General features: G+C 35.3%; 1 protein-coding gene, 1 non-coding gene and 1 pseudogene across 5 annotated transcripts in view; 1 reads left to right on the top strand and 2 right to left on the bottom strand.

Annotated features, from left to right (window-relative positions):
• Nucleotides 1-19,018, bottom strand: part of LOC107867960 (putative 1-phosphatidylinositol-3-phosphate 5-kinase FAB1D) — a 23,799-nt gene extending 4,781 nt beyond the window's left edge. Inside the window, exons 1-8 of one of the 4 annotated variants that reach the window (XM_047411850.1) lie at nt 18,819-19,018; nt 17,722-17,907; nt 17,604-17,637; nt 16,904-17,479; nt 3,047-3,197; nt 2,621-2,956; nt 849-1,682; nt 247-578 (exon numbers count right to left, since the gene is read on the bottom strand). In XM_047411850.1, the coding sequence (XP_047267806.1) occupies nt 247-578; nt 849-1,682; nt 2,621-2,956; nt 3,047-3,197; nt 16,904-17,479; nt 17,604-17,637; nt 17,722-17,797 (2,339 nt within the window). In that variant the 5' untranslated portion in view covers nt 17,798-17,907; nt 18,819-19,018. Of the gene's footprint in view, nt 1-246; nt 579-848; nt 1,683-2,620; nt 2,957-3,046; nt 3,198-16,903; nt 17,480-17,603; nt 17,638-17,721; nt 17,908-18,184; nt 18,202-18,818 lie in introns of those variants that run through there. The other 3 variants (XM_047411849.1, XM_016714475.2, XM_016714473.2) reach the window with 3 other exon arrangements.
• Nucleotides 19,019-46,487: 27,469 nt separating this feature from the next.
• Nucleotides 46,488-55,984, bottom strand: LOC107868949 (annotated as a pseudogene).
• Nucleotides 55,985-59,065: 3,081 nt separating this feature from the next.
• On the top strand, nt 59,066-59,171 carry LOC124898262. The gene has a single exon (XR_007055237.1). It is a non-coding gene; the product is annotated as a small nucleolar RNA R71 (small nucleolar RNA).
• Nucleotides 59,172-72,089: the final 12,918 nt, after the last annotated feature.

The raw sequence follows: 72,089 nt of genomic DNA, 5'->3' as shown, positions 1-72,089 counted from the left end.
CAGATGACATGAATATCTTCAGAGCAGACAGAGCATATAATAAAGATCCTCTCATGCTCCAACATGGCTGTTCATCTCATAGGAAACAGATGATTAATACGAAAAGTAATATTGGCAGGTCAAAGGGAAAAGGGGGGGCAGAAACAGCAGCTGCCGATGGGTAATAGCCACTGAACACAAATGTATAAAAAATAACAAACTACTTCACAAATAACTGAAACTAGAACTATATTAAAGTGTTCATACCCAAAGAAGTAGAGGAAATCCTTATCAAAGGAATGACCACAGGCAGACAGTCCACTAAAGAAAGAGGAATTTGAGAAACTGAGCTCCAAAAATTTTCCAAAAGAAAACCCACGCGAGCCAGTAGATATTAACACTCTTTTAGTGGATAACGAGCGTCCATCCTGGGATTTGCATTTACAGCAGCGACTCCACATCCAGAGTTTTCCTTCATGTTCACCTCGCAGGCCCTTATCCATGGGAAGACACCGAACTTGAATTGTAAGGAGCTTGTTGTGATGAGTGTAATGAAAAATGTGAGCTTCAGGGGATTCACCACACGTTTTGCACTCCTTCTGCACAACAGAGCTTCTTTATGAACAACACAAGCAAATGTTGCCAGCTAGAGAAAAGACACAATTGATGCAACAAAAGAATATCTTTTCAGTGACATCTTTCATAGAAAGACATAATGAGTAAATTCCATCCGATAAATTTAGTAAAGCCACATCAAAATATGTACTATGCAAAATGAGTGACCATCATTCTTATAGATTTGGTGAATTTAACTGAAAGGACTTTAATACAAAGAAAGAGTTTCAAGTGGAGAAACTTGAGATATGCACCTGATTTAGCAAATTATCCTGCAAAAACTTTTCAAGGGGAATATCAATATCTTGATAGAACTTGATCCGAGAAAAATGACAGTGCTCACACATAGTCCCTCTTGAAGCATTTCGACGGGACATCAGAACCAAAATACTCTCAGATTCCAACAATGATGCCATGTTATCCTTCATATGTTCTTGGTCTTCAAGCTTTTCACCAGATCCCTCTAATTCCAAAGATTCTATCTGGCTCACAAGTGGAGTATGGTCTTGCTCCTTTTCAGGGGCCTTTATGTCATCAGAACTTTCCTTTTGTTCTGCATCGCCATGTATTAAATCAGGTGCATTAGAAACTTGAACATCAGCTTGGACCTGATCATCTTTCGTGGCTCCGTTAAGACTGAGATACGAGGACATGGATTGACGAGAGGTGGAGAAGAGAGGAAATTTATCACCCATGATCCTTCTGACGGAGGATGAGATGGATGCTAATCCAGAGAGAACGACTGGGTTGTATGGCTTATATAGCAGAGATTCGCTTCCTGTGTCTAGCTTATGACTTATTTCTTCATGGAAACCATTGGATATTGGAATATCAACTGTACAGGATGAACTGATTTCACCAACATCCTCCTCAGCATTAGAGATAATTCCTTGCCCATCACTAACAGATGGTGTTTCATTACCAAGTGTTAGATTCATCTCCTGGCTAAGAGGAAGAGTTGAGAACATCGCTTTTTGATCCAGAAGGAACGAAGTCTCCAGGATTAAATTGTATGCCACGATGATTGCATCTTTGACTACATGTTTAACCTTCTTCAATTCATCACTGTTTGATCCCATTAACAAAATCTGCGGAAAAAAAAAACTAACATTCAGTGGAGAGCAACTAAATGCTCCAGATGTAGCCAAAAAAGGATAAGGGAACACCGAGTAGACAGTCCATGGGACGTGAATGGGCTAATTCAGCAGCATTTTGTCCAATTGCATGGAGCCAAATTAGCATTGTTATTGATGCTCTTATGGGTTAGTCATCCAGGCAGAACCAGAGTAAGGTGACTCCATAAAATAGATAAATCGCTTAGCTAAGAAATAAACTTCACAAGTTATGTTATAATTTCAAAATCTTCTGATAACTTGCAATTAAGAAATAGTTTAAAGTTTTACTCAACAAGACAGAGAGGAACGGAAAGCATAAGTCAAAATCTGGCATCAATCGGGAACTCGCAAGTGTAACAGCACCCGCAATGGTTGAGTGTTTATGTGCACAAAGTGTTTCTACAAAGAAAGACAATGACGTAACAAACTGTCTTAAATTTTTCAAGGATTCTTAACACCAAAGAGAAATTCAGGATTCTTTATCAGTGCATAACCCTTCCTTCAAAATGCACTTTAATCTAATAAAAGCAATCTATTTTAAGACATTGATGATAACCAATTATTCTCGCTACACAAGCTTATTATAAACCAATTATTTTGGTTACACGAGCTCAGTGCCCATCTTGTATATGCCATATGATCAATCCTTCTTTTGATAAGTTATGCCATATCATCAACCATAAGATAGTAGTAAAAAGGAATTTGACGTTATGGCGAATGAGCAAAATAGAGCTATGATTGGGAAGGTTCACAATGCAATATCTTATACTTTTTGTAGGGCACTGGAAAAAGAAGCATGTTCTCCAACTTATGTTGTTCATAAACAGCCTAACAGATTGTCGCATGAACCCACTATCAGCAACACCTCTGATAACATCAATAAAAAACAGACAATAAACAAACACACTCACTGTACATCCCAGACGAGTAGGACAGCCCTCAATAAACATCAATGTTTTGCTAGGCTTTTTCCCAGCATCCCCAGAAGCAGAATGTTCTTCTACAAACTTTTCGAAATGAAAGGAATCACACTGCCTGAGCTTTCGTCCAACCAATATATCAGCAGATAATGAACCTGTGCAACGAGCAACTTTCTCCAAGCGATGTTGTTTCATATCAAAGATTAAAGTGACTCCTTTCTTCAAAATAGACTCCTGTATGTCACGAGAAACAGCATTCTCCACTAAAACCACATTCGGCTGGTACCTTTCTATCATATCAAGGATAGATTTCACACTATCTTTCTCCTGTTATCAAAAATAAACAAGAAACACAATCACTAGTCAACGAATATGCTCATTTTGGTAATTTTACACAGATGCGGATTTGTTATTTACCTGTTGCACGGACTCCTCGATTGATGACAACTCACTTACTTTGGAGAGCCCTAGTGCACCCTGGATCAACAGCAACTTAGGTTTATCGTACTTAGTTGGCATGTGTTTGTGCGCAGCATGCTTTTTAAAGACCAAGCCTCTGACAAAACGACTACAAAACACAAAGATATCCGTTAATCCCGGGAGAATTTATCCATCCTCAAGTCTTAAGTCTGAACAAGCACATAAGTCGTAAATTTAATAATCAGACTGTGTTACAGTGAATGGATCCTAAATTAGACTTAAATCTAGTGTTTGATAAGGCTGCAAGAGTTTACAAGATCAAAAAAAAAGGTTACTAACTTACCAGTTGATAATTGATACATGTAAGACCTTACAAGAATTACGACTTCTGAAGAAGAACTGTCACTCGAAACCTGGGTAAGGGCAGTGGGAGGGGACTTGGAGCACTTTCCAGCTGTGAATTAGGGATCAACTTTTAGCCCGTTCTTATCTGCATTGGTGATATATGAAGTGACAGGGCATATCCAAGGAGAGGTGCCATGGTATATGTTATTTACATATGATATAGTTCTGAATGACGAGACCCGATGCGGAGTTAACGGTAAGATGGAGGTTTGGAGGCCCTGGGAATTTAAAGGGTGCAGGTTAAGTAGAACCAAGATAGAATACTTGGAGTGCAAGTCCAGTGATGTAACACTTGAGAGTGGCATGGAAGTGAGGCTTAGTGCACATGTCATACAGAAGAGAGGATGTTTCAAGTATCTTGGGTCCAGGATAATGGGGAGATTGGTGATGATAACAAGCATCGTATTGGTGAAGGATAGATGAAACGGAGACTCACATCAAGAGTCCAGTGCGATAAGAAGGTGCCACCAAAACTTAAAGGCGCGTTCTACATAGTGGTGTTTTGTAACGCCCCGATTTGCTGAACCGGAACGCTACACGGTGCCCATGACCCTGAGGGACCACAAGCTAACCCATGGCTGATATCTGTACCTGTACACTGCATAATATAGAACATAAATGCAGAATACGTAATACTGTAAGGCCATAAGGTTCAAAACGGAATAATCATAACATGAGAGTGGGGTATAGAATACCCAAAACAACTATAATACTATCTAAAGTCTGAACATACTAGTCTGAAAAGCCTCTAACATGGCTGTCTGAATAGGGAGTTGATGGAACATGTCCCCAACTAACTCCGACTAGCAAAACTGAACTGAAATAAACCATAACATAAGTAATGATCATGCCCTCGAGAGACGAGGACTCACTGCTGGAACTCTGACAGCTGAGATGCTACTGCTACTGCTGGTCTGAAAATCGTGTATCTGAACCTATGGTGTAACATAAAAGAAAGCACCATAGCGCGAATGCGTCAGTACAACTGAGAGTACTGAGTATACGAGTGAGGTAGGCTAAATGCAAAGGGTTTGTATGCATGAACAATGCAGACTGATATGAACGTGAGAACACATACATACATAAGTAACTGCTACTGAACTCGTGACGATACTGACTACTGAGTCTGAATACTGACAACATGAGTTTACCGGTTCCGAGATACTAAATGACTGCGTTTACTGATATTGATCTGTGAATCACTAATAAGTGAAGAACTGATACTGTATTACTGAATACTAGGAGACTGATACTTTATTACTGATAAAGGAATGATTGTTTCTGGCAATCCTGATTATGAAGGACTGGTCTAATTGACTGTATCTGACAGTCCTGAAACTGAGTACTGATAGCATGAGTTTACTGAAATCTAATATGACTGGCAAATGATTTCTGATAGCTGATATAGCTGATAACATGAGTGACTATATCTGATAGCCTTGATACTGGATACTGATAACATGGATGACTGTAGCTGACAGCCCTAAATCTGATGGAACTATCTGAGTTCCGTACTATATCTGAGTTGACTGTATCTGACAGTCCTGATATTCTAAAGAACTATCTGAGTTCTTTTACTGAGACTGGATGACTGAAACTGTGGGAGGTAGTAGTTTAACCGACATGCCCCATCTATGCTAATGTAGCTGAACTGGGGTCCAATCCTTGCACTGATTGGAAGGGTGTCAATACCGTGCCACGGGTAAAGACAAGCTGTGAGTGACCCTCAAATCTGGCAGTGTCCCCAAAAGAGAACGGCGGATGTCCACCTCATCAACTCATCAACCCTCAAGCTGGCAGTGTTGATGTCTCAACCTATGCTGGCTACATAGTTCTGGAACGCAAGGATGACTGCTAAGAATCACACCCTCATCTGATAGTGTGTGTTCCCATCCTTGGGTTCACTCGATGCTAACTTTTACTCCCATCTGAATAAGACACTGAGCATGACTGGCTGAACTGATTAACTGGACTAATAGTGTTGCTTAGCTGAGCTAAGCTAAATTTAATGAGTTCCGTTAACTGACGGAATACTACTGAGATCTGAGGACTGACTGAGAGAACTGAAGTTACTGAGTGCTGAGTAGAACTGAACTGGTACTGAGTTTACAGAATTTTCATTGACTGACGGAATTACTACTGATGTCTGGTAACTGACTGAGTTCATGAGATTACTGAGATTTCCTGAGTCACATGACTGACTAAATTCTACTGAGCATGGCTTGACTGAGGATATCGTGATAACATGACATGGCTCTAGGCACACAGCTATATTTTTCGGGTACAAGTACCCACAGGACTCGATGGAAGGAAACTGACACACATGACTGACTTGATCATAAGAATAGAGTCCACAATTCACAATATCATAAGTAGAGGATTTCATACTACACATGGCTATCATATTCTTGGTCATGAAAAGGGAATGCATATAACATGTAAATACTTGCATAAATTCAATTTCATGAGCATTCCATATTACAACAACAATGCGTAACAATTTGCATGGAAATCATGTTGAACATAAGCATAGAACATGGACTAGTCATTTAGGACCTATTATGTCATAAAAGCATGATTTTTAGTCTCTGAGGTATTTTCACAAACACCTTACATGCAAATCTTTAGCATTGGTGGATTCATCAAGATTACAAGTATTCAACCACCAATTTCACATGTTTATACATCATATACCACCATAGTTTCATACAAACATACTAAGATCCCATCTTGGGCATCATCAAATTTCAACAACATGATCATCAACCATCAACATCATAAATATCATAATATATAATTTAGAAGATGATTTTTTTTAGCTTTATGAATGAAAGGAATCCATAAATCAACACACGCATACCTTAGTTCGTGATTCTTGGAAGATTGATGGAAAGATTCTTGAAATTAAATCCCCAATTGAAAACCATCTTCTTGTTCTTGAGAGAAAATGGAAGAAAAGAGTGTATTTTGGTTGAAAATGGGGTTAATTCCGTGTTTATGGGTATGTATGAGGTGAGAGATGACCAAAATGCCCTTAAGAAAAGAGAAAAAGACGCAGTTGTCCCTCTGTTGACTGTCTAACAGGCTGAAGTAAATTGATCATAACTTTTTACTCAGATGCCCAAATTGGATGAAACCAATTGCATTGGAAAGAATACTCTCATAGCTTTCATTTGATATATAGCAGCTCTCACAGTTCATTATATACAGGGAGTTATGATCGTTTGAAGTTGACCCTGAAATGCTGAAAAAAAACTAGGCAAGCACTGGAGTTGGCAGGCGGCGCGGGCTAATCGCCCGGGGCTTCTGTTTTGGGCACCCAAAACGCTACTCCAAAAATTTCGAAACTCACCCGGGATATACTACTAGCTTTCCCGATCGTAACACAACTTGAAAATTGAAAAACAAATGTCGGGAAGGATGCCAAATAAATCCCCGAAGTTTGGAGGTCTAAAATAAGACTAAGTGTTGAATCTTGAACACTTAGCAAAAATTTTCTATGTCTTGGAATCTTTCATGGAGCTTTACGAGCTGAATTTGACACGCCATTTTGTGGGGTATTACATGTTTAGACCAGCTATGTTGTATAGAGCAGAGTGATGGCTAGTCAAAATCTCCCACATTCAAAAGATGAAAGTTGTGGAGATTAGGATGTTGGGATGGATATGTGGGCATACTAGGAGAGATAAGCGCAGAAATTAATATATCCGGGACAAGGTAGGAGTGGTCTTGATAGAGAAGGAGATGTGAGAAACGAGGCTAAAAGCTTCAAGCATGTGCAGAGGAGATACACGGATGGATATGTGATTGACTATGGATGGTTTCAAGAGAGGTAAAAGTAGGCCGAAGAAGTATAGGGAGAGTTGATTAGACAAGACATGATGCAGCTTCAGCTCACTGAGGACATGACCTTGGATATGAGGTTATGGAGGACACAAATTAGAGTAGAAGGTTAATTAGATAGTTATGCCAAATGTGTTGTCTCGCTTATTTCTCTATGCAATTAGTCGTAGTATTACCTTTTTGCTTTCTTTTCCTTTGACCTTGGTTATTATCTGTTGCTTTTTGTTCTTCAATCATTGTTTTATCCTGTTATGACTTCTGTCTCAGATTATTTGTCAAGATGTCCATAGTATTTAACCATGAGTCCTTCATTTTCGTTTTTTCTTTCTCTATACGGCTTCGGATTATTTTTTTCTTAGTGCACTTGGCTGCCCTTTTTTTTATGGTCAATTGGAAACAACCTCTCTACCTAGGTGGGGGTAAGGTCTACGTACACTTTAGCCTCCCCAAACCCCACTTTGTGGGATTACAATTGTTATGTCATTGTTATTCTTTGAAAGTACCTAACAATTTTTTTTCTTTATTATGGTTATAGATAGAGTCAATTCCTTATATTGTCATTCAACTTAGAAAAGTATCCCACTAAAGTCATTTATTTTTTTTTTTGTCCCAACAATGTCATGCAACTTTGTACATTTTTCTTATAAATTAATAATTGCTAAAATAATCCTTGTTCTTTAAAAGAAAAATAACAAAATAGTACCTTAAGTTAATTTTTGAATTGGAATGATCCATGTTCTTTAACAATATGATATACTAATAACTTTTGAACTATAAAAAATAGTGCTTATAATTTTAATTCGACTTCTATTTTTAATATTAAAATAATGTAGTCCACCAAAAAATGTGATTGATATTGTTAAAAAAGCTTATATGCATTCTATTCATTTGAAAACTCAGGAGTTCAACGATAAATAATGTTTTATATTTATTTATTATATGATAAATCTTTATTTTCTGATCAAATAGTTCAAATTTAGTTGTTAGTTTCATCTAACAATAACTGCCAGAAAATTCATAATTCATATAGAAGACGATGAATTCCTTCAACCTTCCGACTTTCTAGCTATTAGAAAAACAATCATATATAAATATTTTAAAGAATTTCTATAATAAATTAACTATTGATGAAGGACATCATGATAATATCAATCAATCAACCTCAAATAAAATTAGAAAAATTCATATGGTCATTGTGTAATTTAAAAATGTTAAAGTTTTCAAATATTATTTTTGTCAATCTTGTGATATTATTTGGGGAAAACCTATATTACCTCTTCAAGTGACTTTAAAAACTAAATACATCTCTCAATTTTTATTTTTTTTGCTTTTTAATATTGTGATATGTCTTTTTAAATTTAATTACTCCCTCCGTCCCATTTTAGTTGGTCGTCTTACTAAAAGTAAATGACTCATATTAATTGGTCACTTACTAAATCGAAATAGAATTAATTTATTTTTTTCATGATACCCCTATAATTCATAGTATACATTAAAATCTGAACAATTCCAATTTCAATATTCATTTCTATGCTCATATCATTAATATTGCTAAAGGGTAAAATAATAAAAAATTTCATTCAATTTATAATTTTTTAATCACCGTGTAAAATGAAATGTGCCAACTAAAAAAGGATAGAGGGAGTATGTTATGAAGTAAAAATGTGAAATATAGTTGGAGCCTGGAGGCCTATTAATATTTCAAATAAAAGAATAAAGACTATTTGATTTCACGGTTTAACTTAAGGGACTATTTTGCTTATTTTTCTTACAAAGAATAAGGACTATTTTAGCAATTGTTAGTTTGTAAGGAAAATAAAGAAAGTTGAAAGACACTGTTGGAACAAAAAAAAGATAAGTGACTTTAGTAGGACATTTTTCTAAGTTGAGTGACAATATCAGGAATTGACTCTTATAGATAACATATCAAATAAAAGAATGTGTTTTGAAAAATTTTTGACAAGATTTCTCATGGGTCAATTTGGACTACATATTAGCCTAAAAATGGGTTGAGCTAATAAATAGGAGGGTAATGACCAGCCCAAGCTTATGTCATGTTTTCATAGGTTAATTTTACCACCCCTATACAGAATGTATATAGTGAAAGCAGGATGGCCCTGATCCAGGGAATGAGAGAGCATTGGGTCTGTGTTCTTTTAAACCTTGTTAAACTGTGAATGCTGCAAATAATAAGTTCCTGGTTAACTATCCTAGGTTTAAACAATTGGTCAAAGAAAAACAGTACAAGGTAGGGAGATCATAGTCTAGATTCTGTTTAGAGAAGACAAATATAAAAAAAGCTAACCCAGATCTGTTAGAATACCGCTTATGGTTGTGAACTGTTGAGTTGGGCTGGTTAGGCTTGAACTTAGGGCCGATCACGCAGTCAACTAACAGTAGAAAACTCAATTTGGGGTATTGAAGAACCTAGGTATACTAACCTCAGGCTTTTCACTAAATCAAGGAAACTAGAAAGGAAGAACTTCGACCTTCTGATACAAAAAACACTTGGAGAATTACAACTTAAGTAAAAGCTATTTGGTTTGGATTTAAGCTTTAGGGCCGGCTGCTGTAACTGTTGGTTTGACTTCAGAAGCAGCACAACATCTTGAGGTAAAGTATTGAGTTTTCTGCTATGAGTTTGAAAGGAACTGGTTGAAAATCTTGACTATAGAGGTTAATAATAGGAAGCTATGAGATTAGTGGTTCCTCTATCTACTTTGAGGTGTTACTAAAGAATGATTAATTTATTTGATAACTATGATTTTTGTGCCAGCTTGTTGCCACGTAATTCTATCCAACAAGATTAAGCAAATGGACATAAATCATTTAGTGTGTATTTCCTTGGTTGGGATATTGTGGTCTCACATCCAGCTTCATTGACCACTGGTCCACGTCTTTAGGTGCAAAAGAATGATTATTGTGATTCTGATATTTATTTGATGCGAATACTTCGTAGCTTCTTAGCTAATGTAGAAGATTGATCAGTATGTAGAATATAGTCATATACATGTGGATCAGGCATTTATTTGTATTTGCCATTTTGAACCCAAGCATAATCAAGATTGTGTGTCAAAAAGGAGAAAGAGGTCAAAAAGTAGAAACGGACACAGTTACAGAAGAAAGAGTTGACAGAAATAAATGAATTCTTGATTATAGATTGACCTGGTTAAAGACTTTGGTGCATCATTTAACCTAGATAAATTAGTTGTTTCAATTCAAAATCACTAGAGTTTGCTCCATATTATCTACAGAGAGGTAATATCTAGAATGGAAGACGGTAATTTGTTCTTTTTTTCATCAATTCATCTGAATTCTACTGGAAACATTGCTTTAACAATTTGTGCTAGCTTTTCATAATTGTATGTTAGCTTAAAAGTTTCTGGTGGTATGTACGTAAGGAGCTAAAGTCCTTAATCATGAACGTAGGTATCTCTTGGACGCTGTGTAATACTAAGTATTTGCTTTGTGGAGTGCAAAGAATTCTAGTGTTTAGCGTATCGAATCGCTCGGGTGTTGTACAGACTTCTATGGAGATATTGCTTGGGGAACTCTCTTCCACCCCCTTTCAGTTATTTAATTTTTATGCATGGAGTTTTCTTCTTGTATATCAAGTATTACAAAGTATTTTGATGCTTACTTGTCTTACAAACACTTGTACAAAGATATTACTTGGAGGTAGGGGTGCCAATACTAGCCCAAACCCATTCAATCTGCCCAACATTTCACGGTTTGGGCATGGAATAACTTTTTGATGGTTTATTTTGTCAAAACCTATCTTGATCCATAACGAATATTATCATCAAATTCCCAAACTCAAGCCGTGAGGTCATCCATCTACAACCATAAGCTAACGCAATGATAACACACGGTGAAACTCTCAAGTCTCAACCTATCTCTCGGCTTTGAACATCCCATATTTACGTTTTAGGATCACGAAAAGCTTATGTATTTGTATATTTATTTTGTAATAAAATTTTAAAATTCACAATATATCTTTTACTTTATCCATTCTTTCAAAAGGAGCTTCTTGATTTTGGTCCTTTTTAAACTTCTCCATTGACCTTATATGTTTTCATACTTCTTTGTTGAACTTTCTTACTTTATAATTTTGTTTTCTAAAATGTACATAGGACGTACTATCCTTTATCATTTATCTGTTTTAGAAACTTTAACACGGTCACTATTTCTCTCACCTAATCACTAACATTCACTCAATCAACGTTCACTCAACCAACGTCCAACGGGCGACGCCGACGCCGGCGACCACATACGTACGCCGGCAACAGGTAAGGTCCTCTCTCCCTAGCTTCTCTCTCCTCCCAAATCTCCCCATCCCCGTCTCTACCCCCATTCTCTCTCCTTTCTCCTCTGTCCTCCCCCCATAGACACTACTTTCACCGGCGAGCTTAGGTTTACCGCCGGCTCGACTCGACTCCAGCGACGGGTAAAGGCGCAACGTTGGTCGGAGCAGGTTGGTACGACGACCCAGTTCCGGCAAGTTCCAGAGGACACTCCGGCGTCATTCCGGCGACACACCGGCGGGCTTGTCCGGCACCCAATTTCGACAACAAAATTGCCAGAATCACCCGCAACACGTAGGAGTATCCCGATGACATCTAAACCATTGACTTTTATCTACTGCTTACTATTTTGTTTCTTAGATATTTAAATCACTACATATTGTGTTGATTTCTTTATACTATTCTGCTCCTATTACCCATCTGTTATTGCTTTACTGTTTCTTGTTTTCCTGTTCTGGGAGGTTAAGTGGTGATTGGTTGCTTGGCTTAGTGGTGGTTATTGTTGTGTTTGTTGCGTTTGTTTTAACTGCTAGGAATGTTGCGTTTGTTTTAACTGCTAGGACGATTAGGGTACTTTGTGCGCACCTTCTCTTACTGTTTCCAGTCCGTTGCTTTGTTTGTTGGAATGTCGGTTTGGGGATTTGTTTTGGTTGAGTAGTGGCTGGAGGGGTTGATGGTGGAATAGGGTCATGTCCAAGGGGGTTGGGGGTGGGGGCAGTGCTGGGAGGGGGTGAGGAGGGGAGGGCGGAGGTGGGTTGGGGGGAGGGGGGGGGGGGGGGGCTGAGGTGGGTTCGGGGTATAGGTCAGGCGCTAAGGCGAGTTTGGGGAAGGGTGTTAGAAGAAGGCGTGAGGGTCTTGGAACATTGGGACCCTACAGGGTAAGTTTGTAGAGCTGGTGAAAATTCTTAAGAAGAGGAGGATTAATATTGCGTGTGTGCATAAAACTAGGTGGGTAGGACCTAAGGCTAGGGATGTGGATGGGTACAAGCTATGATATTCGGGGAGTGTGAGGCATCGGAATGGAGTGGGCGTCTTAGTGGATGAGGAGCTTAGAGAGCAGGTGGTGGAGGTTATGAGGGTCAGTGATAGGCTAATGAAGATTAAGTTGGTCATTGGGGGGTTTTGCGTTGCATATGTGTAGTGGGTATGCGCAGCAGGTGGGCTTGGAGGAGGAGGTGAAAGCGAGTTTTTGGGAGGAGTTGGACGAGGTGGTGAGGAGCATACCTAGTTCGGAGAAGATTGTCATAGCAGGGGACTCCAATGGCCACATTGGGGTCTTACCGGGAGGATATGACGATGTGCATTGAGGTTTTGGTTTCGGTGACAGAAATGGTGAGGAAGCTGCTCTGTTGGATTTTGCGAGGGCCTTTGCGAGGGCCTTTAGGCTGGTGATAGTGAATTCGAGTTTTCTGAAGGAGGATCACCTGATTACCTTCCGCAGCGCGATAGCCAAGACCTAGATTGACTTTTTGCTACTTAGGAAGGGGGATAGGGGGCTATGCAAGGATTGTAAAGTCATTCCGAGTGAGCATATTTTGACCCAACATAGGCTTCTAGTAATGGACTTGTCAATCAAGAAGTGCAAGAAGAGAAGGGTCGGGGAGGGTCAACCTAGAATTAAGTGGGGCTGCTTGACGCCAGTTAATGCTCTGGAGATAGGGGAAAAGGTGGCGGAAAAGGAGGCATAGGAGAGCAGGGGGGACGTGGATACTATGTGGGATAGGGCTGCCAACGGCATCACAAAGACTGCCAGAGAAGTGTTGGGTGTTTCGAGGGGTCGGGCAGGACGGCATAAGGGAGACTAGTGGTGGAATGAGGAAGTGAAGAAGAAAGTGGAGATTAAGAAGGAGGCGTATGTTAAGTTAATTGAGAGTAAAGATAAGGAGGAGAAAGGGGTGAATAGGGAGGCTTATAAAGTAGCCAGGAAGGAGGTTAAATTAGCAGTTACGGCTGCTAAGTCGGCAGCGTTCGAGAGCTTGTATGCAGGGTTAAAGGTGAAAGGCGAGGAAAAGAGGTTGTACAGACTTGCTAAAGCTAGGGAGCGGAAGGGCTGGGACCTCGATCAAGTGAAGTGCATTAAGGGGGAGATGGTAGTGTTTTGGTAGAGGAAGTTCACATTAAGAAGAGATGGCAGGAGTACTTTCATAGACTTTTGAATGAGGAGAGAGACAGAGGCATTGTGTTGGGGGAGCTGGAGCACTCGGAGAAGAGTCGTGATTTCAGATACTGTAGGCGTTTTAAGGTTGAAGAGGTCAAAAAGGCTATTCGTAGGATGCGGAGGGGTAGGGTGATGGGACCCGACGAGATTCCGGTGGATTTTTGGAAGTATGCTAGTAAGGCCGATTTAAGGTGGTTGACAGATTTATTTAACGGCATTTTCAAGACTGCGAGAATGCCTGAGGCCTGGAGATGGAGTACAATGATTCCGTCATATAAAAACAAGGGTGACATTCAGAGCTGCAACAACTATAGGGGTATTAAGCTGTTGAGTCACACTATGAAGATTTGGGAGAGAGTGATCCGCGAAGGTTGAGGAGGGTTGTGTCTATTTCGAAGAATCAGTTTGGATTTATGTCTGGTCGCTCGACGACAGAGGCAATCCACCTGGTGAGGAGATTAGTGAAGCAGTATAGAGAAAGGAAGAAGGATTTACACATGGTGTTCATCGACCTAGAAAAGGCGTATGATAAAGTCCCGAGGGAGGTTCTTTGGAAGTGCTTGGAGGTGAGAGAGGTCCCGGTGGCTACATTAGAGCTATTAAGGACATGTAAGATGAAGGAAAGACCCGCGTGAGAACGGCGGGAGGAGACTCAGAGCAGTTTTCGATCGAGACCGGGTTGCATCAAGGATCGACTCTTAGTCCGTTCCTTTTTGCATTGGTGATGGACGTGTTAATGTGGAGCATTTAAGGCGAGGTGCCTTGGTGTATGCTATTTGCGGATGATGTGGTGTTGATTGATGAGACGCGAGGGGGTGTGAATGACAAATTGGAGGTTTGGAGGCTAACCCTTAAGTCTAAGGGGTTTAGGTTGAGTAGGTCCAAAACTGAGTATTTGGAATGTAAGTTTAGTGACTTGAGACAGGAGGACGAAGGGGTGGTGAGGTTGGACTCCCAGGATGTCTATAAGACGGACAGTTTTAAGTATCTTGGGTCTACGATTCAGGGGAATGGTGAGATTGATGAGGATGTCTCTAAACGTATTGAAGCAGGTTGGATGAAGTGGAGGCTAGTCTCGGGAGTATTGTGTGATAAGAAGGTACCCCTTAAGCTTAAAGGCAAATTCTATAGAGTGACAGTCCGTCCGGCCATGTTGTATGGTGCGGAGTGTTGGCCAGTCAAGCACTCGCACATCCAAAAATTGAAGGTGGCAGAAATGAGAATGTTGCATTGGATGTGTGGGCTTACTAGAGATGACAGAGTAAGAAATGAGACTATTCGGGAGAAGGTGGGAGTGGCTTCAGTGGAAGACAAGTTGCAGGAAGGAAGATTGCGATGGTTTAGGCATGTGATAAGGAGGAGTGTGGATGCCCCAGTCCGGAGGTGTGAGAGACTTGCTTTGGATGGCTTCAGGAGGGGTAGAGGTAGGCTGAAGAAATACTGGAGGGAGGTGATTAGACATGATATGAGGCAATTCCAGCTGGTTGAGGACATGACCCTAGATAGGAAGGTGTGGAGGTCGCGGATAAGGGTAGAAGGCTAATGCGGGTGTGTGGGTTATAGCTTGCAGTCTGGAGAGTCTTGTGTACCTAGGTTAGTAAGCCTAGGTCCGTGTTCATAGGGTCTTTGTTATGGGAGTGTAGGTTATTACTAGGTGAGTGCACTAGGTCTTATGTCTTAGTACCTATTTTCTTATTCCGTGTCGCCCTTATGTCTCGTATTTCATATTTCTCTGATGTTTATTTTATTATTTCTATTCTTGATTTTCTATTATGTTTTCCCATCCCTTTGTTTACTGTTCTCTACTTTGAGCCGAGGGTCAATCAGAAACAGCCTCTCCACTTCCTCGGAGGTAGCGGTATGGACTGCGTACATCTTACCCTCCCCAGACCCCACTCTTGTGGGAATACACTGGGTATGTTGTTGTTGTTTGACTCTGCAGACAAGGCTTAGACCTGATGGTTCAAAAACCTAGGGCATCATATTAATCACTTGTGCTCTCATCTTGAGCAACACATATAAGTTAGAGCACTGGATGAGTCGCATTCAATCGGACGAAAGCACTAAATAAAACTTAGGCTTGAAGCATAATTAATTAGGAGTGATGAACTTCAAAATCTAACCCCACGTAGTTAAAAACCATGGTCAACTTGAGTCACAGAAAACACCCCAAAACACTCGGTATAAGATTTGGATAGAACTAAAACTGCCTACCATTGATGTGTAATATTGTGCATTGATATGTAATATTGTGCATGATTCGGATGAATGATATCTAATCTTTGCATTTGACTCTGATAGTCCAATGATAGGTTTTTGGAATTCAAAGGGTTGTTAGACTAATTTTGTATAATTGCAGGTTCAAGTTCCAATCTAGAATAAAAAGAGAAGGAAAGCCCAGTGAACTAAAGCTCCCGCTATGCCGGGGGCCCGGGAAAAGGCCAAACCACAAGGGTGGTTTATTGTATGCAGCATTACTGACATTTCTGCAAGAGGCTGTTTCTATGGCTTGAACTCGTGACCTCCTGGGTTCAAGTTCCAATCTAGAATGAAGAGCATTATTTACATTTACCTGAAGGTTATGAAATTCAAAACACCTGTTTGTAATTATTAGTTAAAAGTTCAATTCTCTCCAATATGGTTGTAACAATTAGCCTTACTTTTGCTTTTGCATGAATGCCTCAACTAAAACTTGGAAGATTAACTTAAATAGGGTAGATTAGTTGATATGAAGTACAACGTGTGTCTAACACCTTTTGTTAGCAAACTATTTTCACAAACCAATGGTGTCAAGCAGTTCAAAAAGGTGTTATTTCAAACTAAGTCATGATCACAAAATAAATTTGGTTCAAAGACCTTACAAACTTAATTTATTAAAATCATTCTCCATTTTATGGCAAGTCCAGACTATTTGGAACCTTTTTGAAGTCAAATTGTTACAATGCCCTTGTGCCTCTAATTTCAGAATTTCAAAACAGAGTTTGATTGGCAATAATGGACATTAATGAAAGCATGACAGAGGAAACCATCTAAAAAGGAGAATTGTTGATTGCACATAACCTAATATCTAATTTGCGTAGAATCTTGAATGAATGAGAAATGTAGAAATACAACAGAGATGAGTAATGGTGGTTAGGGTAATACCTTTGGCTGCGAGAACCAGTTGAAATGCATTTTATCTTCACATAATCAATAGGATTCATCTTGCCTTCCATAGCATCAGGCTTCACAAAAGAAGCAGCCTCCCATGACAGGGAAGTGATTACATCAACCCAATTCTCACCTTCTTCCATCGAAGGGGTGACACCAACAGATTTAAGGTGGTCACTAACAAATGCCTTAAGCTTCCCATTCATTACTTCTTGTAATGCCTTTTGCCTTTCCTCTTTAAACTTGTAACCACCAAAGTCTTCTTCACCAAAGCTGATTAAAGAAGCTGTCCTACCCCAATGCTGACCATCACCACATTCGTCGTCATCATCATAATTAGCCACACTGCCCTCAATATCATCATCATGGTCTTCTGGTTGTGGGGGAAGCCAGAACTGGGCATCAAATTCATCATTACATGAGGTTCCAGCTTCATCACCATCATATCGTTCATTTGTACTATCTTTAGGGTCTTCAGAGTTATCCGTTCTAGTTTGTTCTGCATCCCTTCCTATAGCAGAACTAGAATCCTCTTGACTGCAGTCTGTACTACATTCATCAACATATACCCTGCCAATAGAGCAGTAAAAGGGGAACCAAGTCTAAATAAGTTCGCTTATTCAAACCAGAACAATTAGCTCCTTTATCTAACCTCCACCTAAGAAGAATATTGATATAACTAATTACAACTGACCTCCCATCTGAGTTAGCATCAACTGAAACGTCACCTGAAAGTCCACAGGATATGGTTGAAGGGGCATGGTAAATGTAACTCACATATCAAAGTATGAGATAAAGAAAGTAGAGCATACTGCAACATGAGCCAGCGCTGTTTATACTTTGTAATGAAGCAGCTGGATTGACCATCAAACTTGCATTATCTTGCATTTCGCCACAAAATTGGCGCAATTATACAGAATCCACTCGACTTAGTTGATCGAGCACCACAGTATTGACACAAATTATATTGGATGCCAGGAAGATCTTAAACCTACAAACTTACAACAACCAAGACAATAATGTGAGCAACTTAAACAAACAAAAAGAGAGTCATCCTCTCAACAACAAAGAGTTATATAATGCAGCAACCTAAATCTTTTCCATATGAACACGACCAAGTCTATGAGAAAAAACTTAATGACTTCATATTGGCATTATTCCCATTTCCAAGTATGTAGTTCTTTAAGAAGCTATAAACATAGTGAAGAAGGATTTATTAGTGTTATAAATGATGTGTTGCTTTTAAAGTACTATAGACTATAGAGCATGGAAAACCTCGTGCATCCCAGATTCCACCATGCGTATCCACTATCCACCCACCATGAATGAAACATTATTGCATGGTTCTCTCTCCCACCAACTACAAATAAAACCATGATTTCAGGATAAAGATATCATGCGATTTATCCCAACCAAACATGAGATAACTCATCCTAAAATTAATCCCTTATCTCTCGTACCAAGCGAGCCCTCGCTGATTGAAAGGATTAATTTTTTACTTAAAAGGAAAAAGAAAAAGAGAATTATTCATAAGAAGTTACCACTCTAAATCAAATATATACTGCAACAAGAAGATGTTATATGAAACAAAAACAGATTAATTGCTATGTAGGTAGCAAAGCTTGTAGCTAATTCCAATTAATATTTAATTCAAACAAGTCATGAACACATCACAGAAATCACTCATCACAAACTTGCAACGCTGTACCCAAAACCCAATAATTGAAAATTCACAAAAAAAAAAAAAAAGTAGCAACCCCTAATCCAATCTAATGAATATGAAAAAAAAGAAAAAAGTTTCAAAATCAGTAGTATTAAACAACAAGATCATAAAAACACTAAACAATCAACAAAACAGAAAGTTAAAAAAAAAAAAAAAAAAAAAGATTTCAAATTTAAATGGACTTACAGTAAAAAGAAGCAAATTAAGATGGAGCCCAAATCGCATATCTTAAATAAATCAACTTCTCCAGCGAAAAATCTTGGCTAACCAGTTAAAATTTCCCAAAAATGGAAAATTAAAGAAACTTTAGGAGAGAGAGAAAGAGAACATTTAAATGAATTAAGGAAAGACAAGAATGAACAAGTTGGAAAACAATCCTCTTTTTTGGTCTAACTGGGACCCACTCCTTCTTCTACTATTTCTTTTGCTGATGAGGTGACATAATACCAAAGTTTCAAATTATGTATTTGAATTAACGAAAGTTTAAAAAATTATATTGTAGTCCTAACTCCGAGCGGCTATTTTAAGATTTTCAAAATTTTCAAAAGATTTAAGAGGCAAAAGAGCAAATACATACATGTGGTGATACGGAATGCTCCGGTGCATACACCACAGTTTTCCATTTAACTTTCGTGACAAAAAATAAAAATCATAGTACATATGGATATACAAATGGATTTGATTGGCTTGTAGGAGATTTTGTAAAATTATTGGCATCTTTTACCTTTATTCTCATGTATTAAACACATAATTATTTGGTATTTTACCCTAAACTTCTTTTTTTATTTTTTCATTGCTCTCTTGAATTTTTTTTCCGAAGGTTGATGCAGCATGGGCCCATCTTTTATCTGAATTCGTTTAAATTTAAATATTAAATGTTTGTTTATGGCAATGTTTAAACTCGTGACATATGATCAGTACATGTATTTTTTAAAATATTAAATATTTATTTACGACAGTGTTTAAACTCGTGACATGCTATTAGTACATGTGATTTCTTTCTTCTTACTTTTTTTCTGGTACAAAATCTTACTTTCACCTATATTAAACAGGTTAATCCTCACATATTGTTATGCACAAAACTGTCTTTAACTAACCCTTGTGACAAGTCATATAGGATTTATTGATTGGTGTTACTAGATGAAAAGTTTGATACCTATATTGTACTAGATAGGCATGGCCCATGTTCAGCACGGACCCAACATTTTATATTTGATGGTGGATCTTTGCATAGTCATTTGGTGATGTAGGATATCCGCAAAAATAATAAAGTAACGAATAAAATAACAATGAAAAACACAGAGAATATTACATAAAGGACTTCCATCTTCAACTCAAAATTTGATGAACCCTATCAATGGCTAAAATTCTCTCAAATCGAATTAAATAGAGAATACACGTGAAAATACCATAAAAAATCATCTAAGTTCAGGTTGGTTTCCTCGTCAGCTGGATGAGTCGATAAGGTATCTTGAACAACCATCACTTTAGTAGCTTGGAGTTGAGTAGGCAAAGATGCCAGCAAAAGTGTACTCACGGTGAAGAATAAAGTTCCTATAGCCGGGATCATTTTCATGTGGGATGGTTAGGTACATAACCTCCAAAAGGGTACTGGCCAAAGTTAATTGTTGCATGTTGGCCTGAGACAATCCAGATCATTGTGGTGAGTATGCCACACAAGTCTTCTTTGATAACAAGCTTTCGCCACCAAGGCTCATTTTTTTATCAAGGTGTCCCTTGTTCTTGATATCATTCCACCAACCCTAGATCTCAATATCAAACGTGACAGAATTAGGCTCGGAGTAGTAGCGCTCAACATAGGACTCCACATATTCTTTTATGGCAAACCATATAAGAAGAATATTTGCTTCATAAGGGTAGTCTTTAATCACAAGTTTCACCCCCAAAGGCATCAATGAATCCTCTACTGACATTCCCCTTAAAAGCAGTTAAAGTCTTAACAATTAGTTGAAAATTTGCAATAATCAGGTGAAACAATAAAGTTAATCTGAGCTTCAGCATACAAGGCAAATAGTTATATTCAAGGTTTAAAGAGATGGCATGCTTGAGATTTTTACCTTCTTATTAATCTGCAGGCAGTGTTTCCATATCAAACCATCGCATACTCTTGTAAGTTATAGAGCTTGTTTTCATTGAATATTTTCCAGGGCCAAAACATGGTTCAATAACTCCACCCCCATTTATCAAACTCTGCCTTGCAAGTTTCTTGATTTCCAGTATGTAGCATATATGAGGGGGAAGTAGCTTGTAAAATGGGTGCATGGGCTAAGATGCCTATGAGTTGCAATGATATATGGTTCCATACAAGCATGAGTCCTTAACCTGGGAATTTTATTTTACATGCACAGTAAAGTTCCTAACTGATAGGGTCAAAGCTAGAGAATGATCAATGTTAAGGCCAAGGTTTCACTAAAGTAGATGATTATTATTTATGAAAGCACAATGAGAACTAACATCGAAAGAAATCTACGTAAAGATGTTTACAAGAAAAATATTAAAAGAAAAAAGAGAAGGGTTCTAAGCTTACCAATGGTTCACCAACTAATGAATGTGAACATCATTTGAACAAATATGTGCTTTGGCTAGATTCCAGATCCAGTGGTTGGTTGCATCATGTCCATGGGAGAATGTACGTTTATTCCTAAGTGAACAATATGTAGGCATCATGATTCAATTCTAATTACACAATTCCAAGAGTTTCAACATGAATTCACATGATAAAGAACACATATCAATTAACTCTACATGAATCTTGTAATGAATCATGAATACACTTTAATTCAAATCATGGAAATCATGAAATCACTCTACATGAGCTTTAAAAGAGTTTCTTGGACTCCAAGGGTGGAAGGAACCCTTGGATGAGCACTTCACATACCTTAGTTGGTGAATTCTGGAAAATTAACGATGGAATCTTGAGCCTTGAATTTGAATTTAATTCACCTATGGTTTTTGTTCTTGAGAAATTTGAGAAAAAATGAATATAACTTGCTAAAAAAGGGCTAAATTTCGTGTTATGGGGATGAAGGGCGTTGGAAAAAGACTTAATTAACCCTGATGATGTCATTTTTTAATGACTATAAACTGAACCATCGACGCGCAGGCCGACGCGATAGCCAATGCGCCGCGTCGGTTCACTGGAATTGGATGCTGGGAGCTGGATAAAACATTTATCAATGCGATAGTCGATGCGACGCGTCAAGATCACGTTGATTGACTGGTTTAGGATTTCAAAGGTGCTTCAAACGAAGTTCAAAAAATCTGAAACTTGTCTGAAAATACCTATTGACATTCCTGATCATAAATTAACTCAAACATCAACATTTAATAGATGTAAAGGTCGCAAAATAAAATTACCAACTTTCGAAGGCTAAAATAACACTAAGTCTGAATACTTAAGTAGAATTTTCCAAATCTAAGACCCCTTAACAAGCTTAAAGAATTGAATAAAGCTAAGAATTTTGCGGGGTCTGCCATTATCTCCCCCTTGGGAACATTCGTCCTCGAATAAGACTGACTTAGCTAAGACTACTGATAGACTGAACTTACTTACTGAACATGAACATCTGAAACACGATTATCTGACTGACATTACTGCTATACTGAATTTCATACTGAACATGCATATCTAATGTATGAATACATAACTGAATTGACTCATGAACATATGACTGAATATGTAATGATAACTGATACCAAGTTCATAATGGAAAATCTGAGCATAGAACTGAATAAGCTTAAGGAAAACTATTATCTTGAGTTGAAACTGAGTTTGCAGAGAAGAGGTGAGGATACTTAGTCTGCATATCTACTTCTCAAGTATCCCTCTCAATGGACTGATTTCGCCAAAGAATTTTGACTAAAGGTACTTTTTTGTTCCTCAGTCTGCGAATCTGATAATTAAGGATTTTGACTGAATCTCTTCATAAGAGAGGTTGTTCTGAACATCTATGTCCTCTATGGGGACTACGGCTGATGGGTCACCTATGTATTTCTTTAGCAAGAAGACATGAAACACCAGATGGACTGAAGATAGATATGAGGGCACCTCAAGCTCGTAAACTACCTTTCTGAAATGGCTGAAAATTCGGTAAGGACTAACATATCGGGAACTGAGTTTACCCTTCTTGCCAAACCGCTTCACTCCTTTCATAGGAGAGATTTTCAAGTACATATAGTCACCAATTTTGAACTCGATATCCTTTCTGCGCATATCTGCGTACGATTTCTGTCAACTTTGAGCTATTTTAAGTCTTTCCCTGATCAACTGGACTTTCTCTAAGGTATCAAATACCAAGTCAGGCCCTGCCACTGCGGCCTCACCCACTTCAAACCAACTAATGAGAGATCTACACCTCCTCCCATAAAGCGCCTCAAACGGAGCCATCTGAATATTGGAATGATAGTTGTTGTTGTATGCGAACTCAATCAAAGACAAGTGGGCATCCCAACTACCTTTAAAGTCTATTGCACACACTCGTAGCATATCCTCTAAAGTCTGAATGGTCCTTTCTGTTTGGCCATCTGTTTGAGGGTGAAAGGCTGTACTGCGGTGAATTTGGGTACCAAGACCTTTTTAGAATACTATCCAGAAATAAGAGGTGAACTAGGTACCTCTATCTGAGATGATGGAAAAAGAAACACCGTGAAATCTGGCCAACTCCCTAATAAAAAATTTGGTATAATCCTCAGCTAAGTAAGAGGTATGGACTGGTAGAAAATGAGCTGATTTAGTCATCCTGTCTACAGTGACCCAAACTAAATCATGCTGACGACGAGTGTGAGGCAAACCCGTCACAAAGTCTATGTTTACTTCTTCCCATTTTCAGGTGGGAATGTTGAACTCCTGTATGGACCAGCTAGATTTCTAATGCTCAATCTTAACCTGCTAACATGTTGAGCACTTAGCCACAAACTTTGCAATATTTCTCTTCATCTCACTCCACTAATAGATCTCCCATAAATTACAATATATCTTAGTATCCCCTGGATGAATAGAGTAGCTCGTACCATGCACTTCAATAAGGATTCGTTGCCTCAAGTCATCTACGCCTGACAGACATAGTCGACCCTGACAACTCAAAACACCATCTCCCCCTTGGGAGAAAATCTCCGCCTTCTAATCTCAAACTAATTCTTTCAACTTGACCAAACTAGGATCTATATCCTGTTTTTCCTTCACTTTAGAAATTAGGGATGATTCTGAACTACTCTACACCCATACACTACCTTTTGCTGAATTGACTAAGCAGACACCTAGTCGGGCTAGCTGATGAACTTCATGAGCTAACATCTTCTTACTATTTTCTACATAAGCAATACTACCCATAGACATTCTACTGAGATCGTTGGCCACTATATTGGCCTTGCCCGGATGATACAAAATACTCATGTCGTAGTTTTTTAACAACTCCAACCACCTTCTCTGACGAAGGTTTAGGTCTTTTTGAGATAATACATACTGCAGGCTCTTATGGTCAGTGAACATATCCACGTGCACACCATACAAATAGTGCCTCTAAATCTTTAAGGCAAACACTACTGCTGCTAACTTAAGATCATGAGTAGGGTAATTCTTCACATAGAGTTTAAGTTGTCTAGAGGCATAGGCTATAACCTTACCTCTCTGCATCAGAACACCCCCCAAGCTAACTCGGGAGGCATCACAATACATAAGAAAGCCGTCTGAACCATCTAGTCGGGTCAAAACTGGAGCTGTAGTGAGCCGAGTCTTTAACTCCTGAAAACTCTTTTCACAAGAATCTGACCATTGGAATTTAACTTTCTTCTGAGTTATTCTAGACATAGGGGATGTAATAGATGATAATCCCTCAACAAACCTTTGGTAATAGCCAGCCAAGCCCAAAAAACTCCTGATATCTAAAGGAGAGATGGGTCTGGGCCAGTTTCTTACTGCTTCAGTCTTTTGGGGATCAACCCTAATGCCATCATCGGAAGTTATATGGCCGAGAAAAACTACTTACCTTAGCCAAAATTTGCACTTACTGAATTTGGCGAATAACTAAGGATTTCTGAGAGTCTATAATACTATTCTGAAATGGTCTGCATAGTCGTGTTCACTGCGAGAGTAGACAAGAATGTCATCTGTAAAGACTATGATAACATAAACTTAAAAGATATGGCATAATCTTGTGACATCGTAACTAACTACTTAGTCATCATTCATTTATTTGTGCATTCAAGCAAACTCTTGCACACATGCTAACATGTATAATTTCACTATTCAACTCACATGGACAATTCATCAAACACTTGTGGGGTACAATATATGCACATAATACTAAAGTATATGTAGGCATCAGGATTCAATTCCAATTACACAATTCAAAGAGTTTCAAAATGAATTCACATGATAAAGCACACATATCAATTAACTCTACCGAATCTTGTAATGAATCATGAATACACTTTAATTCAAATCATGAAAATCATGAAATCACTCTACATGAGCTTTAAAAGAGTTTCTTGGACTACAAGGGTGGAAGGAACCTTGGATGAACACTTCACATACCTTAGTTGATGAATTATGAAAAATAAATGATGGAATCTTGAGCCTTGAATTTGAATTTAATTCACCTAGCATTTTTGTCCTTGAGAAGTTTATGAAAGAATGAATATAACTTGCTAAAAAAAGGGCTAAATTTGTGTTTTGAGGGATGAAGGGCGTGGGAAAAAGACTTAATTAACCCTGATGATGAAACTTTTTAATGACTGTAAATTGAACCATCAACGCGCAGGCCGACGTAATAGCCAACACGCCGCGTCTGTTCACTAGAATTGGACACTGGGAGCTGGATAAAATATTTATCAATACGATATTCAATGCGACGCGTCAAGATCGCATTGATTCACTGGTTTAGAATTCCAAAGGTGCTTCAAACGAAGTTCAAAAAATTCGAAAGTTGTCCGGAAACACCTATTGACATTCCTGATCATGAATTAACTCAAATATCTATATTAAATGGATATAAAGATCGCAAAATAAGATTATCAACTTTCGAAGGCTAAAATAACACTAAGTCTTAATACTTAGCTAGAATTTTCCAAGTCTGGGACCCCTTAACAAGCTTAAAGGACTGAATTAAGTTATGAATTTTGTGGGTCTTACATTATCCCCCCCTTGGAACATTCATCCTCGAATGAGACTGACGTAGCTAAGAATACTGATAGACTGAACTTACTTACTGAACATGAATGTCTGAAACATGGTTATCTGATTGACATTACTGACATACTGAATTTCATACTGAACATGCATATCTGATGCATGAATACATGACTGAACTGACTCATGAACATATGATTGAATATGCAATGATAACTGATACCAAGCTCGTAATTAAAAATCTGAGCATAAAACTAAATAAGTTTAAGGAAAACTATTACCTTGAACTGAATCTGAGTTTGTGGAAAAGAGGTGAGGATACTTGGTCCACATATCTGCTTCTGCTTCTCAAGTAACTCCCTCAATGGACGAATTCCACCAAAGAATTTTGACTAGAGGGACTTTTTTGTTCCTCAATCTGTGAATATGATAATTAAGGATTTCGACTGGAATCTCTTCGTAAGAGACGCTATTATGAACTTCTATGCCCTCTATGGGGACTACAGATAATGGGTCGCCTATGCATTTCTTTAGCAAGGAGACATGAAACACCGAATGGACTGAAGATAGATATGAGGGCAACTCAAGCTTATAAGCTACCTTTCCAAAATAATTGAAAATTTGATAAGGATCGATATATCGAGGACTGAGTTTCCTTTTTTTGCTAAACCGTTTCACTCCTTTCATAGGAGAGATTTTCAAGTACACATAGTCACTAATCTTGAACTCGAGATCCTTTCTGCACACATCTGCGTACTATTTCTATCGGCTTTGAGCTGTCTTAAGTCTTTCCCTGATCAACTGGACTTTCTATAAGGTATAAAATACCAAGTCAGGCCCTACCACTGCAGCCTTACCCACATGAAACCAACCAATGAAAGGTCTACACCTCCTCCTATAAAGTACCTTAAACAGAGTCATCTAATTATTAGAATGATAGTTGTTGTTGTATGTGAACTCAATTAAAGGTAAGTGGGCATCCCAAATACCTTTAAAGTCTATTGCATACGCTCTCAGCATATCCTCTAAAGTCTGAATGGTCCTTTCTGCTTGGCCATCTGTCTTAGGGTGAAAGGCTGTACTGTGGTGAATTTGGGTACCAAGACCTTTTTGGAATTCTTTTCAGAGATGAGAGGTGAACTGGGTACCTCTATCTGAGATGATGGACAACAAAACACCGTGCAATCTGACCAACTCCCTGATATAGAGTTTGGCATAATCCTCGGCTAAGTAAGAGGTATGGACTGGTAGAATATGAGCTGATTTGGTCATCCTGTCTACAATGACCCAAACTAAATCATGCTGACGACGAGTGCGAGGCAAGCCCGTCACAAAGTCCATGTTCATTTCTTCCCATTTCCAGGTGGGAATGCTGAACTCCTGTATGGACCCACTAGATTTCTGATGCTCAATCTTTACCTGCTAACATGTTGAGCACTTATCCACAAACTTTGCAATATCTTTCTTTATCCTACTTCACCAATAGATATCCCTCAAATCACGATAAATCTTAGTGGCCCCTGGATGAATAGAGTAGCGTGAACCATGCGCTTCTGCACGAATTCGCTGTCTCAATTCATCTATGACTGACAGACATAGTTGACCCTGATAACTCAAAACACCATCTCCCCCTTGGAAGAAAATCTCCGCCTTCTAATCTCAAACTAATTCTTTCAACTTAACCAAACCAGGATCTATATCCTGTTTTTCCTTCACTTTAGAAATTAGGGATGATTCTGAACTACTCTACACCCATACACTACCTTCTGCTGAATTGACTAAGCAGACACCTAGTCGGGCTAGCTGATGAACTTCATGAGCTAACATCTTCTTACTGTTTTCTACATAAGTAATACTACCCATAGACATTCTACTGAGATAGTCGGCCACTATATTGGCCTTGCCTAGATGATACAAAATACTTATGTCGTAGTCTTTCAATAACTCCAACCACCTTCTTTGACGGAGGTTTAGGTTTTTTTTAGAGAATACATACTGCAGGCTCTTATGGTCAGTGAACATATCCACGTGCACACCATACAAATAGTGCCTCCAAATCTTTAAGGCAAACACTACTGCTGCTAACTTAAGATCATGAGTAGGGTAATTCTTCATATAGGGTTTAAGCTATCTAGAGGCATAGGCTATAACCTTACCTCTCTGCATCAGAACACCCTCCAAGCTAAATCAAGAGGCATCACAATACATAATAAAGCCGTCTGAACCATCTGGTCGGGTCAAAACTGGAGCTGTAGTGAGTCGAGTTATCAACTCCTGAAAACTCTTTTCACAAGAATCTGACCATTGGAATTTAACTTTCTTCTGAGTTATTTTGGACATAGGGGATGTAATAGATGATAATCCCTCAACAAACCTTCGGTAATAGCCAGCCAAGCCCAAAAAACTCTTGATATTTGAAGGAGAGATGGGTCTGGGCCAGTTTCTTATTGCTTCAGTCTTTGGGGATCAACCCTAATGCCATCACCGGAAGCTATATGGCAGAGAAAAGCTACTTACCTTAGACAAAATTTGCACTTACTGAATTTGGTGAATAACTAAGGATTTCTAAGAGTCTATAATACTATTTCAAAATGGTCTACATAGTCGTGTTTACTGCGAGAGTAGACAAGAATGTCATCTGTAAAGACTATGATGAACATGTCCAAGTACTCCTTGAACCACGATTTGTTGGGGCATTGGTAAGACCAAAGGACATAACTAAGAATTCGAAGTGACCATACCAAGTTTTAAAAGTTATTTTCGGGATGTCACACTCCCTGATTCTGAGCTAGTGATTGCCTGATCTGAGGTCTATCTTAGAGAAGTAACTGGCACCATAAAGTTGGTCAAACAAGTCATTAATTTTGGGAAATAGATACTTGTTCTTGACGGTGACTTTTTTTAACTAACGTAGTCAATACACATTTTGAGGGAACCATCTTTCTTACGCACGAATAAAATTGGTGCATCCCATGGGTACACACTGGGTCTATTGAATCCTTTATCTAGGAGATACTTTAATTGATCTTTTAATTCTTTAAATTCTGCAGGTGCCATTCTGTATGGCGGGATAGATATGGGTTGAATATCTGGAAGAAAGTCTATTCCAAAGTCAATTTCTCTTTCAGGAGGAATCCCAAGAAGATCTTCCAGAAACACATCTGGGAATTCACATTTTATTGATACTGATTTAAGAGTAGGGGTTTTTGATCTAGAGTCTTGGATTCGAACGAGATGGTAGATACATCCCTTAGATATCATTTTCCTTGCCCAAAGGTAAGAAAAAAGCTGACCCCTAAGTGCTGAAGTACTACCCCTTCACTCTAGGATGGGTTCATTCAGAAACTAAAACTGGACAATTCTATTTCTGTTGTCGACTGAGGTATTGCAGGAATGAAGCCAATCTATGCCATGAATGACATCAAAATCAGTCATCTCTAATTCGACTAAGTCTGCTGAAGTGACTTTCTGAGATACCACAATCGGACAATTTCTGTATACCCACCGGCCTATGATAGATTTACCCATTGGGGTAGAGATTGAGAAAGGCTCAGCTAGAATTTCAGGACTAACTCCAAAATCGATTGCTATATAAGGAGTAACAAAGGACAAGAAAGCTCATAGATCTAGCAAAGTGTAAACATGCAAATGATAAACTTGTAACATCCCAGTGAACACATCAGGAGAACTTTTCTGATCCTGTCGGTACTGAAGAACATATAGTCTTTTTGGGCACTGCCCACTGGTGGCACTTGAAGCGGCACCCTACTGACCCTGAGAACCTGACTGGGGACAGTTATACTGACCCTGAGAACCTGACTGGGGATGGTTATACTGACCCTGAGAACCTGACTGGGGATAATATCTAACTCTGTAGCCTAGCTTGCCATACCTGAAATACACATCCTTACCTGCTCTACATATACCCTGGTGGTTTCTTCCATACTTCTGACAAAGAGGATTGGTTTTGGAACTTATTACACTACCCTGGGGTTTAGGACCTGATGCCCTATCCCTATTTCCATTGCTGAATTTTGGAACAGGAGCACTGGCTGAGAACGGAGCTGGGATCAAAGATTTCGGGTAGAACTGAGAACAATTCTAACCCTCTGATTTAGGTTGATCGAAGTTGAAACTACCTGTTCTCGCTTTTTTACTCTTCCTCTCATTCTCTATATTCTTGGCTTTCTCTATCTACTGGGCATGGACCATAAGCCTGGATATGTCCATCTCCTTAATAAGCATTACGGTCCTACGTTCCTTGACCACGCTGCTAGATACCCCTGACACAAACTTACTCATTTAGGATCTGCTGTTTGCCACAACATAATGAGTAGATCTAGCTAATTGACTAAACTTGAGAGAATACTCTTTCACTGTTATATTGCCCTTCTTCAAATTGATAAATTCCAACACCTTCACTTCCCTTAACTCCAGTGTGAAGAACCTATCCAGAAAAATAGTGACAAACTCTTCCCACTCTATGGACCCTGCATTTGCGACCCTTTTTACTTTTCACTGTTTAAACCATGAGTTGGCCGCATATCCATGAGTGTTCCACATCCTGCAACTGATATACGGCCAACTCAGCACTCTCAACAGCGGTCACCCCCATAATATTAATTACCTTCTACACCTGATCAAGAAATTCCTGAGGGTCCTTATCTGACTTATACCCGATAAATGATGGAGGGTTTATTCGGGTGAAGTCTCAAATTTTAGCAGTAGTAGTATTGGCCACTGGGTTGGTCGGAATGATAGCTGGGTGTTCATTCTGGGCTACCACATAACAAGCTAGGGTGGTGAATGCTGCTCTGAACTCAATGTGAGAGATGTGTTCGTCCAGTAGATCTGGTTGGACAAGTTAGGGTTCTGGCTGGTCTCTTGTTCCTCTTTCCTTAGTCCCTTTTAGAGGCATATTTTTGTAAACAAAAGAAAATGGATTAGACTGAGAGTTTAACTGGAGCTCATGCTTACTCGCACAACATAAATACTGAAAGAATGGAAACTTTTCCTAAAATATCTCATAGCCTCCCATCCATAAGTGTGGCGCGCAACACTCCCATGTACAAGACTCTATTATATACATCTTTTAGCTTTCCTAGGACTCTATTGAATCTTAGGCTTTGATAGCAAGTTTGTAATGCCCCGAGTCTGTACCCCAGATGCTACACGTTGCTCATAATTTGAAAGGACCACAAGCTAACCCATGACTGGTACCTACTATAATAACTAAATAACAATAATACTAAAATAAGCAGAAATTAGGCAGAAAATATGTCATAAGGTTTAATACTGTAAATAATACTGGATATGGTATCGCAATACCAAAAATTGAACATCAATACTGAAAACTGAATAACTTTCTGAAAATACCCTAGTCTGAAAAGCCTCTAAACTATCTGAACTGTGGAGTTGATAGGACAAGTTCCCAACTAACTCCGACTACTAAAAATGAACTGAAATGCTAAAATAAATAATCACGTCCTTGAACTATGAGGACTCACCACTAACTCTGTATGCTGAGAATCTGAACTGCTAAGGGTGCTCGGGAGCCCGTACATCTGAACCTATGATATAAGATATCATAGCGCAAAAGAAAGGTATGCGTCAGTACTTTAAATGTACTGGTATGCTCAGTGAGGTAGGTTGAACCACATGGGTTCATATTCATGAATAATACTAACTGAATATCATGAGTATGACTGAATGAGAGTACATACATGAATATAAAAACTGTACTGAGATCGTAATAACACTAAATACTGCATATAAATACTGATTAACTGTTATCTGAGTATGCTGATACTGAATTATTGGTAACTGAATGACTATATCTGAAAGTCTTAATTTTGTAGATCTATACTGAATCCCGTATTGAGCTGAGTAACTGTGTCTGACAGTCCTGAATCTGTGGAACTGAACTGAGTTCCATACTAAAACTGAATCTGAAATTAAAATTGTGGGAAGTAATTATCTAACCGACATGCCCCTTCTCTTACTGATTTGGGGTCCAACCTATAACCCCAGTTGGAAGGGTGTAAATATCGTACCACGGCTAAGGACAAGTATTGAGTCACTCTCATTTGGTAGGTGCTCTAAACGAGAATGGTGGTACCCTCAATTGGCAGGTTGATGTCTCAACCTACGCTGGCTACGTAGTTCAAGAATGCAAGAACTACTTCTAAGGATTTCACCCTCTACTGGCAGGTGAGTCCTTATTCTTGGGTTCACTCAGTGTTGAATCCTACTTCTAACTGAATAGACACTGGACTGAATTCTAAATTGTACTAGGTTAGACAAACTGTTACTGATCGTACTATATAACTGAACTGAACTGATTTTACTGAACTGAGCTGGACTGATTCTGAGTTCACTGAGTTTTTCTAAGTTCTGTAACTGACTGAATTCTACTGATCAAGACATAACTGATTCTACTCTGTGTTTGACCATGACTCTAGATAAACAACTAAATTGTCGAGTATTAAATACCCTCAGGACTCGATAGCATAAACTTAAAAGACATGGCATAATCTTGAGACATGGTAACTAACTACTTAGTCATCATTCATTCATTTGGGCATTCAAGCAAACACTTGCACACATGCTAACATGATATAATTTCACTATTCAACTCACATAGACAATTCATCAAACACTTTTGGAGCACAATATATGCACATAATACTAAACAACATACAGGCATCATGATTCATTTTCAATTACATAATTCCAAGAGTTTCAACATGAATTCACATGATAAAGCACACATATCAATTAACTCTATACGAATCTTGTAATAAATCTTGAATACACTTTAATTCAAATCATAGAAATCATGAAATCACTTTACATAAGCTTTAAAAGAGTTTCTTGGACTCCAAGGGTGGAAGGAACCCTTGGATGAGCACTTCACATACCTTAGTTGGTGAATTATAGAAAATTAACGATGGAATCTTGAGCCTTGAATTTGAATTTAATTCACCTAGGGTTTTTGTTCTTGAAAAATTTGTGAAAGAATGAATATAACTTGCTAAAAGAGGGCTAAATTTTGTGTTATGGGGGCTGAAGGGCATGGGAAAAAGACTTAATTAACCCTGATGATGTCATTTTTTAATGACTGTAAACTGAACCATCAACGCATAGGCCGACGCACCGTATCATTGGCATCGACACGATAGCTAATTCACCGGGTTGAGTCTATGTCGGTTCACTAGAATTAGACGCTGGGAGTTGGGAAAAATATTTATCAATACGATAGTTAATGCGATGCATCATGATCACGTTGATTCACTAGTTTAGGATTCCAAAGGTGCTTCAAACGAAGTTTAAAAAATCTGAAACTTGTCTGGAAACATCTATTGACATCTTGTAAATCTAGTGGACCAACAGAACTCCTCAAATTTTAACTTTCAACAATGCTAAATGATCGAGGAAAATATATATCAATGAAAAAATAGATATGTGTGGTTAGGTTTGATTATAGTAGGAATCTCGTACTTGAACAACCTTTTGCTGACAGAAAATACTTCATCCAAAGTATCAAAAAGAAATTCATTCTTCTGTAAATCTTTATCATCATGCAATACAAACTCATCGTTATATAGTTCATCTATGTTAATGAAGTTTGTAAAGGGAATATCTGAGCTTGACAATGTAGCCGCAATTAATAGTACCAGATTATGTAATAGAGTTTTCAACCTTCTAGCAGAAAAAGTATTTTTCTTGATTTCTTCAAAAGTTTCATCTCTAGGGACATAAACTGGATGAGGTTTACGTATTCTATGCTCTTCAAGTGGATCTGTCAGTGGCAGAATTGGAGCGGCAAACCTAACTAAAAAATATACTCCTCAGTACCTTTTTTAGTTGGACCTCTACTAATCCGACAGTGCCTAGGATAAGGTCTCATTTGGCCACCTATTAGTGGCCTAGAAAAATCCTCACTTTTGTCAGGATTGCCTAAATCGTTGTAACCATCCTAATCATAAAACCGTTCATATAGATTCCTCACGCCTTTTCCATTGCTACAATGCTCAACAAGTCTTCACGTCGAAGATCCTTGATTCCAAGTGGTGTTTGAGATGATAGATATGCATAGGACTGTGTAAAAATCAAACCGACAGATAAAACAAACCGATAAAAATATTATTGGGTTATTGGTATTGGGTTATCGGGTTAACGATTTTTTATTGATTTTATAAAAAAATTTATTGGGTAAACGGTTCGGTATCGATTTTAGCTTATTGGTAAGTTATTGTTTTATCCCTATTTATGTGTATGTATATAGATTATATGCACTACTAATTCATAATTCAGTGATTCACAAAGTATTAACCTATTCAGGGCAACAAAGGCACAATATAAAGTTCGGCTATTATCGTAATAAAAAGCTTGAAGCATTTATAGCTTCCAACAATTAGGATTCAATTTTTTTCCTAACTAATATTCAGTTCAAGTTTGAAGATTCTTGTAAACTAAAATGCATTGCGTAGGTTTTGGCGGTAATTAAGATTTCATTTTTTATGTTAGTTGTTATTATTTCTATTTTATAAGTATTTTCTTATTGGTTAAACCGAAAACCAAATCGTTAAGGACCAAAAACCGATAAACCGAAACCGATAAAAAAATATCTTATTGGTTGGTTTTTGGTTTTACATATTTAAAAACTGAAAATCGATAAATCGAACCAATAGCACGTAAAATCGAACCGAACCGACCAATGCACACCCCTAGATATGCATGTCATAAAATACAATGATATCTTTGATTAAGCACCATTATCTGCTTTGCTAATGAAAATGAAAAGTAAAATCATCTGAAAATATGTCGTTTACCTGTTTTTGGAAAATAATTCTACTTTGTGAACTATCTTTCTGAGAATGTATTAACACTAAAGAACAAAGGACCTTTATTAAAGCCATGAACAATAATCTGGACTAAGTGTATGTCTATGTTAAGGAGATTGGTAATAATGATAGTTATAGGGTGTCTAAAATCATGTGGTACAGTGAAATTGACAGTATATTTTAACTATATATGGATGATCATAAGGCTTGGACAACCAACCCCTCACATAAGACTCAGCATACTTTTCTGACTTAGTAACTGTGAGTAGAAAAATATTTTAGTACTTCATTAACTTCAGAATACTACTCTAATAAAAGTGTCCTGTGGAATGAGCAGGTTATACCACCAAATACCATAGGTTCATAGCCTGCTTCAAAATTATTTTTCTTGTGAAAATCTAGAAAAATTTAACACCTTTGGTACTGTAATCCACTTCTTATAAATCGTCCTTTTTATCTGTCATTATTGTCGTTTTGATCGCCAACAAAGAGTGCAACAAAGAAAGCTTACACCAAATAACTTGCCAAAATAAAGAGACACAAATATAGTCAATAACAACAATAACAATAACATATCCAGTGTATTCTTACAAAGTAGAGTATGGGAAAGTTAAAGTGTACTCAGTCCATACCACTATCTCAGATGAAGTAGAGAGATTGTTTCCGATAGAGACACAAATAGTTAAATAGAATGAAAATGGAAAAACTTTGAGAAAGTTAATATGATCAAATATTAATCACCAGCAACAAAGTGAAACAAAAGAGGAACATTGAAGGAAACCCCAACTAAAATTGATAAACAGTTTGAGATAGCGAATAACAAAAGAACTATTATACCTGATTCCACGGCCAATTGACCTTGCCAATAACAAAGTTTTATGTCAAATTTTGTGGGATAATTTAAAAAAAAATATAAAAAAAGAGTATAAATTAATGAAAAAATAATCACAGTGTACATGCATTACTCTAATTTTTAAATTTCTTACAAAGAATTTTTATCATATGTCAGATATGTGGGATAGTTAAGCAAAATGCAAGAAATATGATAGAAGTTAATGAAATAATAATAAGACCTGAGTGTTTTGTTAATTTTTTGCAGTACCCCAGATCTGCCTCATATAGTAGTGAGATTACCTGGGAACGAACAACTGTTATGTTGCTTTTAGCAATGGCTAAGGACTAAAGACCATTAAGTGTAAAGAAAAAAGAGAAAGTTGAGAAGAGAACTATAGTGTGTAACCTGAGTTTTTTATGTGAAGTGGATACACAGTTTGTTAGGAGAAGATACAGTACACCTGTAAGTAAAAAAGGAAAAGAAACCAAGTAGTAAGATCAAATATAATGTAGAAGTCAGGTAATTTTTTGTACTATGTGTTGCTGTTGTGTTAGTCCTTTTTTTTGTTGGCTTATATAATAGAGAATATAACTTATTATTTATTTGTTTCAATAATTTTAATTTAGAAGTATATAAAATGAACTGACGAGCATAATCTAGTGGGCGTTTGTCCATGAAAACTAAAATTTTTGAAGTTGGAGTTGAAGTTGGAGTTGGAATTGCGTTTGTCCATGAGTATATTTGGAGTTTTTTTTTGAATTTTTGTGAGAGAAGGAAGATGGAAAAAAGTGAAACTAACTTTCTTTTTGTTTCTTACTTTTTCAAATACAATTCCAAGTAGTATTTAAAATTTTCATGGTCAAATATCAACTTAAAATTGTATTTGGCATAAAATAATTTTTCAAAAAAAAAAAGTAAAAAAAATTCATGGTCAAACGAGTTCCTAGAGTTTGTGAAATAAATTGAATATGTTCCAATTAAAAAAGTTTCAATTTAAAGTGACAACGTTTTGTGACCAGATGCACAGACGAAAAGAATGCACATCGAAAAATCAACATCATCTACGTTTCGGTCTCAGACAAGTTGAGATTGCCTATATGAATCCTCATTTATACATTTAAACTAATTTCATGATAATCCTCATAATATAAAGGGAAAATATGACTATGAAAGTAAGTGCAATGGCATGTCTACAACATTATGCACCGTCATGAAATGAGAACAATTAGTCTCATAATTTTTGGGGGCAAAAAGATTCTGATTCTAAATATAAAGTAGGTTGGTGTTGCTTCCATCATCCGGGCTGAATAATGATTCATGTTGTCTTATGGTGATATCTATCGAAGAACTTCTCTATCAAAATTGTAAATGCATAAAACTTTTGATTCTCCTGAAACGAAATCGAATTGAAGCATAAATAAACAGATATGCTTGATAGAAAATAAAAAGTCGGATCACAAATAATCCAATTGCTTAATCATCCATAGATAAGACATGATTTAAGATTCAAACTTTACAAGTAAATTTTGTATTTATCATCATCCAAAGAGAGAGACCTCAATTAGGAACTGAAGAGGATGAAATCATTAGTATTCTTTAGCCACATCAAGTGTAGCTCAATTATCTAGATTCTCGATAGAGTTTCAAAGACCATCATTTTAAGTCTAGCATAATTATCCAGATCAATAAGAGTATAAATATCAAGATTCACGCATTGAGCAAATACTCCCCAACCGACAATCTCGACATCATATCTGAAATAAAACTAATTCACAATTTTGAAAAGAAGAAAGATAAACTCAATAACGAAAAAATCTTTTGATAATTTTTTTGATCTTGTAATTTTTCACTACTCATATGTTATATGAAAGCATAAAAGACATATTTTGAATTTTTTTATGCATGTTCTGAATTCTAGTTAAAATACCTTTGCCTAGTCTTTTTTCTGAATTCCTTCATCTGGAAAAGCTTGAGTTTCATCCTCCCCGTCCTTCTCCCACCTATATTTATCAAACCCTTCTTCTTCATCATCATACAATTCAGATTCATCTGACCCTGCTTCTTCATCTCCTCATACCAAGATTCTTCCTTGAACTATCCATGGACTGGATCTATCTTGCCTTTGTCTTTTTTATCCTTATTCTTCTTCAACTTCGATTGCGAAGCGTCTCTGCTATCATTGTCGCCCACACCTTACATTAGACACAAATAAATCATGTGCTATGTGAGGTATTTCATGACTTTGAAGCCAAAGTTTAAGTTTATGAACCTTTGCAGATACGTCATTTTTAATCCTCCTCGAGTTTCAACATATTTTTGGTATTAAATATTTACTTTCATCTAATCTTTAGTTTTATCTTTTATGTAATGTTTAGTAGGTTTTATTCAAAAATTTATAAAAAAGATAAAAAATAGAGTCACGTTTTAGAATAAGTTTTGTTGTTTACTTTTCAAATAGTAAGAATTTTTTATTTTATTTTTTTGTTTTCTTTTTTATTATAAAAAGTGTTCTCTTAATAGATTTTAATACCTAAATTAGTAGGTTTAATTTAGATATATTTTATTTTTATCCTAATACTAAATAATTTTTATTAGTCCAAAATATTCAATTAATACTTGTCATCATTATTTCATTTTGTAAAGAGATAGAAAAGATTTTACCTTGTTCTTTATTATTGTTGTTGTTGTTGTTGTTGTTATTATTATTATTATTATTATTATTAATAATAATAATAATAATAATAATAATAATATTAACTAGTGTAACCATATGTGACTCGCACGTGTAATAATTGATTATTTAAAATTAAATGATTTTGCCTATTGCGGAGATTTTTAATGAATTGTAAAAAATTCAAATCAATTTTCAAAGATCCTTCATACTTTAATATACTAATGTAAATATAAACATATATTTTAGTGTAAGCATATATATATTTTACCACCAGAAGTTCTAAGTGGTTCATGGTTCATCACTTTTGCGTTTGTCGTGCAGTACCTTTTTTCCTTGCTTCCAGAGGCTAAGAGAGACACATCAATTTGAACCATATTTGTGGTACTATTATTTTTGTTCCATATCTAAATTTCTTATTTTTAAAGTCAAATCTTTACAAAATATTGATTACATTCTTATTGCATACCTAAAACTTTTAAAAATTTGGTACTTCTTAATTTTTTTTCTTATTCTAACGCTTTTATATTTATAATAGAGCCATCACCAGTTATGGCAAAGCTTGAACGCTGATTCAACATAGGAGAACCTGTACTTGCTAACCACTGTAGTAAATTTGACTGCACTTCGCGTGGTATAAAAGTAATAAAAAATTCACAATATAACCTTAGCTTCTTGCAAAATCATCAGATCAAAAAAACTTTTGCCAACTGAAAAGATAAAATAGATCATCTACATGTATACAAAATTAGTCAGTTTTTTTGATAGGTTTTAAACTTGATAAGTTTTTATTAGTCAGTTAGGTATTTTTTTCTAAGAAAATAAAATAATAAATTTCTTTATAGTAAACACAATAAAGTCTTTGAATAAGATATATTTAATATATTCATATTTGTATTTTATTTTCTAAATTATTTTTTGATGTTTCAACGATTTTGAAGAAAAAAAGTACAAAACCAATAAATATATACCTTTTTTGGCTATTCCTCTTTTCTTTAGTTTTTTTCAGCTTTTTATTTTTATTTTTCTCTCTTTAATAGGAGTAATATTTCGTAGCACCACAGTACCCCGTTTTCTTTGTTTTTGTTTTTTGACATTCAGAGAAAAATTTATTTCAAAAGAATTATTAACCAGATATTGCAAGACAATTGGACATAAATAGGGTACGGATAACTAACTTGTAAAGATAAAAAGTAAAATAGATCTATTATATATAATGGATATATTTTACTTTGTGATATTATTTCATCTATATTTTCTCTCCAATATTTTAAATATTTATAGTCTATCATTTTATCCTGTAGTAATTGCAGAGTTACAGATTTCTGTATAATAATTTATCCTAATTGTACTGTAATGTATATCTAATTCTAGATTTTCAATATTATTTATTATCTTGTGTTGTTCTTCTCGTAGCGAGTTTTTTAAATTATATAAACTATCACATGTACTTTTTCCTAAATTTTCTAAGATTTCTTCTATCCATATTAATTTTTCTTTTAGATTCTCCATTATTTCTCTAATTCGGTTTCTATAATTAATTTCTTTATTTAGATTATCTTGATTTTCTCTAGTTTTTCTAATATATTCTAACATCTCTTAATCTGAATAATATCCATCTGGGTAATTATCCAGGTATAACTGTGCTATCCAATTTATAGTTTCAATTTCATAGTCTAATACTTTTTCTAATATTATTTTCTTAATATATATAATTTCTATATCTCTAAGTATATATAAGATTAAGACTTTAAGATTATCTATCATTTAAAATTGACTAAATGTTTTATTATAATTTTTTGTAGTTGTTTGTTTTAGTCTTAGTAGTTCTTGCATATTTTCATTAAGAAATTCTATATATTTTATATCTTTAGTTTCCATGTATTTGTCTAAATTTACTTTCATCTATTTTTCTATTAACTGTATGTTTCTCATATCTTTTTCCAAAAATTCTAGATATATGTAATTTATCATGGTAAGTATTTGTAAGAGTAGTTAGGTAGGTATGGTATGTAATTTATTCTAGTCATATAATATTTACCAAATATTTTTTCTAATATGATTTTTCTTATATCTACTACTTTTATATCCTTAAGTACATACAAAATAAGTATTTTAAATTTGTCTACCATTACATCAGATAAATAATTATTCATTTTCATAAAATTGCTATTTTCAAAATATTTCCTTCAATCATATACATAACAAAATATGGTCATCTTAGATTACTATATACTAGATTATTCTTAAATAACATGTTCTTCAGTCACTATTAGCATGGTAATCTGGATATTTTTCCCTTAAACAACGCCTCTACTCTAGTTACTCCCCACCACGGCTTCTTGCCTCATTGGTTTCACCTTTAGGATGACATAGTTCTTAGGGATTTTTCTCCGTTTCCACTTTTCTAATAAACTTCTTAACATATTATTCTTCGAATAATTCTACTATAAAGTAACTACATGAATTTATTTTATCATACCATGATTGTTGGGAATTATGAATTTAGCTATTCATAATCATAAATAAATATACCTGTTCGGGTAGGTTTGATATTTCTAAGGTTTGTTCCTCCATAGCTTTTTCCATTGAAATAAATATATTTTTTAATAACTAAGCAAAATATTTGTTGTGGATAGTAGAGAGTTTTGCTTCAACACATGAAGGTTTGCTCTGCAATGCCTTCGGCTCATCTTATTTATAGACTGAATGAATCTTTACAAGAATTTGCATGTTTTTAAAATTAGTCTACTTTACAAAAAAAGTCTTCTAATAAGACAAAAATCATTAATGCCTAGACTAATAATAGTCAAAAATCCTAAAGCCTAAAACGTCTAAAAATCTAAAAATCTAGCCTATACAAAAAATTTTAATACTTTACGTAAAATGAATTATGAAAGTTTACATGTTGCTTTCACAATTTAATAGTCTGTCTTCTATTATTACTCCGTTGATATCTTCTCGTTGTCGTATCTGCTGCTTTTCCATATCTCCATTATTGCTTCTTATCTTGTATCTGGCGTTCTTATCTACTTGGTTGATTTTTCTTCTATTCTAGCTGAACTTCTGGGATATCATTATCTCCTTCATTACATTTTGAACATTTATGATCTGGATATTTATGTCCAATTGTCTTGCAATATCTGGTTAATAATTCTTCTGAAATAAATTTTTCTCTGATAGTTCTGGCGATAGGTTCCGTCTTTGGTTTAAGCAACGTCAGAATCCATTGCCTAATAGTTTCCATATCTATTTCTTGTAATTCCTTTGAATTTGAATATATTAGTACATGATTTCTTGAATAATAACTCCATATGGGATTTTGGTTGCAGTATGTGTTCGCTAGCTCTTGCAAAATTGTAGATAGTCCGATAATCCTCTTATTCGCATAAAATTTTGGTATCTCAATTCTAGGTATTTCTGGCTGTGAAATAATATCTTGTGGTATAATCATGTCTCGTGTCATTCCTATCTTTACAACTTGTATGGGTTTTTAGCCTTCATCATATAATATCTCTGCTGGTGTCGTGTAAATTTTTATAAAAAATAGGGTACCTTTGGTTATTCTTTTAAAAATGATAAATGCTTCATATATTTCTGGTATAGTGGATATCTCATTTCCGTCAGAGGTATATACAGTACTGAGTAGTCCATATTCATAGCAAGTTTTAACTAGACTTGGTTTGGTTTTAGGTAAAGCAATTAGCTTATTATATCCGGTCAATCTCTGGGTTATATAGTTTGTATCTGGTTCTTGGATGTTTATAGCTCTGGGGTTGGTATTTTAAAAAGGTTTGTACATTGTAGATATTTTCTATATATGTTCGAGCTGTATAGTTGTAAGTCTTTTTGTGTTGGTTTAGACTATCTCGGTATGTGGTAATTTGTGGGGGTATAAACATGGGATCTTTTGATGTATTTGGTGTATATGGTTTATCAAATAGCTTGTTTAGGTTCATATTTGTGTTTTTCCTAACTCCTTTGCTTATTCCTACAAAAGTAGATTGATAAACGTTATGGGTTTTATGGAGTGTCCCATCGTCTCCTTCTAGCTCTGGAACTTTAATGTCTTCCGATTGACATAGCTCTGCACACTGCCGAGTTAGCTTATTTATAGCTATAGACTTCAGTTTAGCTTCATTAGTCTTTAGCTTTTCTATTTCATTACCCATACTATCCACTTTCATTGAAAGCGTAGTTAGGGTGTTGAGTATTTTTTCTAGAGTATTCTCTTCTATTATATCAGTCTGTGTAGCTTTGTCTTGATATGTAATCTGCAATAACATTTTTGTTAGTACTAATTACTTCAATTATAAATGTGAAATTTAATATATTCAAGGCTAGTCTCCGAATCTCTTTTGTTGTAACTGAATTTTGTATTTTCTTTGTTAACCACCAGCGTACCTGTGTATTATCTGTTCGTACAATAAACTTGTTATATACAATATATGGCTCAAATGCTAACAAACATTTATATAATGAACATAATTCTTTCCTATTTATTTCCCATTTTATTTCTGTTTCATTGAACGTACCTGAGTAGTATCTATAATGGTGTTCTAATTTTTCTGCTTCATATCGGTATTTAAGTACTCCTCCATAACTACATTCACTAGCATCTGCTTCTACTATATATATAAATTTTCTATTTTCATCTGGAAATTGTAGTTTTGGTAATTCTTTACAAAGTAATTTTATTTTTTGAACTTGTTTTTTATCTTCTTCATTATAGTTATATTCTACGTCCTTTTTAAATTTTTTCTGTAGTGGTTTTAAAGTTTCTGCTAATTTTGGAATATATTCTCGTACTTGGTTTACTAATCCTAAAAATGATTGTAATTTCTTTTTTGTATCTAATTCTTCTTTCGAATTTATTATTTTTTGTACTATATGTTGTTGCATTTTTACTCCACTCTTATCTATTTGTATTCCTAAAAATTCTATCTAATTTTTCATAATTTCAGCTTTCTTTTCACTTAGACTTATTTTCAATTTTTCTATTATATCTGTAAATTGTCCTAATAATTTTAAATGTTCCTCTTTAGTTTTTGTATATAATAATATACCATCTATGTATACTATACAATTAGATAATTGTTTAAAATAACTATCCATAAAATGTTGATATCTACCTGGTGCATTTTTATATCCAAATGGTAATACGTTCCATTCATAAAATCCTTGTGGTACCGTAAATGCGGTTAATTCTTTAGATTCTTCTTCTAACTTTAAATGGTAAAATTTTGATTTACAATCGAATTTACTAAATAATTATATCCTTGTATTTGTCTTATTTTTAATATCTTATTTGGTATTGGATAATTATATGTCATAGTCTTTGCATTTAAATTTCTATAGTCAATAACCATTCTACTTTTTCCTCTTTTTTGTTCACTATGTTTATTTACTATAAATGCTGGACTATTATGTTTACTATTATTTTTTTGTATATATTGTTTTTCTAATAATTCATCTATATGCATTTTAAATTCCTTTAAATCGTCAAAATTATATGTTAATGGTTTCTGGGTTATTATGCTATTTTTATCTATTAATTCAATTTTTATAGTAGTTTATGTTTTTTTTTCCATCCTTTTAATGGATCTTCACTATATAATTGTTCTAATTTTTTCTTAATTATTTCTATCTTATTTATTGAAAATATAGTTATTTCTGTTTTATTTATCGAAAATACGACTAGTTCTATTGTATCTTCAGTATTTTTTATATTTTCTAACTTTTGTGTAATTTTTTCACTTCCTTTTATCCAATCAGTCTTCTTTCTTATTTTATTATTAACTCTTTTGCTCTTACTTTCTGTTTACATGGTGTTGTAAACCACCAATCTATTCTAGTTATTATATGTGGGTATAATTTATCTAAAAACGGCATTCCTAAAAGTATATCTTTTGATGTTAGTTCATAATTATAAATTTCTTCTACTGTTAATATCTTATCCCATACTTGTATTTTTACATTCCTAACTTTATAAGTAATTAAGCTTCCTTCATTATTAAATCCTTTAACTATTATTGGTGTTTTTAATATATCCCATTTTCTTTCTGGTAAGCAATTATATCTACATAAATAGCTTCTGCTCCTGTATCTATCATAGGCGTGTAATATCTACTGTAATATCCTTCTACTACTATCTTCATTAATACATATATTTTCATTTTATGTTAAGGCTCTTCTTAAGAATAATTTCTCTCTGTTATATGTTAAGGTTAATTATGTATGCTCTATATTATATGGCTTTACTTGTTCTAGTCATTTTATTCCTAATATTATGTCTGCTTTTTGCATTTCTTCCTTTACTTCAAATTCTATTTTTATTTTTCTAATTCCTATTATTATTTCTTTTTCTGCTATAGGAGTATTCTTATCAACAAAATACCTTCAATCTTTGTATATAAAGGAGAACTTTCATGATTAGCATAAGTTAATAATTCATCTAATAAAATAACTCATATAATATTACTATAATTTTTTCTTAATATTTTCATTTACAAAAGCAATTCATAAGATAAACAAAAAAAAAAAGGAATCACATTTAATGTTATTATTAAAATATTGTTTTACAATATGTTGTATTTATGACGTACATAATAATAGACATGCATTTCAAATTAAGTAATCTAATATTTACAAATGATAATGAAATGGTTTTGAGATTTTTAATAAAAATGAATTCTGTAAGAGGAGAATATATTTTTATGTGTATATTATTTCCTAAAAAGTAAATGATTTCTAATTAATAAATCATTAAATTAATGACAATGATTTTTGAGGTTTTTAAACAGAAAAAGTGACGAAAAATAGAAAAAGGAAATGAGTGATTAAGAGAATATAATTATGAAATAAATATTTTATTAGATTAAATTATAAAAAAATTCAAAAAGATGAAAAACAGATAAATATTAATGGTGGCCATAGAGAGATATAACTTGTCTATGTTTCTCCTATATATAGAGATTTATTTATCTATTTTATCATCAAGATATTAAATTATACTTAAATTACTAAATAGTATCTTAAATTCATTTAGAAGCTTATTTTAGAATTATAACACACACCAAAAAAAGATGGCATATATTATTATATTATATCAAGCTTCCATCTGTTTGACAGACATCTTTTCGTCAATCATTGAAAATGTCACTCCATCACATTAGAAGAAATTAATAAGAATAGCAAAATCAAGAAAAAGACTTAATAAAGAAATAAAATATGATAAAAAATGAAACAAAATGAAAAGAGAAAAAGCTAGGCAAGAAAGATTAGCTTTTTTCATCCTAAATTAAATTTATTTAAAGGGTGGATACACGTCACCCGTAATTCTATTCCATATAAAAAGAAAGTTATAATAAAAAAAGAATCGAGAATTATAGTTTAAACTAATAAAATTAAATAAAAACAAGTGTACACATATTCCATGCTCTTGGTGGAGTGATATGGATCTTATTATTGCCATGTTGACAATCTTCACTGAAATGTAAATTTAAACAATCTGGTATATAAATAAAATAGCTATAATACTTATATAGAAAGGACATATTATGACATTAGATAAGGTAACATTTGAATATACTTGTGCAACCATAGTATGCATGCTTAGCTTGTAGGTCAAGACAAATATGACATTCCTCTACAATGAGTAATGGTTGCAGTTGGGAATTCTCATCTAGAAATATCACTTTAAAACATAAAATTTCCTCTACAGTGAGTAATGGTTGCAGTTGGGAATTCTCATCTAGAAATATCACTTAAAAACATAAAATTATTAGTTATGCAAGAGCGTACATAACATATTTTATAACAAAGTGTACACTAACCATAATTGGTGTACCCAATCAATAATGCAAACTTCACGCAATAATACTTTAGCTATAACTTATAAGCATACCACAATTGAGAAGCCAATTAGACGATAAAAATCAGGTCTTGAATTGAAATATGTTGATGAAAACTATGTGAATATATGTGGTAAAGAAAATGATAAAGAAGATGGAAGATTAGTAACTGATCATCAATATTGTAACATCTAATTAGTGATTCAATCAATAGGATAAATTAATTTTTAAATAAATTTAAGAAGTGTCTTTTGATTTTCTTCAAACAGATAAATATTTAGAAAAACAGGCAAAAATCAATAAATATCCAAAAAAATAAGGAAAAAGAAAAATAGGAATGAAAGCCATTGAGAGGTGCCACATCATCCTCTTCTACATTCTCCTTTATTATTATATACTAGGAAAATTGGCCGCGCTTCGCGTGGTGATTAAAATTTAATTATTTTCTTCAATCAATTTTATATTTTCTTTTAATTTATTTTTGTTGTGGTCATCCTAACACTTCATGATATTATTAAGTGATTACTTGTTGTTCTGCTTGCATCAACATCTTCATGAGTCATAATAGCTAAAAGATTTGCACCCTTAGTGTCCAACATCCATTCATTTTTTGCTTTAAATCCTTTATTGTCATCAAACTTCTGCACCTTACTGTTCTTTATGAACACCTTGTTATTATCTGGAATACCCCGGAGAGCCATCTCCGTAAGCATGTTACTCTCGATCTTCTTAAGGAATACATCAATCCTTAGCAGATTCACCCAATTCACCTTTTGGAGCTTCATCATTCATAATACGAATTCGAAGGATCAATTTTTCCGTATTATCATCATTAAAGATACAGGTTAAGTCATCATCGAATTCAAGATTGATCTTTTCAGCAATGTCAGCCATACTAAATTTCTTATCCTCCATCATTTCACGATTTAACTCAATGCGAAGCAATCACGGGGAGATTTTGTCCGGGTCAATCTCTTTTGCTTTGCCTAACTCAGGTTTCAAATACACAGAAAGAGAGGGTGTTTTGATTTTCTTCGCAACATTGATAATTCCCTCAACCTTGGCACACCAAACGTAACATTCTTGGCACACACACCAGCATAATAAACTGTATTAAGAGTTATCTGTGTGGCAGGCTGACCAATAGACTATCTCTGGGTGCCTAGGTATCCACCGTAAGCCTTTCCTCGTTTGAACCTCGCCTATGCAAAAACACAACCAATCATCTCTCCTGGTGCCATAAGGGACTGCAAGAAGCAAGACTCTATCTCACCAACTACCCATTCAAAAGCCTTTCGGCTAAGCCTATACTCCTTCAAAACCTTTTTGCTCGCCAAGGCACTACGGAGCAAGATATTGAAGAAAAGAGTAGCATTCTTTTGAGCCGCCATGCGGAGGTAATCATCACCAGGAACAACCTTAAGCCTCTCTTGTAACTTATCAACAACTTCTATAATCTCCATAGGATGTATACGGAGGGCCTCCGAAAATCTATATTAAATGTCTTTTGGGCATTCAAGACAAGTCTCTGAATATTAACAGGAAGTGGCCAAGAATTGTCACCTACTACAACAATCTCTGTCCCAAGCTGGTGTCTATCAGCTTCAAGCTTTTGAACCTCTGCATCAAATACATAGCAAATCTCTCAAATACTTTTTAGATCTTCGATAGTTTCGGGCAATATGTAACTTAGGTTCCAATTAGGATCGTCTATCTCATATGCATACATGGCATCAAATGTTGATTTCTTTGTTTTCAGAGAATCCAACTTCCATGTCTCAATCCAAATAGAATCCATCCCATCTTCCCCATACAGAAACTGGATGACATCACCTAGTGAATTCCTAACAGTACCATCATACTTGACCATGATATCCTCTATGGACTTTACTAACATCCTATGGATGTACCCGGTCTTAGAATTTTTCACAACAGTATCAATCAGACCTTCTCTACCACCCATAGCATAGAAGAAAAACTCTTGCGGGGTGAGTCCACGGAGATATGAGTTCTCCACAAAACCATGACTTTCTGGACCATAATCATCCTTGGTAAAATGAGGAAGAGTACGGTCTATAAACCCAAAAGAAATACATTTCCCCTCAACATTTTGTTGTCCCACACAAGTAGTCATCTGAGATATGTTGATAAAACTTCCCTTCGACCCAACTATAACCATAGCTTTAAGATTATTGTTCTCTGACAAACTCTTCTCTACACTGCTTCCGGCACCATCACGAGCCTTATTCAACACATAAGATTACCAAAAAAATATTATTACAATATTATCACACAAAACCAAGGAAAAAATGATGAATGGCCATATACAAAAGTACCTGGTTTACTCTTTTCTCGAATGATTCCATCATTGTTCACCTTGGTTCAGCTTCTAACTGCTTCTCTTGAGCAGCTTTGATAAGTTCTTTGACTTTGATTTTTGCATTAGAGATAGTTTCATGAATTTTCTCCATAGTTGAAGCATCAACAATTATATCTCCTATTCCACTGCTAAATTCTTGCTGAAGAAGCTAATAATGAAGAAGCCAGTAAGAATGTGTTAAACCAGGATAAGCGATGAATAAATTGCTTTTCTTTCTTCTGTCTTCTTCAATTAATACACTCTATTCTATGAAATTTTACTTGCTACATATAGTTAAATCTATATCTTATACTATTTAAATACTAACATTCAATGATGAAAACTACTAATCGACTTATGGAGGAAATAAACCATTCACGGGATAAGAAAAAATAATCAATCATCATGCTTACATGTAGGATGTTAATTATCACCTCATTATCTTGTATCTCTTATTCACCATCTCAATTTGTCTGCATCTGTTACACATATAAAAAATATTTAACCTATATAATTGATTAAATTAACAAAGTTAATTAAATAAAAGAACAATTGATGAAGTAACATGCTAGAATATCATTCATCTATATTGAATTGAATGCATATACTTATAATTTTCAGTGGAGAACCTTAATAACATATGTTAGAATGCTGGAGAGTGTTCTTCTGCTTTGTTTTGAATCTCATTCTCAAAGAAACCACTTGTAAGGCAATATGAGATTATGGATCCATTTTAATATGTAGATGCTTCAACAAAGGAATATTAAAGGTTGGAGTAGTTAATATTTCCCGAAGTGTACATCTCATTATCAAAACCTTCTAATGCTTTGCCTAACACAAATTTATGTCTACAGAACTCCTCTGGCTGAAGCGCTCGAACTCTCACAACACTTGAAAACCGCCATTAGTGATTCCTTAATTATCCAAATCATATAACAATTTTCCATCAACTTGATTTGAGATTCAAACTTCTAAACTCTGTTCATGATTTCAAACACAGAAGCTTTAATTTTTTAAAACAGAATTATATATTACATTCAAAAACTACTTAATAACACTATAAATAACAACTTAAAATATGTAAAAAGCATACAAAGAAATTCTGGGAAAAGAGCAACCTATTTTACTCTCAAAATTCTAACGGGGTCAAATAAATTGGTACGGAGATAATAAGTGACAGTAAAAATGACATGAAATGTAGTAATTTAGTAGCAGTACTACCATTAGTAGCTTCAAAGCCACCGCTAAAAATTTGTCCCATTTCCTCCACAGTTGCGCATGTTTTTGAGTGGTTGAGCATTGTGAAGATTTATTTCAGCTGGTTTATCATCATCATCATCTTCTACTTTTTCAGAGGTGATTACTGAGAGATGAATTGACGGATCGACGAACCTAAAACTAACGAACAACAGTCTGATGACAGTGACAACTACAGTGCCAACGAGCGCCTGGTGGAGAGAGAATGGCCTCCGACGAGATCCTACGTGAAACCTCATTTCCTTCTTCACCCTCTTAATATTTCTCTCCCATGGCCAGCTTTTTAGCTTTCACTGTGAACCTAGGATCCAATCTTTCCTTTTTCTATATCTATAACGTTTTAATTAATATGGAAGGTGAAATGTTGTAACATATGTATAGTCAGTCCTTCTTATTAGGACTTTTCTCTAATAAATGTGTGTATTATCTTAATTTTTTTAGCAAAAAAATGAGTAAAATTTTTCTAAAAAATAAGGAAAAAGAAAAATGCTAATGCTGGCCTTTTAGACATGCCACATCAGCATGGTCTTATTTCTCTTATATATATATATATATATATATATATATATATATATATATATATAAAGAGAGAGAGAGATGTCTGAACAATTTTCTTCTTATCATGCATGTCTCACCGACACAATCAGTTATTATCCAAGCGTTAGAATGTGATTCTATGGATCCAACTATTATCTTTTGGTATCATTTGTTATATCCTTAGTGGTAATATAAATCATGTCCTTCTCAAACCTCCATTCAGTAATAATTTTTCTAGTCTTAATATTCAATTGGTGAAGTCCAATTGAATAGGGCTTTCCTTCTTTAAAAGAACTCATTAGCATCATTTTAGTTTCTCCACACATTAAAAGAGCTTTTTAAGTATTGAACCTTTGATCCCATGACAAACTAATTACACTTCTATAATGAAACTACGACACTTTCATGATGAACCTACAATACTTTCGTACACGATATATTAGTTTTTTCATGATTTTTTCAGGGCTATTTTATTACAAAAAGTTGAAATTGATAATATCATCTCTAGAGAATTTATATTAAGATCCAAAATAGTCACCAACTTATAAACTCAAGCGAAACATCTTCCCTATGTTAGCTAACCTAAAATTATTTTATCCGTTATTTAGGCTATGAAAAGAATCAAGTTAGTGAATAAAAATGTCAATGTCAATATATAACATATGCAATTATCAACGAAGAAAAAGATGCATCAATGGAAATACAATGATATTAACTGAAAAACACATATTTAAATTAATAATAAATGACTTTCTAATCTCATAAATAATACCAATGTACACTACAATGCAGTGAATACAAAGGCATTTATAAAAAAAAAATGCACTAAAGGTTAGAAAAAATTAGCGAGATTTGAGAAGCATACATTGAAGATTTCTTTGATTTTGGTGTTTTTCTCTCCTTCTCTATATAAAGGCTTTTAAATTCAAAAGAAACTGAAAGTGGTTAAATTTTACTCAAATAAGAAAAAAACCTCCCATATATTCACGTATAAAAAAAACTCCCAAATATTAGTGTTTGACAAATTATCAATAGAAAGCATTTTAGGAGTTTGTACATAACAACACTTTGGTTAAACAAAACTTCTCAAATATTTACATAGAGTTCATGAGTTATGCTAGCATAAAATAGAAAATATGATAATATTTTGATAGTATTTGACAAATTATTAAATCTCCCGAGTGAATTGAATGTTTGATTTGTTAGCATCCATGTCAAAAAGCTCTAGATTCCTCAGTAAGTCAATTTCATCAACGATACATTTGATTAGAGACGTTGTCCTAGTCTTTATGGCTCCAAAATATAGTTGTGGAAATTTTAGTATCCTATTTGAACGTTCCAACACTATCATGTATCAAGCCTATGTTTTTTGGACAATTAAAATAGTCATTAGGTGCATGTCAAATTATTCAAGTAGTGTATTTTTGAAGAATTTAATACGGGTGAGGCAACATTCCAGAAAAGTCTGAGCAACTTATTGATAATGCTCAACTTACACCATTATTTCAATGCAAGATGGTCGTCCTCAATATATACCCAACAAGATTCGAGGTCGAATCCATAAGCGTAAACTACTTTTCGGTACCTATGTGTGTTGAGCGTTAACTGTGTGTTAACCCGTAATGCGAAACTAAAATCAAACATGAATGTAAAATGGCGAGGAGTGGGGTTGGTGTAAATCTATGTTAAACAAAATCATACACTAACACTAATAAGAGGTTGAACAAGTGATAATTGAATCAAATTAAGAGAAACCTTGGGGTTATGCTATCTTTGCGGTTAGTCATGTATGGGTAATCAAGAGTTAGTTTAAATTTTAGTTAAGGGTTTGGGTAAACTAGATTTTGGTTATCAGTGTTAGTCTTTCAACAAAACACCAAATTTCACTCATGAATTCTTTCAAATACCTCATGAGCATGACAAATTCATCAATCCAATACCTCATACTAGCATCCTAATTTCTAAGATGATGCTTATAATCATAGCCAATCCAATAACATCCCTATTTCTAAGATAATACCATGAGAGAAGCTAATTTGAATTGTAGTTCACAATTACTCATCACAAATATCTCTCTTTCAAGGATGATATGGGATCCAAGAAAATTGGGACTTTCACCCACAATTTTCAATCAAAACTAGAGTAATAGCAAAACCCAACATCCTTAACTAGTTATTTGGACATTAACCCCCACACAATATTAACCACCTATTTAGACATAACCCCAAGATAAGAATTTGGTTACTCATGAAACTAAAGAGAGGAGATATACCCAAGTGGGCATTCAATGCATCCATTTAAAAGCAAAGCAAGATCAAATCCAAACTTCAATTCAAATTACCACTAAAGTTCCATTAAAAAGATTACTAACAATTGTTCTTTCCTCAATATGGAATGTTTTTTTCTACCCACAATTGGAAAATTAGTTCAAAGATGATAAAAATGTGCAAGGGTTTTTCCCTTTTTAAGTTTTGGGATTCAGCTGCATAAAATTATAATTTTGCACTTGAAAATTCCTGATCAATCGCGATTGCTATCTCCTGGTCATGATCACGTCGCATCTCAGTGCGATCGCCCTATTCTAACTTTTATTGACTGACCGTGATTGTGATTCTCAGGCTGCACGGTACTTGAGAGTTGTTTGATCTTCATCTCCTCCTTTTTGCCCACTTTCCTTCTCTTCTAGCTTGATCTCAACTTTTCATCTTATTCCCTACAAGATCACAAAAACTGGACATTAATGCATTTAAAAGGAGGATTAGTCTCATTTACACAATTAAATCATTTTAGTATGTAAGAATTTGGATATAAATGAGTTTGCCACTCATCAACACCCCCAACTTAAAACTTTGTTTGTCCTCAAGCATTACTACTCTGTACTCAATGAGACTAATCAACTTATAAGCTCACTCTTACAACCAAATAATTATAATGATTCCTAACTTGATTAGCACCACCAATTAGCCCTCAAGCATGGGAAAACTATTCGTGCAACTCCCCTCAAAATTAATCACACTTTCAAAGACGCAAAAGACTTTTAAGAATAATCAAGTAACAACTACTAACTCTCTAGAAATGACTCTCTATCAATAGCTACACAACTATACTCTTTTACCTCATTTTTGAAATATGAAAACTTCACCAACCTTAATTAGTTTACATGCCTCCTCACGAAGGAAAGTCCCAATTCACCAAATTTCAATGATGCAACAAGGGACATATATGCAAGCACTCACACTCACAAAGAATCTCTTAATGCAAACAAGTATCATGTCATATGCTTGCCCTTATTTTTAATCTCCATTAACTCAAAGATACTTGGTTGGAGATTTCGAAGGACTTTAAGCTTGTAATGAAGTCTAGGGGAAGGGTAGGATAAACCTTACACCCTCTTTGAACTCCACATAAGACACTATTAAATCAAACTTTGGGTCATGGGCCACTTCTTCATTCTTAATTTACTCATGTGCCTACTTTTACCACATTGACTCACCCATTAATCGAAAATATTTTCTTTTCATTTCTTCCCTTTACACAATCATTCTTTTCTTTCCCTTGTTGAATCTTTTCATATTCTTAAGAATTTGTTCTAATTCTAAGCTTTTAGGCAATCTCTTATAATACCGTGGCCCAAGATCACCTCTTCCAAGATTTACCACCACCAACTTAAGCTTTTAGGCTCAAGGTGCATCTTCAAGTTCAAGAAGGGTGTGGTTCAAACAAGGGATAAAGTTTGAAGGGTCCAAAGCTTATAATGCGTTTGCAAAAGAAAGGTCCAAAGGCTCAAAAAGGGATACTAGGGATTCTATTCTAGGATGGGTAGGCTTTTTAGCCTAAAGTGGTTTTCCATGATTACAAAGAAGGCCTAAGACCATTCCTCGAACCATGTGTAATTAAGATTTGCTTTGAAAGACCAACGGGGCAAGTTCTAGATGACACAAGTACACATAAGAATAAATCAACTAAATTCTCTGCACATGGCATGCAAACATTTCAAGGATGATCAACTGTATTTTCTACTAGAGACAAAGGAGTTATTTACAACACACTACCTACTAAAGAAGTTGGATAAATAAAAGAGGGTAAAGAATTGTTACGTAATTATTCACGTCCACGTTCTTGATTTATACAAAAAAATTTGGACGAAGGGGGATGCTCGTTTTGCATTTCACCATGTAATATGGCTATCGTTATTATCAAATCAAGCCGTCATCTCACATTTTGGCTCTCGCAAAGGCAAACCATATGGCTACTCAAACTTCACCATAGGAATAATGACAATCCCAAATCTATAATGCCACGGGTACTCAGACATCCCATGCATCTATGACTCAAATCCCTAATACGATAATTTTTCCTTAAGAATGCCGTCACTCAATCTCATAGGAAAAGGTTCATCTAACATCATTATTCAAAGAAATGAAAAATAAAATTACTAATCCCCAAAATGTATGCACCATCAGGGCACCTAATATTACAACCCATATTAACTTAAATTACCCATAACAAATAAAGATCAAATCGTCTGAATAAAAATAAAAACATCCAAAATAATATTGACCCATAAATCACAAATATGAAATAAATACGAATACGGGCATCCCCAACTAAATCTTGTAGTGTCCTCACTGCATAAGCATGGAAGCATAGAAAGAGTTTAAAGGGCTCCCTAAAAATGCATCAAGCACTACCATCACTAGCTGTCGCCTCATTATCATCATCAGACTGTGGATCATCATTCTCAGACCACGGAGCTAGAACCTTATCATCAACATATGCTCTCGGGGAAGGAAGTCTATATTTGGGCTTTAGGACCTTCTACAGGACCTTAGCCCCTTTCTACATACGGGTGAAAAATTAGTCTCTCTTCTTCTCCATTCTCCTCATCCTGTCATGATAATCCTGTAGCTTTAGATATGAGTGTGCCAAGAAAGAGTAGGCTTGATCAAGTATGGAGATGGTGGATCCCTACTTCTTCTGATCCATTGAAACCTCTCATAGTTAGTTTGTGCAACATAGGATGAGGAGCGAAAGAAAGCTCTTCTGGCCCCGTGGAAAACCCAGACACAAGCTCTCGTATTGCTATCATCACACTCCTGAGCTCCTCAAATAGCCCAGCTGCAGATGGATGACAAGGGTTGATGTCATCATCCACCAATTTACCCAAGTCGATATTTCTTTTTTTCTCTTTGAAAGAGCACCCTTGCCATGTATTTCCAATGGGTAAATGGGTGTCTTCGGTGATATCCAATTGTCCTCCTAGTAATCCTCAACCTCTGCCCTCTTCTATAATTTGGTGATCAAGAATGAAAATAGGAGCATTGGTCCATCTCTATTCTTGTAATGCTTGATGTTGGAGAGCTTAAATTGATAAACATTTAAAAAAATGTTGTCTAAGAGGCAAGCTACCATTTGAGCTTGCATAACCGGGATATAGGTCATGTTGGTTCTCAGAGAAACACTGCTACGGATGATAGTTAACCAGATTTGAGCCTCAGCAGTGAACTCATTCCAAGCTATTCCCATTTTTATTGCAACCCATGTGAATTTCTTTATCGGGCACAGTTTCTCAGTTAACCAGCTTTCTGGGGCACAGTCTTTTCCCTGAAATACTATAATATCGGTGTTTAATATCCCATAGACTTCATTGATCAGTTCAGCCCTAAAATAAACTACTTTGCCCTGGATTCTCATAGCTAGTTCAAAGATGTTCACTACATTGAGATTAGTGTAGAATTCCCTAACCCATTGCTCATTGGCCCAGCACAAATCCAGGGTGAAATATCTCCAACCTGTGTCTATCAACCTCTGATAGAATGTTGGGAGATTTTCAGGAACCTGCTCCATTTATAAACCCCACTCAGGGAACAATTTCCTCTTGGCGAGGTCTTTATAATAGAATATCTGACACTTAGCGGCCATGAAGCGGGTTTGATTGTAGTTTGCGATCCGTAGCTTTAAGAACCTAAAATCAACACAAAGCATTAACAATCCATATTATCATGTGAAAACAATGTTATGTGACTTATTTAAGATAAAGAAATGGTTCTCGATTCAAATTTGGACTTAAAATGAGAATTTAGGATTTTGGACATATCCACCATACAACCCTCAGATGCTGCAATTGCAAGCTATTGGACCAAGATTGCGTTATCGTGATCACATCCTTAGGACCGCGATGCGGTACCTGAGGCTGTTGGCCTAATTTGATTTCAACTAAAATAAGCCAATTTTTTGACACCAATTTGTGTTCCTAATAAGTAAATGACACTAAGAACATAAAACACAATACCTAAACACTCAACTATGCCTCTTAAACATGGAATAACCATTAAGGAACTCATTTGGGAATTTTACGAAACACTTGGTGTGCACTTATAATTCATCCTTATTTTGAACAGTTTTGGGTATCAAGACTTCCCCAATGAGGTTCATACCACTACAGCTACTACTACATCAAACAATAGCAATTTAAACACGCATTAAGCACACAATTTATAGATTTAGGTTACCGTCCTAAACATGCATTCTAAGGACCAAATTAACATTAAAGAGGAGCTTAGAGGAACATGTCGGATGTTAGGTTGCAAAAGAGAATGCCTAGAACTTAAGAGCCTCTTAATAATGATGCAAATGTATGAATTTTTGGGTGTTTTGATGGTAAAAAGGTGTAGGAACCTTTTAGAAGGAGGCTCCCATTTTATAACAACTCTTTCCGCAATCGCGGTCAAGCCATCGTGATCACAGTCATGCAAGGATAGCGAATACCATCTGCTTACCGCAATCTCTGGACCTGAGGCTCAATTCTGGACAAACTTAGTCTTAGGATCGCGATCGCGATCTGGTGACCACAATCGGGAAACCTGAGACCAATTTCATATCCCCTGTTTTTAATCATCCCACACAAATTCAATTCCACTTCACCTATTACCTTTCCATTTCTCAAATGAATCTTTAGAGTGCCATAATTTCATGGATTCATAAAAAATAAACACAAAAACTATCTTAACAATTAAAATACAAATGATACGGGCCAATTTAATGGCAATGATAGGTTGTCTCCCATCCAGCGCCTAATTTAATATTGTGGCGTGATGTCCATTAATCTTCAAATTGGATCCTTGAGATAAAGTAACCCAAGATCCACTCCTCCATCCACAACATCGATCACAGACACCACTTGTAGCGTTATTGGTTCCTTTGCGACTTTGCACACACTGAAAGAGACTTCATCATTATGCATCTAAAATTTTTTTTCTCTATACTTTATATCAACTAGGGCTAGTTTAGTTGCTAAAAATGGTCTCCAGAGTATGATTGGTATCTCATAATCGATATCAGTGTCAAGGACTACAAAATTCATCGAGAGGATGAACTGGTCAACCTTAACCAACACATCACTCAATATGCCCACCATTTTTATTGAACGGTCTGCCATCAAGAGTCTTATGGTGGTGCGTGTGGGGGATACCAACCTTATCCTTTGAAATACGACATATGGCATCAAGTTGATACTAGCACCAAGGTCACACAATGCCTTTTCAAATTTATGTATCCCGATGGTGCAAGGAATTATAAATGCACCTAAGTTTTTCTTTTTCTCCGTTTTATCATTTGACATGATAACGCTACAATTATGGGTCACTTCAATAGTCTCACCATTCACAAGTCTCTTCTTTGATATCAAGTTTTTCATTGATTTAGCTTACCCCGGGATCTCTTTAAGAGCTTTTTGTAATGGAATATTTATTGAGAGGTTGCTAAGATTTGCAAGAAACTTTTTGAGCTTGACATTGTCATCTTTCTTCTTCAACCTTTGTGGAAAGGGTAGAGGAATTTTCATTGGTGGAATGGAATGTTTTGAGTTTATTCCCCATTTTCTTATCACCATCAATCACTTTAGGAGTTTCCTCTGCATTACCATTCTTTTCAACTATCATTGGTTCCTCATCACCCTCTTCAAGATGCTTTAAAGTACCATCACTTGACAATTTGAATCGCATCCTCTTCGCATTTATTTGGTCATTAAGATACTTTTCTTCACCTCAACCACATGCTCACCAAGATTTCTACCACTTCTCAAAATTATGGCCATAATTGGGTATCATTCTTTGGATTTGCCATCGTGTCACTAGGTAGGCCTTCATTTGGTCTAACATTGAGTTGGGTTAAAATTTACCCCACTTGTGTCTCAAATTGCTTGATGTAAGCCAAATGTGGAATGACCATTTAGTTAAGTTTAGAAAATTTGCTTTTTATCTCTCTTACCATTTTGTCAGTACCTTCAATACATATCAAAATTCAAGCAAGCACATCCTTGGTTTTAATTTTTTTTGGGTTCACCAAGCTTGATTTATTTTCCTAGATACGATTGTAAGGGGGTACATATATGTCATAACTTCTCTCATTGTCCGTTCAATCTCAGTCTCTATCCCTTTCTCTATAATGCCAATCACGATCTCGATCTTGATCGTTTCAACCTTGATTCCCGCCTTACCTTTAGTAGGCGGGGTAGGAAACCCTTAGATGATTTGCTAAAAACCTTATATCTTTATCAAGTGCCTTAGCTTCATCCTTATCATAACTTTTGTCACCTTTAGAAGCAACAACATTGATAGCTTTTGTAGGTTCTCTGATCACGTGTTTAGTAAGAAGATCCAATTGGGTCATCACCTTGGCCATATTTTCATCCCTTTCTTCGTCCTTTTTTTTGGCTCTTTGTTGACATAAGATGCGGCAGGGGATCCTATGGCCACTTCAGAGTCCTAGGTGTACCATCCTTGGTTTCGCTTAGTGAATTGCTCAAGTAGATTTGTCATGACACCATATGACAACTTCACAAGAGAACCTACCGATGCATTGTCCAACACTGCCTTATTTAGTTAGTCCAATGCCCTATAAAATATTTAGAGAAATATATTCTCTGGGACTTTATGGTTAGGGAATTGTATCAACTTGTCATTAAAGCGTTGCCACACCTCATATAAAGGCTCACCACTAAGTTGACAAAATTTTGTGATTTCATCTCTTAGTTGTAGCATTCTAGATGAGGGAAAATATCGATCCAAAAAGTCCTCCCTAAGTACGACCCAAGATGTAATAGACCACGTGGGTAGAGATCTCCCTGTTAAGGAGAATGGGAAAAACCTCAATCGAAAGGACTCTTGAGTAATATGGACGATATTAAATGGGGCACACACCTCAATAAAGTTTTTCAAATATAGATTTGTATTTTCATATGCTTGGCCCCCGAATAGACCTTTTATTTGTAATACGTGGAGCATCACACTAGTGACATGGAATACCCCATTTCCCTCAGCTGGTGGAATGGAGATTGTACTTGTACGCCCCACATCATTAAGATGATCTTCATCTTTGAGGTGTCCATAAAATGAGCCTTCATTGCTTCCATTGTAACTCATGGTATCATTATTACAATGATAATCACCTAACAAAAGAATAAGAACAACAAAAAAGCAATAAAATCACTACGAGTAACCCACGTTCACTAACAACATCGCGCAAGTGAAAACTAAGTATCACTCTCTGACAATGGTGCCATTTTTGATAGTACTCAACTTACACCATTATTTCGATGCAATGCGGCACCCTCAATATATAACCAACAAGATTTGGGGTCGAATTCACAAGCAGTGTAAACTAGCTTTCGATACTTATGTGTGTTGAGAGTTAACTATGTGTTAACCCGTAATGCGACTAAAATCAAACATGAATGTAAAATGGGTGGTTTGGTGTAATCCGTGTTAAAAGAAATCTTGCACTAACACTAATAAGAGGTTGAACAAGTTAAAAGTGAATCAAATTAAGAGAAACCTTGGGGTTAAGCTATCTTAGGGGTTAGTCATGTATAGGTAATCAAGAGTTAGTCCAAATTTTAGTTAAGGGTTTGGGTAGGCTAGATTTTGGTTATTAGTGTTAGTCTTTCAAAAAAACACTAAATTTCACTCTTGGATTCTTTCGAATATCTCATGAGCATGACAAATTCATCAATCCAGTATCTCATACTTGCATCCTTATTTCTAAGATGATGCTTATGAAATAGCCAATCCAATAACATCCCAATTTCTAAGATGATGTCATGAGAGAAGCAAATTCAAATTGCATTTCATAATTACTCATCATCCATATCCCTCTTTTAATGATGATATGGGATCCAAGATAATTGGGATGTTCTCCCATAATTTTCAATTCAAAGCTATAGTAATAGCAAAACCCAACATCCTTAACTAGTTATTTGGACTAATAATTAATTCCCACACAATATTAACCACCTAATTAGATATAACCCCAAGATAAGAATTTAGCTACTCATGATACTAAAAAGAGGAGATATACCTAAGTTGGTATTCAATGCATCTATTGAGAAACAAAGCAAGATCAAATCCAAACTTCAATTTCAAATTACAGCTAAAAATCCCTTAAAAAATTACTAACAATTGTTCTTTCCTCAATATGGAATGTTTTCTTCTACCCACAATTAGAAAATTAGTTCAAAGATGATGAAAATGTGAAAGGGTTTTGCCCTTTTTAAGTTTTGGGATTCAGATGCATGAAATTATAATTCTGCCCTTTAAAATTCCCAACCAATCGCGATCGCCATCTCCTGCTCGTGATCGCATGCCATCTTGGTGCGATCGCTCTATGCTGACTTTTATTGACTGACCATGATCGCGACTCTCTAGTCGTGATCGCGGTACCTGAGAGTATCTGATCTTCAGCTCCTGCTCCTTTTTTCCCGCTTTTATTCTCTTCCAGCTTGATCTCAACTCATTTTCATCATATTCCCTACAAGGTCACAAAAACTGGACATAATGCATTTAATTGGAGGATTAGTCTCATATACACAATTAAATCACTGTAATGTGCAAGAATTTGGATATAATTGAGTGGAAATTTTTTCACCCATCACCTATCATCAAGAAAACTTTAAAAGGGAGTACCATACTTGATGCTCCTTAGTTGCTATCATCACTTTAAGCACAAGCCAAAATATTTCTCCTATATAGCCTCCGGGAGTAGAACCTGAGTTAGAGAATTATGATGATTTATTTAAAAAAAAGAGTTCTTTATAGAATTCATAAATTTCCATTATCCGTCATTCCTTCATGATAGCTCGAGATGCCAACCAATATCCACTTAATAAGGCACAAGTCCTTACTTCATTGAGTAACATTCTTCACAACAACAACAACAATAACAAACCTAGTGTATTCCTACAAAGTAGGGTCTGGGGAGGGTAAGATGTACGCAGTCTATATCGCTACCTCTGAAGAAGTAGAGAGGCTATTTCTGATAGACCCCCAGCTCAAGATAAAGAATAGTAAACAAGAGGATGTATGACATAGCAGAAAGGGCATAAGAAATAATAAAATATAAATTAGAGAAATACAAAATACGAGCGATAAGGTAACACGAAATAAGAAAATAGGAACTAAGAAATTATGAATGGGGAACCCACCTAAAAGTAACAAACACTCACAAACCAAAGACACCTGTGTACACAGTCCTAAGGCTACTAACCTGGCTACACAAAATCCCTCCCTATGGCTTGCTACAACCCACACCCTCCCGTTATCCTTCAATCCTTATCCGTGACCTCCACACCTTCCTATCTAGGGTCATGTCCTCAATAAGATGTAGTTGCTCCATGTTATGTCTAATAACCTCTCTCCAGTATTTCTTTGGCCTACCTTTACTCCTTCTGAAGCCATCCAACGCAAGCCTCTCAAACCTACAAACTGGGGCATCTGCATCCCTCCTCATCACATGCCCAAACCATCTCAGCCTTTCTTCCCGCATCCTGTCCTCCACCGAAGCCACTCTCATCTTTTCCCGGATAATCTCATTCCTAACCCTGTCCCCTCTGGTAAGCCCATACATTTAATGCAACATCCTCATTTCTGCCACCTTTAATTTTTAAATGTGGAAGTGCTTGACTGGCCAACACTCTACTCCATACAACATAGCCGGACGGACTGTCACTCTATAGAATTTTCCTTTAAGCTTAAGGGGCACCTTCTTATCAGACAACACTCCCGAAGCGAGCCTTCACTTCATCCAACCTGCTCCAATACGGTTAGTAACATCCCCATCAATCTCACCATTCCCTTGAATCATAGACCCAAGATACGTAAAACTATCCCTCTTACAAACATCCTGGGAGTCCAATATCACCACCACATACTAAACTTGCATTCTAAATACTCCATCTTGGACCTACTCAACCTGAACACCTTAGACTCAAGGATTTGCCTCCAAACATATAATTTGTCGTTCACGCCCCTCCGCGTCTCATCAATCAGCACTACATCATCCGCAAATAACATATACTAAGGCACCTTACCTTGAATACTCTGGGTCAACACATCCATCACTAACGCAAATAGGAATGGACTAAGAGTCAATCCCTGGTGCAACCCTATCGCAACCGAAAAATGTTATGAGTCTTCTCACGCCGTCCTCACCCTGGTCTTCCCTCCGTCGTACATATCCTTAATAGCTTTGATGTATGCCACTGGGACCTCTCTCACCTCCAAGCATCTCCAAAGAACCTCTCTCAGGACTTTATCTACGCCTTTTCCAGGTCGATAAACACCAAGTGTAAGTCCCTCTTCCCTTCTCTAAACTGCTCCACCAATCTCCTCACCAAGTGGATTGTCTCTGACGTCGAGCGACTTGGCATAAATCCAAACTAATTCTCCAAAATGAACATGACCCTTCTCAATCTCTGCTCAACCACTCTCTCTTTAATCTTCATGGTGTGACTCAACAGCTTAATACCCCTTTAGTTGTTGCAACTCTAAATGTCACCCTTGTTTTTATATAACAGAATCATCGTACTCCATCTCCAAGCCTCAGGTATTTTTGCAGTCTTGAAAATGCCGTTAAACAAATCTGTCAACCACCGTAGACCTGCCCCACTAGCATACTTCCAAAAATCCACCAGAATCTCGTCCGGCCTCGTCGGCCTACCCATCCGCATCCTACGAATAGCCTCTTTGACCTCGTCAACCTTAAAATACCTACAGTAGCTAAAATCATGGCCCTCCTCCGAGTGCTCCAGTTCCCCTAACTCACTGCCTCTATTCTTTTCATATTTCAAAAGACTATGAAAGTACTCCTGTCATCTCTTCTTAATGTGAACATTCTCCACCAGAACACTACCATCCTCCCTTTAATGTAATTCACTTGATTAAGGTTACGACCCTTCCGCTCCCTAGCCTTAGCAAGCCTAAACAACCTCTTTTCTCCTCTAACCCTGCATACAAGCTCTCGAATGCTATTGACTTAGCAGCTGAAACTGCTAACTTAGCCTCCTTCCTAGCTACCTTGTAAACCTCTCTATTCACTCACTTCTCGTCTTCATCTTTAATCTCAATCAACTTACTATGCACCCCTTTCTTAATCTTCATTTTCTTCTTCACTTCTTCATTTTACCACCAGTCTCACTTATGCTGACCTACCCAACCCCTTAAAATGCCCAACACTTCTCTAACAGTCTCTGTTATGCAGCTGGTAGCCCTATCCCACATAACATCCATGCCCCCTACACTCTCATACCCCTATACCCGCTATCCTTTCCCCTATCTCCAATATACTAACTGGCGTTAAGCTACCCCACTTAATTCTAGGTCGACCCTCCCCGACCCTTCTCTTCTTGCTCTTCTTGATAGACAAGTCCATCACTAGAAGCCTGTGCTGGGTTGAGAGGTGCTCACTCGGAATAACCTTACAGTCCTTACATAACACCCTATCCCCCTTCCTAAGCAGAGGAAGTCAATCTGAGTCTTGGATATCGCGCTTCCGAAGGCAATCCCAAAAGCCCTTGCAAAATCTAACAAGGCAGCTCTGTCGCCATTTCTAATACCGAAGCCAAAACCACCATGCACATCGTCATAGCCTCCCGGTAAGACCCCAATGTGCCCATTGAAGTCCCCTGCTATAACGATCTTCTCCGAGCTAGGCATGCTTCTCACCACCTCATCCAAAACCTCCTAAAATCTCATCTTTACCCCCTCTTCCAAGCCTATCTGCGGTGCATAAACACTACACACATGCAACGAAAAATCCCCAAAGACTATCTTAATCTTCATCAGCCTATCACTGACCCTCTTAACCTCCAGCACCTGTCCACTAAGCTCCTCATCCACTAAGATGCCGACTCCATTTTGATGCCTTACTCTCTAAGTACCAGATCTTGTACCCATCCACATCCCTAGCCTTAGATCCTACCCACCTAGTCTCCTAAACATACGCAATATTAATCCTCTTCTTCTTAAGAATCTTCACCAACTCTATGGACTTACCCTGAAGGGTCCTAATGTTCTAAGACCCTACCCTCAACCTATCTTCTCTCGTCTCTCGCCCCCCCTCTCACACCCCTTTCCGACCCAGCCCTAACAATCGACCTACACCCTTACCCACCACTGCCCTTTCTTCCTCACCCCTTCTATCACAGCCCTTACCTCAGCCCTCTCGAACATAACCCTATTCCACCATCAGCCACTACTTCAACACCAAAATAAAGTCCTAAGCTGACACCCAACATACAAATCAACCTTACGAAAACAGTAAGAAAAGGCACGCATAAAGTACACTATCCGACCTAGCAGCTAGAACAACACAACAATATACTCACAAAAAATAGGAAATAAGAACATAAAGAAACAAGAAACAAGAAACAAATCAGAGACAAATAAGAAACAAACAATAGGGAAATAGGAAACAAACTAGTTCAAAGTAGGAAATAAAAACAGTCACCAATATTCTCACAAGAAACAGGATATAAGAACAGAAAGAAACAAGAAATGAACAGGAGACAAACAAGAAACAAGAAACAAACAAGAAGGAAACATGAAACAAAATAGTTCAAAGAGACCAAACTATAGGAAGTGACTAGATATCAAGGAATAGATGTCACCGGTATGCCTGTGCACTGCTGGTTTCCGGTAAATTTTGATATTGAAATTGGTTGTCGGAATAAAATCGCCAGAAAAAAATTGTTGGTGCTTCGCTGGAGTATCGCCGGAGCGTCTTTAGGGTGTTGCCGCTGGACACCTACTGACGTCGTTCGACCTGTTTGACTGTTGCTGCTTAGTTTGATCATCACCAGAGTCGAGCCGGCGGACAGCCCTACTCCCGCCGGAGATAACAGTGAAGAGATAACAATAAAAGGGGGAAGAGGGAAAATGATAGAGAGAACCGAGAGGAGAGAGAAACTCGGGAGAGCGGTTAACTTTACCTATTGCCGGCGCGACTATGCCGTCACCGGGGTCAGAGTCTGCTGGTCAGACGAAGTTGGCGTTATGGTGAAGCGTTAGGGTGAACGTTGAGGGTGTAACATTAAAAAAAAATATGAACGTTCGTTTCAAAGAAAATTAATCATTTTACAAAAGTTATTTAGAGGATAAACTGTTATAGAGAAGTCTCATTGAGTAACATTCTTATAGTAAAAAAATATGCATAAACCCAAAAATGTTGAAATCAAAATAACATGACATTATGTGAAAATCAATAATTACAAACATAATATCTAATGATTTGATCAAATAACATACATATAGAAAAAATCAAAATTAAAAACACAAAAATTATTGAGAGGATAATATCTTCTTAACGACTATATTATTTGTTGGAAGCACAAATGCCTCAATTTATTGAGTTTAAAATTTTTCCTAAAAAAAATCAAATATGAAAAAAAAATTCTTTAAGAAAACTTATTCTATATAATTTTAATTATATTAAAAAAAAAATCATAGCAGCCACACAACAAAAAAAGGACTCCTGACTTTTTCTTTAAGTTTTATTTTTAAAAGAAGAACAATGAGTACTCAAAATTCAATCTAAAAGTAACCAGTAGTGGTAGACCAACTAAAGTGATTAGTCGTATTTAGAGTTATATTAGGATACCACAATCATAAAAGACAAATCGATTCGTCCTTTTTTTTTCCATAAGTATATTAGAACTAGGGGTGTACAGACCAACCCATCAAGTCAAACCAAACCTAACCGAGGAAAAAACATCGACTTATGGTTTGGTTTGGTTGGTTTGGCGTTTGAAAAAAAAACCCGACCATTTTTTATTTGGATTGGCGTTAACCAAAAAAAGTCAAACCGAACCCAAACCAAACCGACATAATATATATATGTGTGTGTATGTATATATGTATATATATAGTTATATATATATGTATGTATGTATGTATATATATTTATGTATATATATATATATATATGTATGTACATACACATATACATCAATGTATATATATATATGTATGTATATATATATATATATATGCATATATATAATTTAACTTTTTATACATAAAATATTAATTATAATCTACTTTTAAATAATTTTTCAATTAGTTTTATTAATTTTCAATAGTTAGAAAGTAGTTGTTTGTGTGTGTGTGTATATGTATGTATGTATATATATATACATGTATGTACATACACATATACATAAATGCATATATATATATATATATATATATATGCATATATATAATTTAACTTTTTATACATAAAATATTAATTATAATCTACTTTTAAAATATTTTTTCAATTAGTTTTATTGATTTTCAATATTTAGAAAGTAGTTTTGTGTGTGTGTGTGTGTATTTGGGCATTTAAGTTGTAATATTTGTCCATTAATTGCTAATAAAATGATTCAAAACCCAATATAAACTTAAAACCAAAACTTTTCATTCTTCAACTTACTTTTTAGTTTAAGAGAGTTTTTCGATTCTCAATTTTTCATAATCATGGTTTTTCATTAGCACATGAGTGAAAACATACTTGATCTAGCCTTCAATCACAAAATAATTATAAAAAATAAATATTATAAAAAAATGAAAAGAATCAAAAAAACCGACTAAAACCTAAATCGAAAAACTGATTTTAAGTTGGTTTGATTTGGTTTATAGTTTTAATAAACCGACATAATTGGTTTGTTTTTTTTTTTCAATAAAAAATCAAACCGACATAATTGGTTTTTTTTTTTTTTAATAAAAAATCAAACCAACCCGACCTATGTACACCCCTAATTAGAACGTAACATATTTGATTTGTATTAGGATACAATTTAATTATTTTAAAAATAAATTAAGAAAAACAATGATTAGAGTTCTTAAACTAATGCAAAAAATATTAGTTATCATTAATTTTGATGACTTTTAAAAAGGAAAAATTTTACCAAAAATATATTTAATTAATTTTTAACTCTTAAATATTTGAAAAAAAAAATAGTGAAAAGGCAATTTTGTCTAAAGCAAAAAATTTTAATGAAGGGAAAAAGTTCAAACTATACTTCTAAGACCCTTCACTACTTTCAATATTATATATATATATATATATATATATATATATATATATATATATATATATATATATATATATATCTATATATATATATATATTATGTAAATTATATAGATCAAAGCTATTATTATTTACCTAAATACTTACTAAGGGCTCATTTGTTTGCACTTAATGGAGGTCTAAATCTGAATGGTTCAGACTTCAGACTATTAATCGCATTTATTTTTTATTAAGATTTTAGCTCTTAATAGGTCTGAATAGATCTTAATCATTCGGATCTAGAATCAAGTCTTAATAGGTTTGAAGAGTTATTCTGGTGTTGGATAATATTCACCGCCACTCTATTCATAATCATTAGTCACCACCACTAACCACCTCTGCCACCGCCACCATTGTCAACCCCCACCCACCACCACCAACCACCACCACCATCACAACCACCATCGACAACGAATATTGTTACCAATCAGTATTGTCAACCACTACCAGACCTACTACCTCTATTATTTTAATTATATTCACTGCCACCATCGCCGTCACCAACACTGCCATCATCAACCACTATCGGCCAATCCCTACTATCGACCAACTCATCTATTTCAACTAACACCACCACTAACTACCACTAATACATCACAACCTCCACACATTCTTTGACCGCCACCCCCATTGTCACTAGTAACGCCACCTCTACCATCGCTTAAACCACTACCATCGCTACAATTTATCTCTACTAACAACTATCTTTACTATCACAGCTAACAACATTTCCAACTAGCGCCAACATATTGTCAAACCATCATGCATTTATTTTTCAACCATCACAATCAACACCTCCAACTACTAACATCAAGCAACGTCCCATCACAACCACCACCACCACTATCAACCGCCACCATCATAAAAGTTACTACAATACCAACCATCACAACTATCACCACTAACATTACTAATCACTAACATCAATCATTGTCACTGCAACCACCATTATTTACCATCTCCACTATCACTAACAAACATAAATATTTTTTTTTTCAATCAAATAATAATTTTATTGTATTAAATTACATATTTTTATGATATATAATTACGTTTTTATTTGAATTCTATTTTTTATTTTATTCTATACACAAATAATTTTTTTTTGCACATTTCAGATGTTGAAAAACAAACAGTCTTAATAATTCAGTTTTCAGATCTAGAGACAACATCTTAATCATTCAGATATGCATTCAGATTCAGACCTCTAAATCTTAAAAAAAATAAATGCAGCCTAAACCTTATATCTTTAAACTCCGTACCCCATAAAACCCTCAACCTCCCAACACCATCACTCCTTCAAGCCTCCATAAAACCCTAGACCCCTACTTTTCTCACCAACTGCACACCACATAAACCTTATATAACATACAACACACAACACTAACCGTCTGTTTTGATGGTGGTTTCCCATGGTATGGTATGGTTATCAAGGAAACCCTATTTGTTTTGATTGTTTTCTAAAAGGTATGTTATGGTATCTTTTCATGATTTGGTAACCATGAAATACCTTAATTTATAGAACCGCCTATTTGGTGGTATTCCATGATTTTCTTATTTATTGTTTTAATTATATACTTATATAATACTCCCTCCGTTTCACAATAAGTGAATTGTTGGAGCAATTTTAATATTTCAAAATAAGTGAATGGTTCACAATTCAAGGTAAATGTTGGAAATTTTTTCCAAATTTACCCTCCATTAAATGTGCATTGGGAGTGATATATCATGTGTCTTTGCTTTTTGAAGAGGGTAACAATGAAAAAATATGATAAATTTATGTCTTTGCTTTTATTTTCTTAACATGTGTGCCAAAGTCCAACAATTAACTTATTGTGGAATGGAGGGAGTATTATCTAATCCTATTTTACCTTTACCCTATATTACTTCCAACTCTAATAAGTTTTTATTTTTATGCCTTTCTGCTCAATTTCTCCTTTGCATTGTTCTCCATCATTCTCAAACGTTGTAATCACAAAATCAATTCCTCTCTATTTTAAAAGGTAAGCAGAAAACTTATTTCAATTTAATTCCTCTTTGTTTTTTTTCTAATTATTATTTCAATCTTTTTTTAAAAAAAATAATTAATTTTTTAAAATTAAATCTCTACATATAGCACTAAACAAAGAACTTTTTATCGCTAAGTCAAAGGATTTCTTCTTAATCCATGTCCTCCAACAACTTCAATCAGATACTTTTGATCCTGCTAAGGTTAAACACTATGTTTATCTTACCAGCATATGATAATGCAGATTTGAAGGCTAATAAGCCTCTTGCTATTTCAAGAAATTTTAGTGATAAGTCAAATCTTAATCTATTAATCCGCATCCTGTTGCAACTTTAATTAGATATCTATCATACCAATGCCACTAATATGGTGAGACCTAATATCTTGTGAAAAGGCAATAGCATTTCAGTTAGGCCTTCTTCAGTGATGTTTATGAAATATTTTGTTAAGTTCAACAGTTGGTTACTTGAAGTAAGGTACTTTGAGAGCCCAAAATTTCCAACAGTAATCAAAATAAAACAAAGTATTAGCTTGCACACCTTGTTCTTTTTCTCATTGCTAACACTCTATGGACTTTCCACCAACCACGAGAAATCAATGTCACATATAAGTTATAACATTAATTTCTATATCAATACTCAGCTTTAGGGTCACTACTGGACGTACGAATCAATTTGTAAAAAACAACTACGCCTTTGATCAGCTATACGAATCTCATTGCTTTATTTAAAACTGAACTCATGTCATTACCACACCAAACCGCGTAAGTCTATGGCTGATTAACTACTGGTTTGCTAAGGTTAAAGTGCATAAAATTTAATAAAATAACAAATAACTGCTCCTCTCCTTATTTTTTTCTTTCACTCTCCACTTTTGTATTGCAGTTTACATGATTATTTCATGAATGTAAAGTTTTAGTTTTGTTAGAATTTTCATGAATTTAACAACATAATATATTTACAAGTCATGATTTGTGATAAATTTTTAGAAAGAAAATTATTTTACTAACAATTATTGATAAATTTATCATTTATAATAATTAGGGGCATTTTAGTAAACGTACCCATTAAGATACAATACCATTCATCAAAATCAAATAACAATATTATGATTTAATAATCATGAATGATACAGTCCATCCAAACATTATATTGTACTAAACTATACAGTACCATACCATACCATACTATATCGTACATTATGAAACCATGTCAAACCACCATCCAAACAAAGTGTAAAGGACAACGACATAGAAGAAGAAAAATATTTAAAAATAGAGAACATAAGAGAACACAGAAAACAAAAATTAGAGAAAAAAAAATATAGTAAGACTTAGAAAAAAAGACAAAGAAGAGAAGAAAAAAAGAAAGAAAAAATCAGAAAACCAGAAATACCTTGGAAGGTTGTTGAGATAATATCGTAATTTATTCATTGGACCTAGTTGGTTCACCTGTTTTATCTGATTGCTATATTATATTCATTTGCTGGAGTGAATTACTTGTGCCAGCCTCAATATTATCAATCTCAACACATTAATTTCGTCTCATATTAAAAAAATAATTGTACATATTATTTATTTCCATTTGTATCTCTAGATTAATCTTTTGTATCCTTATTTAGGCTAATATCCTACTTTATTTAGAAGTGTATTTCGTTATTATTCTTTACTTTATTTAGGAGCCCTTAGGTGTTTAAGTTTGATTTTACTTCTGTTTCTTACTTGTATATATACATAGGACATTATACAAAGTTATCATTCAATTAAGAAAAGGACAAGAAATTTTTTCACAAATTCTTTGTCTTTGTTTTTTGCAATTCATTTAATTCCTTTCAATTATTACATGGTATCAGAGCAAGGCAATCATCTTGTCTCAAATTCTCATCTTTGTGTCTCAATTTCAATCATTTTATCTCAAAGTTTTCATCATGTTCAATACCCAAAATAATCTAATTTTTGCTTACCATAAGAAATAAGGCCATACAGTGGATAAATGCTATAGAATTCATGGGTTTTCCACTAATTTTAAATTTATAAAGTAGAGAAAATTTCAACAAAAAAGTTTAAGTCAACAATAATTTCGACACTGCTAAGGAACAGGTGGGTAGTAGAGTTCCAAACATTAGGTCATTGACTCAAAAAATTGTGGAACACCCATTGGAGCTTCTTCAATAATTAAATACTGTAAAAAAAAGGTAGAAATACTTCTCAAGTTTCTACCAACGTGAAGGTTGCAGGTAAAACTAAAATTTTCAATCCTTATGCACACCTAGTAAACATTGACAATAATTCTTGAATATTAGATAATGGAGCTACTCAGCATATGACTCACAATAAATTCATTCTTTCAAATTTTAAGGTCTTGTGTAGAACACTCATGGTGAATCTTCCTAATTCATACAAAGTAAGGGTAACTCATTCAGGAACAATCTGTACATTACCAAATCTTATCTTAGATAATATTTTGTATATACCTTCTTTCAAGTACAATCTCTTATCTGTATAGAAATTACATAGACAACTCAACAATTATGTGCTATTCACTCCTACTTCTTATTTCA

Source organism: Capsicum annuum, chromosome 4 (genome assembly GCF_002878395.1).
Source record: "Capsicum annuum cultivar UCD-10X-F1 chromosome 4, UCD10Xv1.1, whole genome shotgun sequence".
Taxonomy (NCBI): Eukaryota; Viridiplantae; Streptophyta; class Magnoliopsida; order Solanales; family Solanaceae; genus Capsicum; species Capsicum annuum.
The sequence above is the reverse complement of the archived record's forward strand: the minus strand, read 5'-3'. Positions and strand labels throughout refer to the sequence as shown.